The sequence below is a fragment of the Amphiprion ocellaris genome, chromosome 19 (assembly GCF_022539595.1).
Source record: "Amphiprion ocellaris isolate individual 3 ecotype Okinawa chromosome 19, ASM2253959v1, whole genome shotgun sequence".
Classification (NCBI taxonomy): domain Eukaryota; kingdom Metazoa; phylum Chordata; class Actinopteri; family Pomacentridae; genus Amphiprion; species Amphiprion ocellaris.
Window position 1 is genome coordinate 18038637 of NC_072784.1, and position 53145 is coordinate 18091781.

A 53145-nucleotide genomic window follows, 5' to 3' on the forward strand; every position below is an offset into this window, starting at 1 on the left:
CACATAGATTTCATTAAAACTCCTGTCTAAGCACTTGCAGATAAACCCTAAAAATAAAAAAAATAAAAAAGTATTTTCTAGGAGTATACACTACCAGTCCTTCTCATTCAATGTTTTTTATTTAATTTTCAGCGTTGTTGATTAATACTGAAGACATCAAAACAAAAAGAATACATATGAAATTATATTGTAAACAAAAAAATGTTAATCTTCAGTATTAATCTACAAAGTAGAAAATAATACAAATAAATAAAAATGATTGAATGAGATGGTGTGTCCAAACTTTTCACTGGTAGTGTAGAATAAAACACTTGTGGCAAAACAGCCTCATGAGCTAGATGAACCTTTTCCCTCTTACTTCCAACCTTGTGTTAAACACCAAAATTCACTCCTAAAAAAAACACGATGAACTGATATTCATAATGCCACGAAATCTCATGCACGCACACATGCAGTCATAAACATTTCAAGTATGTTTGTCGTTATTCTTGGTATGTGTTTTCCTGCTTCCTGCTCTGGGCTTGGCTGAGCTGCAGGTAAGACGACTTTTTCTCACACAACATTCAGCTATGAATGTGAAGGTGCCCTCTGGTAATGAGAGCTTTCTTATCTGTGGGAAAGTAGTTTGGTTGTCAGTCGAACCAGCATGTCACTCAAGAGTAATTCTAAGGATCTGACAACTCATCGGTGGCACAGGTTAAGACTGGAAAGTCCGGTGATGTTGATGTGCAGGCACTCGATGGTTCTCTGCCAACTTTTTAAGTCTATAAAAAGTCTAATAAAAGAAACGGCACTGTCACAGCTTAACTGGATGCCAGGGTAGTGAAAATGAGTAAATGTGATTGGTATTTATGGCTCGCAGAGAGAGCTAATGTGACGATGACCTGGACTTCATGGGAAATCTGTCACCTAAGCTCCAGGGGCTTGTTGGAGATAAAACCCAAGACGCTGTTAGAAAGACCAAGGCCTGGGCTGACCCCAAACAAACAGAAAAAGTACAGACACACAAGCAAGTCTTCCCCAGCTGAGTGTCATTCCCAGACAATAAAGGAACTAGGGGTGGAGGCTGTGGTTTTGGCCTCAGTTTATACCTCGTGTAGTGAAGAAAAATGCGAGACAGTGTGAGACGTTCGCTTTCCTCAAAAACATTATAGTAGTTGCCAAGAAATCATACTCATGGTGCATATCAGTCATGGACATTTAGGGCTACAGATGAGAATCATTTCACCATCAAATGCCTAAAGTTCCAAGATTTTGCAATCATATTAAACAGAGAAGTGCAGACGTAGATTTGTGAAGCTGGATTATCACTTAATTAAACTTTGTCTTCCGTTGGATTGAATGATGATGATAAATGCTTGAATGCTTATTTGATTATAAAAGCGGCTTTTAAAATGGAGTGACTCATACCAGCCTGTTTTAAATGCTTCTAAATGATGGATGAATATTTGTCCTGCCTTGAGGGAATAGAAGAGAAGAAGTAGAAATAATAAATAAAAGATGACAGGTTCTTCTGTTCTGTTTTATGGCCTGTGGCTGAGCACATTGATAGTGGTTGGTCACATGCCCTGCATAGCTGTTATCTAGCACACAGTGCAGGATTTGTCCAATCGTTCCATTCCGAAGCTAATTTTGTTGCCATGAACAGCAACCGATGTAAAAGAGACCTATTGAGAGTTGACATTCTTCAGGCCCCACCGAGTCATTAGTGTCCAGCGACAAGGTTACATAACCTGTTACGCTTCCACAAATTGTTACCTTAAGTCTAAGTGAGCCCGCTCTGAAGCCTTGACTCTCTTTCTCTGCCAGGCGTCCCATTAAAGCCGGGGTCATAGTTCAGAGGGAACACGGTAGTGAAGGAGCTCTACCTGGCCCAGGAGACCTAATGAAAACACATACCAGTGAATTAGCCTGCCAGCCTGCAGTTTAGCTAACATAAATATGAGAAGTTCAGTCGTGACCTGGGGAACGCGAAAACTTTCCGTGCCACTGAAACAAATAGGCCTAGTCATGACTGGGTCAGAAAACACAGCTCTTGTTTTTAACAAGACCTCAGCTATAAAGTAGCATTTGAGTTGGTGCCAGAAAGTGTCAAACGTAAGGATGTGATTGATGTAAAATTGGGATTTGATGGCATTTGACAATGTTCCAGCCTGTGCCTGAGATTGTATTTTCGGTGGTGGAGAGATTTTTATAATGTTGATCCTTAAATGAGATTTTTTTGGCCATTTTAGGGCAATGGAAACAAGCTGTGAACACAATACCGATATATTACATATTTTTAGTTTGAAATGGAAAACTTCAAACATTGTTAAATTTATATCTGAGCAACCTTATCATTCATCTTTAGTTATGTTTCTGTACACCTGATTAATCTTAATCCAATGTTTTTGCAATCTCCCATTTCTACAGTGTGTTTTTTGAGGTCTTTTACTGTAAACAACACTGTGAGCGCATCAACAATGAATCAAAACAGTAAAGTTGCAGGCCAACCATGAGCTGCTACTAGCTATAAATCTCTATAAAGCGGAGGGGAGCTGCAGAATCAGGTGATAACTCTTTGTGGGTTTATTATTATGGGGGACGCCTTTCACGAATTATTTCTTCTTATTGTAAAAACACACATCACATTAAGCTGACATCCTCACACAGGATGGAAAAAAGAGAAGCCGCTGATAAAGAGCTGCTGAACAGCCAGAGGAGGTGAAACACTGTGGGTAGAGGATCAGTCCGGTGTCGGGCTAAATGTACACTATTAAGCTCTCTTATGACTCCCTTAGGTAAATGTGCTAGAGAGACAGACGGTCTTTTGTCCACATTTTCAAAGATGTCCTTTTTCTCCTCTCATTTTTGTTGCCCGTGGCTGTGTAAAAAGTGGGTGTGCTCATTATGTAAGTGTTTCTCTCCTGTGACTCTGTGGCACAGTGCTGTTAAATGCTTGCTGCTCTGCCTTTATGAGACTGCTTGGAGGCCGGAGCAGTTGTGTCAAGATGTCCAACCTCGATAACATCCCAGACTTTCCCTTTCTGTTTGAATGGCCACAATGACCTGTTTCCACCCCTGGTTTATAAAATAGAGGATGTCTGATTGAGGAAGTATGCCATCATCTGGTACTGGCAAATGTCTGAGTGATGAGTTAACCTTTTCACTTGAGACTTTGTAGATAAAAGTCAAACAGCCCTCCATGATAGAATGTTTTTGAGTTGCTTTATTACTCTCTTTTCCTTGTTTGGCCCCTTTACGGAGTGAAAAAAAACTGATGTCTGCTGATAGTTACTTACCTACAAACAACATTTCGTGAAAATTACAGCCTCTCTTAGGAAATTTGCCTTGTTAGCAAGGCCTAAAAGAAAACGTGCAAAATTGCAAAATGCTGAATCCATACAGAGAATGATTGCTAGCTGTCTAAATTCCCTGTTTATGGTTCTTAGTTGTAAACCATTGTTTATGCAGAAAGAGGATTCCATATAATGAGTGGCTTCAGACTCAGACGGGCTACTTGGTAATCTCAACTCAGTCCATAGGTGTTCCCTGTCTTCTCTGGTTGCTTCTGCAGGCTTTCAGTACATATATCTTGTCAGTTTTGTGTTGTGCAATTTGTAATTAACAAGCAACTGATGTTTTGACATAATGTTTCATGCCTTTGCAATGGCAGATGCTAATCTGCTTAAGCAGAGAACTTGCATGTACACAGCAGTCTGATTTAATGAATGATGTCATGTTTTCATTAACTCTATAAATCATGTGTGCAGTGTTGTAATGGCGGCGAGCCTGGGTCACACACTGGTGTGATCTCTAATCCGTTTGCGGTGACCTCAGTGTAAAGCAGTTTGAATGGAGCAGCAAAGGTCTCGCACCTCATAAAACTAAAAAGTCCGAAAGCCCTGGTTGATTTAGACGCTTAACACACCACCCACGTCTTTGCCCCGTTCTCCCAATTACTGCTGGTATTTCAGCCACATCGGCTACTGTGGCTAATAAAAAGAACAAACATCACGTCTGTGGCCTGACAGGGAAGAATCAGTGGTTTCTCAAACGCTGGAGCTAGAAGTCATTCACCTCAGGACTGCAGGATGACGTGTCGAGTTGACGCTTGAGTGGTATTTAAAGATAAGTTCCTAATCCTTTTGGCAACAGCGAAAAACACTGAAGGAGGGATAAAAATAAGGCTACAGAATAGGCTCGAGAGCTCATTGCCTTGTTTGTAATCTAATCAACATATAGCAAACCGTCCTGGAAATGGAGATCGGCCTCATTTAGAAATTTCAGCTCCAAGTCAGAAGGTAAATTCCGGTTAGTTGGCAGTATGCTTGCTGCAAAGAAGATGCATGCATGCACATGTGCACACACAAACATCCAGCAGTGTTAATGTGATTGTCGCTTCACCTTTGCTGCTTTAGTTAATTATATTTGACAGGTTAAGTAGCAGTTGAGCAACACGTTTTTTCTGTATCTGATAATTCCTCTTCAGGTTTGTCACAGGTAATTTACTTCAGAACTGTCTCTACTTAAGCTTCTGTTCCACCGCCTCACTGTAGGAAGTTAGAAAGTAAACATGTTTTTCAATTCCTCTCAATTCCAGGAGCGCCTCATTTGTCACACACCTCTCCCCAGGTTTACACACACACACACACACACACACACACACACACACACACACACACACACACACACACACACACACACACACACACACATATATACACATATATGTATATTTCTGTTTGCATTAATCAATTCAAAGGAGAAACAGTCGAAGCACTTGTTGGATGCTAGTTTTAGTTTCTCTCTCCTGACCAGAAAACCAACAAGGAAAAACTGACATTCAGTATAAATGCACCACTGAGGAAAGACAGAGTAGAGCACTGGGAATGTTTGTGTTTAAACTGCAGGCCCACAGATTGCAGTGGAAAGCTTGAGTGTGAAATGCATCTTTTTTTTTCTCCCACAAGTATGAAATTAGCTTTTACAGACTTTCCCCCCCTTGTTGCAGCAACTGATTTGTTTTCTTTTGCTCACACGCTGTGCAGTGTGTGGGTTGCTGCAAACCAGCAGCACAGGAAGAGAGGGATGACAGAGAGAGAAGATGAAAGCTGTACTCAGGTAGAAGCAGACGAGAAAACGGTTGCCACATCCTGCCTTGCTTTCAGGCAACGTGACCTCCCAGGCTGGAGGAATTCACAACTTTAGCTGTGCACATTCACAACTTGACACTGTTTGCACAAAAAGACAGTTATTGTGGTAAAGACGTGATTTCTGTACACAGGGAGATTAATTAATCAGATTTGTGTGGATGATAATAGAACAAAAGCAAAGTGCAGCACTGTATTTACACCAGACAAAAGGCATTAGACCATCTTATGATATTTCTTTAAAAAGTATAGAAGAGAAGGAGTGCACATGCAAGAACCGCAGTTTAACAATGCTTGTCTAGATTGGTCAAAATAGCTACATGCAGATTTAGATATTACACCACCCTAAAGGCCGTTAGGGTGCGGATATTAACAGATGCAGCCAAGCTTAACCATGAACAGACACAGACAGACCAACTTAGAAACTGAAAGGGCTTTCTCAGCTGTTGCTTCTGTCTCCGGTCTCCATCCCCCATTTCACAGCCACATCATTGTCTCATTAATCCAAAAAGAGGCACATAAAGCCTTTCACAGCTCCATTCACTGTACATACTTTATGCCAGACAAGACTTGCTTTATTCACATAATATCGGTGGGGTTTAAACACAACTTTCTGGGCCAGATGAAAAATACTTGTCCTGCACCAGTTGCCATCCATCAAATGCTTATCAAAATGGGCCGGTTGCCAAAACAAATTAGTGTTGTCTGAGTTGGGGCTTGATGACATGGAAAAATAAAGTTGTGGAGAAAAAAAGCAGCTGCAGTCTGACAGTAATAAACATAACTTCCCAGCAATGTGTGATTAAAATCAGATGAGATGGTCAGATAAAACCAGGAACAGACAGCTGGAAGAATATAAATGGCACCAAAGTGAGGGAGAGTGATAGAAAAAGACATGCCAGCGGGAAGAAGAAAGCTGAGAGAGGGAAACAGAGGAAATGGCGAAGCAGAGAAATCCATCTGGAATGTTTGAGTCAGGAGAGAAATGGAAAAAATGTATTTTAATTGGCAACTGAGCATAGGAGGTGGAGAGAGGTGAGGGGTGAGTGCTAAGAAACAGTAGTGTTAGTCTAGCATACAGAAATAGCCATAAGAGAAAAAAAAAAGAAACAAAGACAAATTAAAGGGGAGAATGAGCACAATGGAAAACTTACATGAAATCCTCTTGTAAAACTAAACACCTCTAAATTAGGAATTGTAAACAATCACACGAGTATACACTAAGTCTAAGAAGACTACCTGCAAGGAGAGTCATTGCAAACAGTCATTTGCTGACTTGTCTATGCTATTTGCTCTGGCAGGCTTTTGCTACGGGAATTTCCTGATTGTTTTTTGAGTGCGTTTGTTTCATGAAAGGAAGCATTCCCCACTCAGCTACTGGAGATGACAAATAGACACACAATACCTCTGGGAAAAAAGGTGTTGGTACATTAGAAACACAACCTGTGCTCCTCCTATTTTAACACTACATTTTGCACTTTAACCTGCACTCCGTCAGCGTGCTCCCAGTGTGCACGACTCTGGCAAATCTACTGCTTCCACACCACAGTGAGTAACAGCCCAGTGACCGGCACAGCAGCAGCTAGATGTGGCCATATGTCATGTGAGTCATGGGAGGGGGTCACAGGTCAGTTTGGGATTAATGATTACCTGGTGAAGCGTGCTGCTTTCATGGTTTTCATGAGACATCCAGTGAGTAATAATTAATGCTTCTCCTACCAGTTTACACAGCACAAAACAGAGCCACAGTTTTGTGTGTGAGCGCATGTTTGCTTATGCATATGTGTGATTTATATTTGTGTGTTCCATTGTACGTGCTCCTTGGTGCTTTTTGTTTGACCACATGTATCCAGCTGGCAGAATGTTCTGTTGCTGTGTTGCCCTTTGTGACTTCAATGATTTCAAGGGAGGTCTGTGTCAAAGGTCAGACAAAGAGTATAACCTTATTTTTTTTTGCTGCAAATGTTCCACTTGATGACTGTTCTTTTATTCATATGGTGGACAGGTGCATTGTTTCGCAAGAAACTGTCTTTTGTTTTTGTGCTTTTTAAGCAATATGTTTACTTGTTTTATATTGGATTGTCTGACATTTAGATTGATGCAATTCTCAGATTTGCCCACTACAGCCATTAGCTAGTTAGTTTAGCTTTGCACTGGAAACAAGAGAAGCAACATGATTTCAATGTTTCCAGCCTTTATACTTCACTAAGACAAGTGGCTGATTACTGTAATAATATTATTTTTTTAATGCATCTGACCATCTAACAGACAAACATGAAAGTGGTACCACTCTTCATTTAATTCTCCAGCAATACAAATAAATGTATTGCACAAAATATTTAACTTCTGTGCTAACTTGCTTAGTATATAGCCCATTTTTACATTTTATACTACTATTATAATGCATTGATACTATAATTATGCCGCCTTTTTTGTTTGTATTATATTGTCTGCAAGTTCATGACATCTTGCAATTTAAAAGAGTTGGTGTGGATGAAAGATGTGACATTTATTGTCGTAAATGATGCATGGTGATACAGAAAATGCCACTTGGCTAAAATCAAAAGGATTTATGACTGTAAGGTAAATAAATAAGAAAATATATGGTAATTAATGTGTTGAATAAAAAAAATAGTAAAAGTGGTGATATTTTTGATGTTTGAGTGTGGCCTTATGGGAGCAGAGGAAGATATACAAGCAAAGCATCCTCTAGATAGCAAATTTCATGGAAACACAGCTGTGAGATTTGAATTTGAACCAAAGTTCTGGTCAATGGGAAATTGTGACCTGAGTGGAGGTCAGGATCTCCACAAAATGTAGGAATCATGCTGTGAAAACAACAAATTTCAAACACAACACAGGGAAGTACATTTTCAGCAGTCTAACAAGAGATACATTCTTCCAAAACATTTGGATTGGAAGAAATTAACTTTATTACAGACGGCAACATAAAACGCAAAAATGAACTTGATACAAACAGAACATGTTTGTATTGCCTCAAATAAACTTTCCTGTACCTGACCCACAACTCAGAAATGCATTCTCTCCACGTCCTGCAAAGCCTCAGACTGGTAAAATCTAGATGAAGAGCTTTTCAACCATATCCCTACTTTTCCATGAAAATCATTCATCCCCCTTGGTTGTACTGGCTGTGGCCCATATCCTGCTACTGTTTTCCTGTGTGTTGTCTTTATTCACACAAACAAATTCCTCTAAAGTCTCACTAAATCCATAGTTTGGCTCGAGACTGCTATGAACTTGAGAATCCAGCTGCTCATTCACTCCCATAGTTTTAGATTCTGCTCCCACTTTCTTCAGTTCTATGCCTCTGCAAGACCTCCCATAGAGAAACCTAGAATGAAGTGTGTGTACCCTATGTCTGTGTTTCCACCAGCTTAGCTCTCAAAAACCCCACAACTGTGACTTATAGCTCATGTTGACAGCCAGCAATTTATGCATCCCTTCAGGCCTCTGTGCTCTTTAGTTACCCCCGAGCTTTTCAACTGATCACATCACAAATCAGACAAGTGACCCGCAGCCACCAATGAGCACAACGTTTCTCAGCACACATTACTTCTTCAAGGAACTTGTTTTGGCTGCCATTTAAATGACGTTCCACACTCCTGCTTAAAATCCCTCACAGGGTTCTAATGTACATGGGATGTTGAACTGATTGCAACTGGTGACAGAAAATGTAAAAGTCAAATAAACTGCCCTCACATAATCCGTAAAGAATTGGAGAGTGCCCAGATTCCAGTGGTTTGAAGCTCCTTCCCCAGGATGAATGGGAACATAAAACACTCTGGCAGGGGTTCAGACTGACTCAGCCGCCCTTCAGCCCAGCGTCTGTGGCCACACTGAGGGCGTGCCCCTACATTGATCGGACACCCACTCCTGATAGGCCCTCCTCTAATTCAAAACCCTGAAACCCCGCAAATAAAGGCGAGGATTAGTGCCATCTGTTGGGTTTTAACATAATCTTTCTAATCAATCCCAGTGATTTGCATAAGTATGGTAAATATTCTGGGTTTATAATCTCTACACCTGTCTTTTTTTTCTGATCCAGTGGAAGCAGAAGTTGCATTTTCATGTCTTGTCACATAGCCTACACATCTTTATCTTCATTCATAGCTCAGTTTTTGTTATGGACAGGGCCTCTTGTGTTAACAGACACTGAATTGCTCCTTTGTCTCTCCTTGTCATCTATTGAGTGAAGTGTCTGTTGGAGAGGGGACCATTGTCCCTGTGGGATGGGGTTATTTGATTCTCTGCTACTAATCGCCTCTGTGGCCATAACTCTGAGCGTAGCGAGCATGTTTCTCACACCCCTCACTCCAGCTGGGGGACAGGAAACAACTCTGTCTGTTACTGCGGCTTTCGAATCGTTTCGTCTCGTGAGTGTTGCGATGGCAATGCACAGGGACGGCAAGAAGGCAGCACCCAGATGCTGGATCTTGAGGAATCCCCTGCTGACGCAAAGCCAGAAGAGAGGAATCTGGTGCCACAGCCCTGTTGAACCGGAGGCAAAACTCAGACTCCAGCTTTGTAACAGAGACGAATTATTTGGAAACTACAGATCTCCTTATCAGTTTACTATCAAATGACTTGACAGCCTTGTCTTCTTTATTCTTGTCTTTTGTTTGTTGCAATGTAAGCAGAAGAAGAGATGTTGCCATTGCAAAAACAGCTGTCTAAATGAGTCTTTTTAGGATTTTAAATATTACATAAATGGTTGCATTAAGCTAAATTTACAATCTCAACCAGTCCACTTCTTTTAATGAGAAAATGAATCTCTTATACAATACCAACTCCCCAAATCTAGCCTGACAGAAGAGCTTTCCAGCACCTTTGATGTCATTTTCACCTTCGTCTCGAGCATAACGTTAATGAGGAGAACAGGATATGTCCGCTGCTGTATGTGATCCAAAGCACTGATCAAAGACCCCAGAGACAGATCAGTCATATGATCTGGCCAAGTCTACTTGAGACTCAGACGGCTAAGACAGCCATGAATGAAAGAAACTCACAAGCATGAGGCCCAGAAGTGTGTTTCCTCAGTGCTTTTAACATGTTTATTTCTTGTGATCTTAAAAAAAAAAAAAATCTCATAGGAAAACACTTGTGTTTGTTTGACAATGCAAAACTACATCCTCATGTAATTTGCTAGAATATCCAGTTACTCTTTCAGTTACTTTGTTACTCTTTGTTATATTTTAATAAATTTAAAACTGATTAATTAATTGCTGCAGCTAATAAGTTATCTATTTTGTCCACAGCTGTGGTGAAATCTTTCTGGCTTTGTAATATGACATTAAAAGAAGGTAAAAGAGACATTTACTTAATTACTGCAGAAAAAAAATTTTGAAAAGAAAATCAGGCAGTACTTACGTTTTATGCCATTTCATGTTTCTACTTCTCTGCATTTTACACATCGGAACAAGATATTGTTCTGTTTACACCTTGACATTTTTTTTCTGAGAAATTAGGTCACTTAAAACTTTTCGGATTAAGCAGAAAACATCTGCGTAATTGTCTGTGGTTGACGACCCTTATTAAGTTTCAGATGCCTACGAGTTGTTAATATTTCCACAGATTCTGCCCTTAAACTGTTACTTTTGCATCATTGTTGATTTTTTCCAGTATTTCACAGTAGAAGATGAGTCTAGCAGATTTTTGCTTTTCCTCATTTCCTTTCCCATTCTTTTCCCCACAACCCCTCACATTCATCTTGTGAAACTCCAGAGGTGTCTAACCCTTTGGCTGGAAACAGCGACTGTGTAACGTTATAATTACACCTCGACTGAGCGGGGAAATACTCCTTATGCAATGATGCAGGACATTAAAAATCTCTCATATATTTATTAGTCACTGGGGTCACTTTATTGCAGACTTACTATAACTTCTTAAAAGGTTTGAATACCACAGGGGGATGATAGGTCTTAGCCAGAAGGTAAAGTAACACCATGCTCTGAAGAAGCCTCTTGGTTGGAGTAGATGGGCATCTAAAAGTCAAAGCTACATGCTCACAACCCAGCAGTCCTGAAATTGTCCTTATTGATGTGCTAATTACTAATCTATAAAGCATTAAATGATTATTGAAAAATTTTACAAAGCTATGCAACTTAGAGAATCTATGTAAAGTATAGTTTATTAGAACGATGACAGGAACCTCTCAAGTCAGGATCTAATTCCAGTGCTAACTGACAGAGCTGACGCAATTTATCGTAAGTGTAAAGGGGTGAAGGGCAAGAACACCACCCAAGCTTTCAGACACTAATCCTTTAACCAACCTGCAATGAGAAACAAACAAGAAAGGAATGTGAAAGTGACTTTAGAACATCTTGAACAGAAACTATGAGGAGCTGGAATGTTTGCCGAAAGTCAAGCTGGCCCATCAACTCAGTGTAATGCCCATATTAGGTTGTTATGCCATGGCATTCCTGGCATGCCCGTCATGAAGATTGCCATGCATGTCACTCTCAGACTTTAACTTGATTTCTTGGGTCGAAGAAGTCACGAAAAAAAAAGCCATCTTATATAACCAGTGGCTAATAATCATGCTCTTAGGCTCTTGTCAGTTTCTGCAATGCTGTCTGCTGCCTTCACATAAGTCAGCTTTCTAAACCCAAATTATAGGCCAAAATAGTCTTATGTAATAATTACTAAGTATGATAAATTGTCAGCAGAAATGGTCGCCCCAGATACAGCTGAGTGGTCTGCTCATGTCAGAGGACTTTTACGATTCTCAGAGGATCATGCAACACAGCACGTTTCCCAGAGCTTTGTTTTGACCTTTGCTCTGTCATCTCATAACCACAAGATAGATTCAATTGCCATCTAGCAGAAGGGCTTCTGAGAAATTCAGCCACATGTCACAGTGATCCTCTTCTGTCACTGTCAGAATGTACCTTAGCCTTTAACTCTCCCTCTAATCACTTTTAAAGAGAGCAGCATGGGAGCATGGTCAGACTATTAGCACAGGAGGAAGAGGACAGGGGAAATGCTCTTCCTCATGAGCAGTAAACTGACAGGACAAAATAGGGAAAGATGTGTGATAAGCACGTAGCACCATTTACAGTGTGTACAAACTCACGTTAGGGACTTGGCTTCTGGTCTTGGTCATTTTAAGTGAAGGAAATGATGCTGAGAGGTGATAAGCCGCAGATGGCCTTTGGGAATGTTTTGTAAATGCATCCTTAGCTTCAACTAGGAAGTTGTGTAGAGAAACTAAATTATAGAATCAACAGTTGATTTGGAATTAAAGCTGTTGTTAAAATGACACATGATTTCCTCATTTTTTGAGCAATTATGGCATCTGACTTTAATTTTGTTTTGCTCTCTTTCATGTAAAAATGACATTAAAGGACAAAAAATAGAATGTTGTGCTAGAAACAAAGAAGAAAACAATATTCCGCCTTCTAACCTGTGAAACATAAACTTAAGCACTGAAACAGACTTAACCTAACTTTAACCACCAGCTGTAAACTAAAATTGACAGTAACCACGGCAGGAAATGGAGCAGACAAACAAACAGCACATATAGCAACCGTGTCACCTAGATACTGTAAGCAGTTGTGCCAGCGTCAGACTTACAGGGAAGAGCATTATCTTAGTTTTCATTGCAGGGCCAGCCAAGCTCTGTTTTGCTGAATCTTTGTCAAGTGTTGCACGAACAAATCCGTTGAGGAGTCAACCAATGGGAACTACACAGTGTCTGAGCAAACAATGACAAGTCGCAATAGGTATGTTAGAAATGAGGATGGACAGCATTACTTTCTATTTAGTTGTGTGAGAGAAGCATTTGTTGAGGTGATAACAAGGATTAGCTCTCAACTGTGGGAGTGTGGAACGTACTGGTTCGGTGCTGAGAGCATTTGACAAAAGGCCGAGGAAATATGATCCTTTCAAACATGTCAAATTGAGAAAGGAGGAGGAAAACGTGCTCATGGTGATAGATATTTAGCAGGTTCGCATTGCCACAGGTGTGTCAAACTTCGCACCTGGGAAATGAAAGTCGAGGGAGTGATTATGCAACTGTGGTATGAGCTGGCATACTGGGGAGTGTTATTATAATTTTCTAAGGCATCGAAAGACTGTGTGTCCAAGTTTCACTAGCGTTCCTTAAACAACAAGGTTATGCAAGCTAATACAATAGGTGGAGTATCCTTGACCAGCAGAAATCAAAATATAAGAGCAGAGTACAGACACTTAGACAAACATTTGGACAAGACTGCACTATTCAGGCCTAAAGATTGCATATCTCAACTGCAAAGCATACAAATCTCATTTTGTATGCATTTGAGAGTCAGGGGAAGTGGGTTTGATGTACTTGCACATGCGAACACAAAAAAGCCCTTCGGGGAAAGAGAGGCTGGGGCATGTGTTAGTACAAAATGCATATCAAAATGTTCACAGTTTAAAAGGTGTGGAGCGTGTGGTGTGGTAGAAATGCTTGTGCCTCTGAAAGACATTTTGCCACTTGTGGACATGCCTGCTCGTACAGTGCGTAATGTTATGTCTGCACACTTAGTCACTGTCTTTCCAGACCCACCTGTAAACACAGCGTATCCAGGTAACCAAGGTGGAGTACGCTGCTGATTTCATCAGTATCTCTGGAAAAACAAGAAAGCATCTGGAAAGGCATTATTTAGAAATTTAAACAAGGATATTAAGGTAAATGAAGAGAAATCATAAGAAAGAGGAAACAAAGGCTGTGGGCAAAAAGAAGCTCTGTGGTTCGTTAACAGTAGAGCAGTAAGTTATGCCCTCTTTTACAGTTGAGAGCTCTTTTGCTCGGTATCAGGTAAATACCAGTACAGCTGAGTCACTTGCCATGCCTCAACATACCACCCATCACTTCATTTTACCACATCGCAGGTGGGGAAGTGATGCATGGAGTGTTTGGCATTCACTCCCTGCTGCACCTGGAGAAAGATGACACAGGAATGCAGGATATTCTCAATAAATATCCACTGAATCCTTAACAAATCATCTATTTTTTATGCTTTAGTATAGAGGTATTAATCTTTTTAATATTAATCCACTGACCCCATTAGGCTACCTAATGCAGTCACAGTTTTGTGCTATTTTCCCAGTCAGACTGGCAAACTTCCACTGATCATATCTGCATTTAGACAAAAATTTCTTGTATATGTTATCTAACCAGTTGAATCTCATGACGGAACAAGCCTTCGATACATATTTTAGATATATTTGTGCCTGTCGACCAAACAAAAGTCTCCATAATGGTGCAGCTGCAGGAGGTATGCATACATCCCAAAAACTGTCCTGTTTTGACCTCCTGCTTAAGTCATGTCTAAGATTATCAACGCTCTGGGCTAAACACAGGTCAGGTCTAGTCCCAGTACAGACTTGAGTGCCCGAAGGCCCAGAAATGAGCAGGAACAGGATGTCCCCACTATAACAGCGAGAAGGAATGCCTCGAACAGTTGATTCAAGACGGAGAAGACATTTCCCATGACACAGTTCCAGCCATTTCCTGGAGCGCTAAAGTTTTGTATACAAACGGGTCTGAGGAATGCCAAACCAGCAGGTCAAGCAATGACCCTGAGGGTTACGGCTGACGTAAAGCCTCATGTCCTGCAGGACGCTATAAACCCTGCATGATCACATATATCAAAAACCCTGGGAAAATATACATGTAGAAGATATGTTGCTGTCCCATGGCAGTACATGAGCTATCTTCATTTTTGCTCTAGGATGGAAGTTTGACCAGATCCCTTTGTCCCACAGCAACATTGTAATGCTCCTCACCTGAAATATTGAAATGTATTCCTTCTGTCTTGATCTTGCAGCAAGCGAGTAATAAAGTTTTCAGACAGACTGCATTTCTCTTTTTATTAGGATTTTAACTTGCATCTAAGTAAAATTCAAAATGCAGGAGTTAATAATAGGTCTGTAGAGTTTCCGCTAGTTGTGCTAAAATAGTTTGAGGAAGTCGTTTTCTGTATATGAGAAGATGAAAATGTGTTGACTCTGCTTCAGTATATGTGTCTTCATACTTTCCACACATCCTCTCCTGTTTCAGCTGTGATGATTTTACCAGGGAAGAGTAAGCCCCGCTGCCTCTGTATTACCTTGTGAAAAATGCACTGCACATTTCTCAGCCTCTCTCTTTACCTTTTATTGAGGTAAACCTGCCATAAGCTCCGTGGCAGTCAGATTTGTCAAAACCACATCTCTCACCAGTTGGCAGTTTGTAAGCAGGCACATAAAGTTAGAGCTCCTTGGTTTGGGTTTTATCATCCTGCATTACATTCTGAGATGATGGAATTCTTTCAATCCCTCACTTCAGTCCCAGTTGTCCTGTAGGCTGGATGGGTTTCACAGAGCAGCGAATACATTCTATTTTTACCACATATCCTTGGAACATATATGAGTGTAAGGCTCAAGTGTAGCACACAGAAGCACAAAACTTCTCTCGAATACTGACAGTTTAATTTTTAACTGTTAGAACCCGTGCTGAAGGAAAGGATTTGTGTTGAGGAAGACCGACAAGAAAAGGTCACAGACACAGTAACTCTGTTTCATCAGATGCAGACGCTTGTGGTTTTTTAAGTGACACATATCCCTCCAGGCAGATAGAGAGGAATTAATTTGATATCAGAATGCTTTAGTAATATGAACTTATTGGCATAGAGACAACCACAGGCAGAAACACCAATCAAATTATAACATTTCGGTGACATTTCAGTCTTCTTAGGAACACTGCCTTTATTGTTGTCTGCAGCATTTAACAGCATTTATGTAAAGTCTGCTGTGTTCTAGGACACAAATGATGGGGAAGGACAACCTGGCCCTTTATAAGGCACAAAGTCACGGTGTTCTACACTTCAGAATTGAGTTGTCTCTGGGATGTACAAACCATGACAGCGTGTATTTGATAATGGGAGATCTTAGACAGAGCACTGGTTCCTAATCCTTTTGGTCAGACTCATTTTACGGGGATGTTACAGTATTGCTGTTGTATAGAGCAGTTTGGATTTGCACAGCTTTTGAGCCATTTATTCTGTGCTTTTAGCTTTTCCAACTCTTTGTCCATAATGTCTCGCTGTTTACTATTTGTTTAGCATTTACAACTATTTCAACCATTTCCCCATCACATTTACCGTTGATAATCTATCCATTATTTTAAACTCTTTATTGCTTACAGTATCTTGGATAACATTTGCAGTATCTTCATCAACATATTTTATGTTCAGTGATGAAGTAACTTAGCTTTCCCGCTGCACTATTCCAAGTATGATCTCCCTATTATCTATCTTGTTCTAAATTTAAAAGTAATCTTTATTTCCCGGTATCACCTTCATAAGTAAGGCCTTTTTCTTCCTCTTATTAAGCTGTTGGAGAACCCCTACTCACTGATTACATCAAGTAATCACAAGAATGACAGGCATCAGCTTTTTTGAGATTGAGATCAAGTTCCTATCAGCCTCAAAATGCCATTGAACTGTTTTATCTTGTACCTGTACAATGAGGTACAATTCATGAGAAATCTATCGTCTGCATATTTCACTTCATCTAAAACGCCCCCAGAAAAAATTGTCTCGTTTGACTTAACAACCAGGTATAGCGTGCCTTTCAGCTTCGCCACATCCACCACAACACGTCTTCAGCTGTTTCACTTCTGCTCATTGCTCTCACATGGGACATCCTGTCGAGTACATCTGCTTCTGCAGCTCCTCGGTGTTATTACAAACTGTGTACCGTGTCTCCAACATGCACTCATCACATGCGTCTGCTCAGTCCAATGTGACTCCCAGTCTTCCACCGGGCGAGCACATGAATGGACTGACACCAGGGAGCTGTTATGTTTTCTCTCCTGAAGCTGTCGTAAATAGCTCTTTCACTATTTGCACAGCGGTCTCAGTGCAGAATCCATAAGCTCTCCAACAAACACTTTACTTTTCTCTTAAAAAAAAAAAAAAAGCCACAAAGACACACGGCTGTGCACGTGGGATATCCTTGCTCTTTCTCTGAACAGCTGTGAGGTCTTCAAAAGTCTGTTTACTCTCTGTACCTCAGGCCAGTCTTACCCAAGAGGCATTTTAAAGGCTTTTCCAGGCCAGTGTGCACCGCCACTAGACCTTCTCTTGATAATTACTGGGCCACAGGAAGGCTGTAGGCCACGTGTAGCAGGAAGCTTCCCAACTGCACCAGACCATTGACCACAAACTGTACCATGCTGCCAGAATGGATTCAAAGACAAGAAATGGATGAAGTGCAGCCTGTGATTTTGAGTGTTGCCTGACTTTGTACAGGTGAGAAGGAGGAAAGGAGAAGTAAAGCAAAAGCATAAACATAATCAGTTTCAACACTCTGCTGGCATTTCCTTTTTTTCACAGAAGTAAAAGCAATTTGCATGAAGTAGCCAGCAAAGTGTTGATGTTCTTCCTCACCGCTTCTTCAAAGAACATTAGCAATGCACCATGCAGTTGTGCACGAGGTCAAAACACTCTGGGTACTTTATTCAGGTTTCAATACCCTAAACAAGATAAGTTAAGATTAATGGAAGTAACAAATGGATGTATGCTGTGTATCATAAAACAGCTAAAAACAAGTGGTGTCTAAGGTCAGTCAGTTCAAGAGTTTGAACAATGCTTGGGAGTTCTAGATATTTGAAAGAGGTTCAAGGCCTGCTGTTATCTGTCCCACAGGCTCTGGGACAGCAGCCAAGCTGATGCCATCTCAAGGGGAGGAACGCAACAAAATGGCAGGAAATTCCTACTCGGTTTGCTCCCATCAGCAGAAGAAATTCTTTTTAATTCAGTCTGCTGTAAAGTTCCATGCAAGTTTTTTTTTGCCTGCTCAGAAAGTCATCGATAGGAAAATGCACATGTGATAGTAACCACTAAGAATGAAGGAAGATGGCATCAAGGTGAGACTTAAAAATGCCTTCAAAAAAACTGCATATGAGGTAATATCAAGGAAAGTGTCAACTCTGAATTGAATCTGCAAAGTAAATGTTACACAACAGAAGTGAGTCTTCACAGCCTATTGTCGTTTCTGACTATTTGACTTGGCCCAGATTTGATCAAATAGTCACCTAAAGCAAAGTACACAAGCTGTTCAAAAGGGAATCAGACTAAGCGATGAATAGTTTGTGCCTGAAACTCTGTTGCCACCTAGTGAAAACTCACTTACATGCATATGATGATGTGCTCGTCACATATTTTCCAGTTGCTGCTAAGAACCTGCACGATGGATTACTTGAACCGATTATCTTAGCTGTTGATAGAGGCTTTTTTACTTTATAATGGGCACGGTTTCCCCTTTTCCTCTCAGTGCAAACTATATTCTTACAATTGTGACCACATATGACAAGGTTTAAGATTGCATTAAACGTAGAGCATCTTAGTTTGACTCTTGAGACTCCTGAGCCCAAAATCACTAGCTTTTCTCTCCTGTACTTTAATTTGTCACTTATGTTTTTGTGGAATTTAGTGCTTCCCTAATACTGGGAACATTTTGTGGACAAAAAATGATCCCAACTTAAATGCTCAATCAAATTTTCAGTACTTGGATCATCTGATGTAGATGGAATAGGTTTTAACTGAGATAAATAGAGATAAATATTTTAGACATTATTGCTGGTTTTGAAGATGTTTCATCTGCATCAACTTGAATCCAAACTTCTTGACCTGAATAATGGCACCAAGACATGACAACTCTCTTAGGTTTCCCTGAAATAACAACTTACTGCAACACAAGTCTTGGGGAAAGGATGCAAGGTTTTGGTGAACTTAAAAGAACAAAACTTAGTTATACCCTCCCCCTCAATGCCTTAAAACTAAACCGTTGTCCTCCTTTGTGGCTATTATCAGCCTAATTGTCTTTTTTGTCAATGGAGTCCCCATAGGTCAGTGTGGCATTATTCACTGGGGTTTACAGACTGAGTTTTGCTGCCACCTGCTGTTCACATAATTGGTGTCATTCAAAGTGCAGGCAGTGCACAGTGAAGCAAGATTTTCTAGATACTGTCATTATTTCTAAAAGTCAAATGTTCTTGCAACACCTCAGAGGAGTCAGTAACGTACACTTCCAACAGTAACACAAGCACTGATCACTTATTGCAAGGTACCGATTCCCACGCATCTCAAAAGACAAGAAAAATAAATTAAACCAAAAAAAGAGAGAAAAAAATAAACTATACTGGCAAGGACATGAGAAAAAATAGAGGGACTCCAGATGGCTGATAACAGGCAGATGTTTAGGATTTACTGGCCTTGTGATAGTGACAGACTTAAAAACACTGAAAGGAGTTTTCACATGTCTCCATCCTATTGTCTGGCTCTGTTGGTGGCGTTCCTCTCACTTTGCTCCAGCTGCTCTCCATTGAAGGTTGGTAAGCCAGGCTCAATGGACAAGAAGGTGGTGCTGATCACAGGCTGCTCCTCCGGGATTGGTCTCAGCCTGGCAGTTCGGTTAGCCTCTGACCCCGACAAAAGATTCAAAGGTAACCACAGCTGACATCTACCAATCATGTTCTGCTGCCGTATTTCTTATGTAAGAAAATGTATTCTTAGAGAGCTTATACTGGGTCAGGAACTATAAAGGTACCGGCCTTTAAAGTCATTAAGACTCTGTGTAACATGCAAATTTGTGCTACAAATAACTTGACTTGACACCCCATCAGATCTACCATGCACACATGAGGTGGAGCAGATAATCTGTAGAAATGTTGTATGAAAACTATTTACTATTACTTACTTGTATTTGTGCTGTTTTTACCCACACAATAAAACATACCACTAAGTTCTACTTTCTGTTCAGTCTATGCCACAATGAGAAACCTGGCCAAGAAGGAACGTCTCTTAGAGTGTGTGAAAGGCCTGCACAAGGACACTTTGGACATACTCCAAATGGATGTGACAGACCGGCAGTCCATCCTGTATGCAAGAGACAGGGTTGTGGAGAAACGAGTGGACATTCTGGGTATGCTCCTGTCTGTGTGTTCTGATCACTTTTGGATTGGATAGGATGTGATTTGCACGTGTTAATTATCCCATGTTAATTACTCACAGTGTGTAACGCTGGCGTGGGTTTGATGGGGCCACTGGAGGTGCAGTCGTTGGACTCGATGAGGAGGATTCTGGAGGTCAACCTCCTGGGTACCATTCAGACCATCCAGGCCTTTCTGTCAGATATGAAGGCTCAGGGCCAGGGCCGCATTCTGGTCACTGGCAGCACCGGAGGGCTTCACGGTGAGATAAGCTGCCTCATTTTGTGGATTTACTGAGTGCCAACAGTGTTCTGCATGTGCAGTTTTTGTAATGAGGAGAAATCATGTGAGTAGATCATCACGATGCTTGTTACCATGCATGAAATTACCAAAATATGGTCTTGCAGGTCTCCCATTTAATGAGATGTACTGTGCCAGCAAATTTGCAATAGAGGGAGCATGTGAGAGTTTGGCTGTCCTCTTGCAACACTTCAACATCCAGTGAGTTATGGAATGTGTTGAACCTTGTTTGCTTCATTTAAGGGCTATTTATGAGTACAGACTCTGTCTCTTAGTGTCAGTAAGGATGCAGTCTTGACCAAAATGCTTCCTCCTACAGTGTGAGTCTCATTGAGTGTGGTCCAGTCAACACTGACTTCCTGGTCAACTTGCAGAAGGTGGAACTTGAAGATGCAACTCTCCAACAAGTTGATGCCCAAACAATCAGCTTTTATGAAAAATACCTGCAGCACTGTAGCTCTGTTTTCCAAAATGCTGCACAGGACACTGAAGACATTGTAAAGGTATGTCTCTGGTAGATTAGAACTTCATTAGTAATGTCTACGTGTGGTACGATGTGTCTATTGTACCAGTAAGGTTGAATGAGTTTGGCTGTTTAAAGGGTGTTACTGATACAAGTATTTCTGCATAAAATCTATTACATAATTGCTTTAATGTAGTAATAATACAATGCAATCATGTTAACCTAATAATGTGAAGAAATCACACAAATTTTAGCTACAGACTACCACACTATTCTGTATCAGTAGCTCTTGACATTGTTTTTTTCACACAAACGCACAGAAAAAATCCAAAATTGTAAGAAATCAGTTGTTTGTTTTTAATTAACTGATAATGGGGTAGTTTCACACAGCTCCTTAGTGTGTTATGCTAAAATACAATAAATAAAACAATTCTTTTTTTTTAGATGGGTTACACTGAGCATGAGTTTTTAATTTCTCCTTTAACTACAACAAACACTACATACAATTACAATTACATATAGTTAAGTGCATCAGTAGTAATCCTGTAGTAATATAACAATTGTGTGTTTACTGTTTGTCTCCAAGGTGTTTCTAGATGCCATCCAGTCACCCAGCCCTGCATTCAGATACTTCACCACCAGCGTTGTGCCACCTCTGACCAAACTGAAGATGACAGAACCAGATGGATCACAGTACATCAGTGCTATGAGCAAAATCATTTTCTCAGCTGAGGATCAATAATTTTTTTTTTACATGCCTTGCTTTCAACCAAGCCGGTACTTTATGTGCAGCCACTGCTCTTTGGTTAATATTTAGCTTTCCTCATTTTGATTCCCCCCAAATAAAGTTGTTCCTGTCGCTGTTGTTGCTCAGCTGGAAAGGGCAGTGAGGATGAAGTTTTGTGAGTGGAGTTCATGGCATGCTTCTATTTATAAGTGTGACTTATCAGAAACAACACACTTTATCACACAGAAAGTGTAAAAATAGGCTATTCTTTGGTTTAGTGGTGAAATATTTGTTAAGGATTTAATTTTATGTTTTGAGTCATAGACTACCACAGATTTTGCATTCTTCTTGCTTGACAGTGTTCTTACCACACTTGTTTTACATATTTTTTTAACTGGTATTAACGTGCTTCTTCACAGAATATTACAGTGAGAACACTGTAAAAATTACTTATGTAATTTTTGATTTGTTATCTGTTATATGCACAAGGCCAAGTGAAAATAATTGCCTAATAATAGTGTGCAAGTTTTTTTTTGTATAGATGAAAGCTATTGTATGCTGTCTTCCTTCTCTGTTGTCTGCTTATATGCACGCCTTAAATTAGTAATTCTGGAATAAATAAATAAATAAATAAATAAAAGTATGGATGAATAATTAAATTATTTGAAATCAAGTAAAGTGACGAATAATTTTCCTCATACACATTTTGTTGATTTAATGTAAATGTGTTGCATCTCTAGCAATGGAAAGCCACAGTGAATATTTTATAACAGAGATACACAAGAGAGATACAAGTGTAGACTAGTATCTAAGAAATTATCTGATAGCCACAAAATAATATATGTTTTCAAAGTGTTAGTCTTTGGATTCTCTTTCTGTCCCCTAGTCTTGTGTTCACATTGCCACAAGAAACAACAAGATTAGGTAATTTTGAATATACTGTGGTAATTATATTATATGTGGCTTTTAAAAAAAAAAAAAAAAAAAATCCTTCAAATATAACACTGGGTTGTTGTCCTCAAAGCTTGCATGCCTTTGACAGGTGAGGGGTGACAGTAAAGTCTATTGACTGGCTGACCTGTCAATGATTAACGTATTTGCTGAAATCAAGGTGAAGTGAAATAAGTGACATCAATAAAGTGACTCCATGACACAGGTGTTGAGCAGCTTAGTGAATTTAGTGACCGTCTTGTGATAGCAAGTCAGCATGAACAAACAAAAAATCCAATAGAAAGTGATTCAAGATAGCATAAACAAAGAATGACTTCTTGTAGCTTTCTATTTTAACATAAATCTTCATAGGTTTAAAATCAGCATTAAGAGATAGATATATGAATTGTCCTCCTGAATTGTTGATGATTGTAGAGATAACCTGCTGCAGTTGGGCTTTTGAATCGTTGAATTGAATAAAGTTCAAGGATTAGACTGAAGGAGGGCCAGCTGGAACAGCATCCATTCCCTGTGTTATGCTTGGCTCAGTCTGGGACTGTTAAGCCTTTGAGTGTGTTCTCCGCTGACATGAGACAGGTTATCTTGTCTGTACATCTACGAGTTACGTTTCCGCCCTATCTTTGATGGGATTTACTGAGGTTCTTAAATCCTACCCTGATCAAGTGGCCTAATTCCACTCTGTAGATCCTGAAATGGATCCTGCCCTACCAGTTCTGGCAGTGTTACCGCACAGCCACTCAATAAAGCAGCACTTAGACACATGTTAGCCTCTTAAAGTCTGCGGTTTTATGCAGATCAGTATAACGAGGGTCAGGTAAAGACTGCTGTGAAATATATAAAAATCAAATAAAGTTTTCCACCTTTTCTACAACTGTTTAAACTTTTTTTTTTAATCTATGCATTTGAATGTTGTTATTTTGTCATATTTTGCTTTCTCATCGCTTTAAACATTAGTACAATCAGTTTGATACACAGGTTGCCCTTATTCATTTGTGGCACCAAAGTCCAGGTTCATCATGTGTACAGCCTGTGCTTTCTGGGCTGCACACTGTCATTTAGACTTTGGATTGATCGTACAAACGTCTGGAATTTCGATGAACTCGGTCGTCGACATTTGTCACAAATGAGTCACATGTGCGTAATTTACTTGCAGTGAGGCAAGAATCTCTATGTCCTTTATTTATTTTTATGAGTGTGATTGTTTTTAAATGGCCTAGGTCCTCCTCTCTCTCAGTGATGATTGGAGAGTCATATATAGTCATTATGCATCCCATAACAGTACAGATAACTATGATTTTATTTGTTTTTGGCAAATAAGCAAGTGGTTTATAGAAAGACAGACATGAGGTGCTAATCAAATAATTCCTGAATCCAGGCCCTTTCTACTAACGCCAGACCTCCACTGATGCTATAGCCTGAAGGAAATATTTTTAATTATTTGTCAGTGAAACCCATAAATGCTCATCCTCATTCCTCAATTTTAAATGATCCCTTGGGCTGAAGTGGAAATTTTTAGGTTACATCTCTTATGGTCCTGACAAATCCAATGCGTGTTTAAAATCACCTGGTAGTGATCTGATTGGCCGGAGCCAGTGCGCTTCACGTTACGTCACTCCTGACTTTCCTGAAAGTGGCGTGTCTCTCCATACAGGACTTAGCCGGTTTTTGCTGCAGCAGCTGCTGGTTATCAGTTCACACCGGCGATTTTCCCGATCGAAGAACCACATTAGTTTTTATCGCAAACTTCACAATGACCAACAAAACGACTCCTCTGCTCCTCAGGGCGCTGCTGGAGATGTCTGAAGTCCACTCTTCAAAGTTTATGCGGGGAAACACGAGAAGAACACATTTCAGGTGAGTCGTCGTGGAATTTTATATTGTATGCAGGTAGACGAAATGCTGCGTAAGGTTGCTTAAAGTTGTTGGGGTTAAAATTCAGGTGTCACTTCTGAAAATGTAGCTTTCGAAATAATTTTGAAGTTATAATAGTTAGTATTCGAGTGTGTGTCGCTATGTTTGGCAGTCATGGGACTTCTCCATGGTGCTTTCGGTTTTGTACTGTGCCGAAAACTAGACTGCTTTCCATGGGAACAGTTATCCTCATGTGTGCATTATTTAACCTGCTTTGTGCATCAGATTCTAACCAATTCAGATGTTTGGGGTTTTTTTATCGGGTAAAGGTCCACAGTTTAACTCCTGTAATGCAGTTTTCCAATTGCGAAGAAGTACCTGCAGCCTCTACACTGCGACTGAAATGTCATTGATGCATCAAAATGACTTGATTTCATTCATGAGGGTTACACGTTAAAAATTACAGCTCAAATGATGATGGAAAAAGAGATAATTTTTTTCGTTTTATACACTACTGTTCAAAAGTGCGGGGTCCCTTAGAAATGTCCTTATTTTTTAAAGAAAAACTTTTTCCCCCAATAAATACAACATTAAATTAATCAGAAATACCGTGTAGACATTGTTAATGTGATAAATGATTATTCTAGCTGAAAACAGCTGGTTTTTAATGGAATATCTATATAGGGGTACAGAGGAACATTTCCAGCAACCATCACTCCTGTGTTCTAATCCTACATTGTGTTAGCTAATGGTGTTGAAAGGCTGATTGATGATTAGAAAACCCTTGTGGAATTATGTTAGCACATGAATGAAAGTGTGAGTTTTCATGGAAAACATGAAATTGCCTGAACTTTTGAACGGTAGTGTATACAAAAGTCATCTGTAAATCATGTCTAAACAAGCACAGTAGACATATCAAATGCATGAACATAGATTACACTGCAAACTGCACTTGTGGTCGTGAATATTCGGTTACGAGACACATTAAAGTTTCACAAAGATGCACTTTTTCTATCATCACACACATAAAGTTAGGTGTATATGCACATTATGTATGACTGATCCAGATAAAAGCAGCTGCAGACTTATGTAAACTGGCCAATGTAGCTTTAACATAAAGCATGCGGTCCTGATATTTAAAAAAATAACTCTTGTAAATGCAATCAAGTCATTTTGATGCATTAATGACATTTCAGTCATAATGTAAAGATAAAAAATGAAACTGTTATTTTTTAACTTGAATAAACTCCTAATTTGAGATGATATAGGAGACAGAGCAGGTGAAATGATGCAGACAAGAATAATTGCTTCTATGAACAGCCATCAGCTTCTGGCAGATGATCCACAGTGAGAAATGAAATTCAATAAGAAAGTCAGTATCAACAGTAAGTAAATATTCATTCAATTATGTTGTCTTAAGAAAACTGTAAGTGAATGATTTTGTTTCTCTGGGGGGGGGGACTTACTACATCTGTGTAAATTTACAACACATATGTGCTCACAAATATATCATGTCCACCCCTCAGACACTTGGGTTCATGTGGCATCCTGGCTGAAAGGAGGGCCAGCCTCAGCCTCTGCCCCGCCACCCCCCTGAGCACACCCAGCCGCAGCTTCATCAACCTGGCTGCTTCCATCAGCAGCCGCAGGATGGAGTACACAGAGTGCCGGACATTAGAGTGAGTGCCCCCTTACGATATCAGATGGCTAAAAACCACTGTAAGAAGGCGAAAATAAGCCCAAGAAATATGCAATATGCAAAAAAAAAATAAATAAATCATGGCAAAAAGAAAAAATATGGAGGACGAAAGTTTACAATGAGACGTACAAACGCCTATCTACGTCATATATGAAGAAATTGGAAGCTGAGCTGAATCAGTTAGCTTTAAATGATTCACTAGTCTTTTTCAGTTGCATTTTCAACAAATCTGCACAACATTTCTTGGTTCCAATTTCTCAAATGTGGTCAACTTCTGTTTTTCTTTGCCCTGAATGATACATTATATATTGAATATCTTTGAGTTTTGGACATTTAGATTTTACTTGGACAAATTACGCAGTTTGTGGTGTGGAATGTTGTGATTTACATTTATTTATTTATTTATTTATTTTACAAATTTCTGGCAATAGAAAAATATTTAATCGAAACAATAATCTGCAGATTAATTTTAGATAAAATTGTTAGTTACAGCTATTGTTAAGAGCATATATTAATTTCACATTGAAAGAACAAAATATAATTTTATTAAATGTGAAATAAAAAACAAACACAAACTAAAAGAGTTACCAAATACACTTAAAACAGAGCTTTAAATTGAAATTGCAAAAAACTGTAGCAATTGCCCTTGTAACTCCATGTTAACACGGCAGTATCATCTCATTGGTTGTGCTTCTGCCTTCATATAACTCTGTTCTCAGGTACACTACAGAGCAGATGTACAGTGTGGTGTCCAGTGTGGACCAGTACCAGCACTTCGTTCCCTGGTGCAAGAAGTCTCGAGTTGTGAGGGGACAGAATGGCGGCATCCGAGCAGAGCTTGAAATAGGTTTTCCTCCCATTGTTGAACGATACATCTCTGAGGTCACCGTTGTTCCAAACCACCAAGTCAGAGTACGTAGTAGTTCTGGCAATTCTAAATAGCATCTTATTTTCTTAAAAAAGTATACTTTATCCAATGTCTGTATGGAAAAACTCATTTTATAACTAATGTACATTTTGGACCTTCTTAACTTTGAGTAGCGACTTTTGCTGAAAAGTCCCTCAAAACAAAACACAGATAACACACTCAAAGTTTATGCCATTTTGGTGCTTCAGCTTTGTAATGTTCATGAGAAAAAATTCTGACCTTCTTGTATAAACAAAGAAGTTGAAGAGAGAAGTTTCTTAGTGATGTCAGTACAGTGGAAGTTTCCTTAGCACTGACATGAACAAGCATTAGAGGAAGTGCAGTTATCACATTAAAATCTTTCTGCTGTAGTGGACTGTTGGTCACTCCACAACTTCCTATTTTTTGTTAAGAAAAAATTTAGTGTGACAGTATTGTAGACTTGTCATGAGCGTAGTAGTTGGTTCTTGATTCTGTGATCGTCTGGGCTTGTTGTCTTGTGCAATCAGTGAAAAATAAAGGGTCATGTCTATTGAAACAGGCTGTGTGCACTGATGGATCCCTCTTCAGTCATCTTGAAACAATATGGAGGTTTGCCCCTGGATCCAAAGACCGACCAGACTCCTGCAAAGTGGATTTCTATGTAAGTGTGTGAAGTTAAATGAATATCTAGTCTTTGAAGTCATGCAGAAATCAAGTTTTGTCATCAACAGCGACAGAAATACAACCACATTGACAGTGAATCCATAAAATGAAACCACCCAGAAGTGACTTGCTCGCAGGACTTAAGAGATCAGATTGCATGCTTAAGAAGGGACTAATTTTAAGTCTCCATTCCTGTACTATTGTGAATGGATTACTGAGAGGAAGTGTTGGCTAAAATCTCATTATGCTCTAAACTTAGTCTGGAGTGACATGGTGGTGTCCATTGAGGCAGGCAGCCTGAAATAGCGGTCAGGTCAGGGAACAGTGTTAAAGAGCTGGTGACAGGAGTCTGGCCTTAATGTTGGCTCAGATTATGTCAGGGTCAGCCAGGAAGTGGTAGGATTTCAGTAGAACATGTCAAACAAGTGGTGTTGTGCAACTGATTACCCATAAGCATTTCAAGGAAATAAAGTCAGAAATGACTTTTAACACTGCAGTTAAAGAAGATGTGCAACTTTTAACTGTAGCCAAATGTATTGTTTGTGTGATGAGACAGAAAATTGTCAGAAACGGTGAGATAGCATGCTATTTCCCCTTCTGTGTCTTCTGCAGGTGTCATTTGAGTTCAAGTCTCTTCTGCACTCTCAGCTAGCCAGTGTGTTCTTTGATGAAGTGGTCAAGCAGATGGTCAGTGCCTTTGAGTCACGGGCGGCGACACTTTACAGGAATCAGCATGAGGCACCGCGCAGGAGGCGGTCATCTTAAGGCGACGTCTTTGACCTTCTCTCCGTTCGCAACCACTTAGACTTCTAACGAAACTCTGACATCCTGCTGCTTTACCTAGATCAACCCTTGTCTTACACAGAAGACTGGATCTTATTTTTGCACTCACTTATATCTTGTCCTTGAACTTTAATGCAAATAGAATCTACTTTATGATATTTATTTTTAAGTCACCAGCTAATTTATTGACTTTTCTGTACATATATTTATTTTATGGGTTGGAATAAATACATGATTTTAAACAGTCATGTCAGACATATGTTTTCTTTGTAAAATTGTGAGATGATGTTCTGACAAGTGGCTCCTGTGCAGTGCTGAAACATCTGACAGGTTGAAGAGCTTATTATTCCACAGAATTTTCTGAGTGTAATTAAGAAGCTCTTGTGTTTTGGTAAACCCATTTCCACATTCACAGTCGTTCATTGATAGACATGTATTGTTTTATTTCCAGCATAGTGGGACATATCTGTAGCTGGTTTCATCTTCTTGTGTTTGAGTAAGCATCTGGAAAAATACATGTTCCCAGGAACAATTGCGCAAGTTGAGGGATACTTCCGAACCACCCAGTTATTCAGCGTCTGAGAATAAATTGTTTTTATGTTCAGAAGTCTTCAAAAGGACACGTTACTCATTTTAGATCACAGAGACCTTGTGATCATTTTAACATTATAAAGTTAAACTCAAAGGTCAAAATTAATTGCTGTTACTACATACGTCAAAAAGTAGTCAGCAAAGGCAGTCCTTGCGCACTTGTAAAAATTGCATGAAAATGCGAATTTGTGTCAGTGTGTGCCCAGACATGGTGCCTACAAACACAATAGGACTTAATAGATAATAATTGGCATATTATACATAACACACTGTTGCGTAGAACTAATTAACCCAAAAACTGAGAGAAACAAGGGGATGGAATCGGAACAGGCAGCTCCAAATATGGAGCATGGTGTAAGTCCAGGAGAGGAAACGAGGAAGCTAATTTTAAATAACAAATGGCTTGAAATGCACTTTCAGAGGCAGAGCATTGATTATAGAGGCCCGATTACTGTGATAAGGTGCAGCTGGTGAGGCTTTGCTTTGGCACCTACAAACCTGTCTCCATTGTCTAACAACAGATAGAGAAAGTCATTCCAGGGTGGGCAGGTTGACCCAGAATGAGATGTTGAAAGGAGATCAGAGGTGAGTGTGACAGCAAACAACGTCATTTCGCGGTATAAACTATGCAATAAACATGAATTTGAGGCGGAGTTACAGTCCAGAACAGAGTGTCTGGTGCTCAAAGCAGATTTTTACTGGTTTTCATGAGCAAATCAGTGACTTCAATCTTACTGACTTAAATTACACATGACATGAATAAGTGAGTGCTTTTCCAAAACGCCGCTGTTCTTATTCTGAAAAAAAAATGAGGCTTGGAAGAAAGAATATTTAACATCAAATGTATTTATGTAACATATTTAAAACAACTAGAGCTTTATATATTATTAGACAATCAGCAACAAAATGATGTGAAAAACATTAAGACAGGACAAAACTAGTAAAATCAAAATTTAACCCAAAATAATACAGAATACAATACTAAAATAGGCAAAGCGGGGTTTCTGAAATATAACAGGCTAATCATAAGCAGACAACCAGCAGTCATGAACTAAAGGCACATGCTAAAACAAAATAAACCAGTGAACATTATATGAGCGTATTAATAGTTGCTTAATCTACTTTTAATCACCTACATCTCCAATTTAGGGATTCCTACTGATTGCCTGCTATTCTTACTTTTTGATTTTAACTGTTTTGTTGATTCAGGTATAGCAAGGACTATATACTAACTGCTTAGCTGGAGATCTTTTAGCTCCCGATCAATTAGAACACAGCCTGAATTTTATGAGGTAGGCTGAACAAACTGCAATATGTTCTGGTCGAACAAGGTTGCGACATCAGTATTATCTTTGAAATCAGATCACATCTCTTTTGACTTTAGTTGTGCAATTTATGACCTATATTTTAAACTATGCCTTACAGTAACCTGCTGCGTATTACTCAGTATGTGATTATCATTAGTTACCTGTTGGATTCTTGTATGTTTTTCTTTCTTTTTTAAACTAGCACTTAACTTTTTATGTATTTTTTTCAACCTTAATCTAATGGGTGATATTTAGTTTAGATAAAAAGTCTATTTTTATAAGAGTATCCTGACCAAGTGTGGCAGCAAGTTTTGTTTTTCTTTTTCTTTTTCCGTTATGTAAACTGAGTGTTTTCCAGTTTTGCACGTCAGGTGAAATGAAAAAGGAAGACGCTTGAGTAAACATTACATGAGCACATGAATAGTCACTGAAGAAAACGCACGCTATGATGATGACCAACACTGTGGCATCAACGTATAATATAAATGCCGGAAAGACAGAATTGTGATTATTTGTCCTCACTTAACTTACTTTTAAAGATATTTATCATCATCACCCGCATCTCCAATTTATTCCTATTGATTCCTTATTATTTTACTGTCGTATTTCACATCTAAAGATCTTGCTGATGACTGTCCAGGTATACCGAGGACTATGTACTAGATTTTATAGTTCCCTTTGAACGAAGTTGCATTCTGAAATTCATGAGTCCAAACAAGTTGCAGTATGTTTCGATTGAACAAGGTTGCAACATCAGTTTTATCTTTTAAATCTGACCACATCTCTTTGGACTTTAGCTGTGCAAAGTATGACCTCTATTTTAACATCTGCCTTATATCACATGCTGTATACAGTATTACCCATTATGAAATTATCACGAACCACTTATTGGACATTTGCGTGTTTTTCATATTTTTCTATTATCTAATTTTTTAATGTTTTGTGTATTTTTATTTTTTTTAAACATTTAACACCTGGGGAAGTTTAATTGAGATTAAGAGTTTATTTCATAACAACATGGCCAAGATTGGCAGCAATTAAAGAGTTACAGTGATTGTTTCCTGAAACTTACATTTCCTGTTTGGCACAAAGTCAGGTGAAGTATATAAGGAGGAGACTTTTCAGGGACTCATTGCGTAGAAGCAAAGATTTTAAAACCACAAGGATGAAGACACTTGCGGCTCTGATTCTAGTGTTCAGCTGCTGCTCTTGCGAACCTCAAATTTATAAAGCAAATGGTGAAGCCTATCAGCACTCAAGCTACTGTGATGTCTGCTCCTCACTTCCATATCTCAAAATCTGGGAGCAATGGGACAGAAAATTGCATATATGGAGGAAAAAATAAGTTTTCTGGAGACCAAACTGCAAAACACTGAAAAAGAAGTCCTGGAACTGCGTAACCTTACTGGTAATGTAGCAAATGTTCTTTATGGGATATGCAATAGTGTTTAAAGGAAGTGCATGGCTTAGGAATTTTACATTTCTCACCCCTTTTGTCATGATGGTATGAAACATTAAGGATTAGCATTGCAAGTATTATATATACTAAATATATAAATGAACTGTCATAGTAAACTGACTATTATTTTACAGGTTTTCTCAAACGCTGGCAGCTGCTACAATCCCTCACCAGGTAATAATGTATGTTAAAGTACAGGGAGAAAGAGAGGGAAAGCCAAATGAAAAATCCTCAAATTTAATCCACTCTCCTTGTTTTTACAGGCATTTTCACCGCTGTGGTCAAAGGAATGTACTTCTGTTGTTGAGCCTAATGAAGAACGGTGAACGCTTATCATCCGTGTGGGATACCAGTGGGAATGATGCCCATGACATGGGTAGCAACACTGTGGTCATCTCCCTTGAGGTAGGAGACAATGTGTATGTGGAGCTTATGGCGAACAAGGTTGTCTTTGATGATTTCATGCATTACAACACCTTCAGCGGTTTTCTGCTTTTCACCATGTGATTCAAACCTTTTGTGTTTTCACAAAAAAATAATTGTCTCTTTACTGTCATTGCCAACTGGTAGCTTGGAAAGTGAAATCTGTGACACTTAAAGGTCATTCACACCCAAGCCAAACTAATTATATGTTGTAAGTAAACACAAATTTATCTTAACAGCAAATTAAGAAATGTACATGGAGTTTGTTTGAAACATTGTAATTATCACATCTGTGCATCAGAGTAAATGTCAACCTTTCCCTGTATCTGGATTGTAGCTCTGTCTCCAACTTATATCTTAAATGAAGAATTGTTGTTTGCATAATGTTAAAATATCTACGATGGCAGCGTAGAAAGATTTCCTGCCTGTCTCAGCTCAAGAGACATCTTACTCTTACGTTCGTCCTACTACTGCAGAGCTATGCAGAAGTGTGAAGTGAACTTTTGTGCAGGAATAAAATACTAGCACCTCTATCTGGAAATGGCACAGCTTCAAGAGGCCTGACAACATATCTTGTATGTTTGATTCTTACTGTAGAGATGGGGAAACCATGAGACATATAAAACACAGTAATTACAGGAACAGATATTATTTAGACTTATATTAAAAGATTCTCTGAATGACTCGTGGACTACTGGGAATACAAGTGGGTCTCCACAACTTTAAGGACTGTGTCATTCTTACTCTAGAGCCTGGCCTCAGGTGTGTATATATACTAATGTCAAAAAGAATTAACACCTTTTTTTACGCAGTCGTGTCAGTGTCAGCAAAGATCATTTATCTGGTTTCCTACCAGCAGCCTCATTTTCCAAGCTGTAATCAATAAGCACAGAAACAGTCCTTAAGCTGCAGGTCAACTTACAAGAAACTGTCAAGATGTAAAGTATTCTTTTGTGTCTTGATCAAACGGACAAGGATTTATGCATTTATCCAAATTATTGTGCAAGAAGCAATCTGAGGGTTTCAATGGACAGCAGACTTCTAGGAGTCTGTACATCTGGAAATGTTCAGTTAAGGCTTTCCCCCCTTTCAGCAGAGTTACTGTAAACCCTATTGGCCGGATGACTGTTAATCATGTTAAACCGAAAGATGATCAAAGACGACTTCTCTTTGATAAATTTTACATCTGATTCACATTTTTCATAACTAAATGGATGCAGAATACTGAACACTATGGGCCAAAATTATAAGCAGATCTTAATTTGCATTTCAAGTTTGGTAGGAAATGCTAGTTATACATGTGTGCTGCTAATGATCTTTAGGCTTCTCAAAAATCCATTGTAGTGGTTCATCCATGTCATAAATACTGGGGTTTATGGATTAGGAGGAAATTCTTCAATCTGACAATCAGCCACTGAGACTAATGGAGAATTACATAATGTAACTGCACACTGTTTATGTGAAGTTTCTAAAACAAGATATAGGCTCTTTTATGCAGGCCTTACTGATTTGTTTTTGAAATCATAAATTTATACAGCTAAAAAAACTCCAAACAACTCTTATAATAATATAACATTGGGTTTTTATTTTATCACTTTGAAATTGAACAAGTTAAGATGCTTAAATGGTGCATATAAAGAACAGTTTTTTGAAAAATGATAAATGCAGCTCAGCTGTGCACAACTCCTTCCTTCTTTAGTCAGGGAAGGATTCAGCTGTGCTTGGAGTATGAACACGCTTAATCTCTCTTTGTGCACGCCTTGTATTGAAAATATATCACAACAGATACTTTGCAAAGGATAACAACTGATTTTTGGATTCTTGCTTCATACTCATCTTTGTTGTTTCCTAGAAAGTAGCTCTCCAAAGTCTGTCTTTAAGTTGTGTTGTTCAAATGAGTGTCTTTCAGGCAGAGCTGGTTTTCTGGCTGAGGGAAAAATCTAAGAATCAACATACATATATCAACAGATTTTGGTCCATTTGGGGTGGTTCTTGTAAGCGTAAATTTAAAATGACTATAAAAACTTGAGAAAAAGAAAAATGTACGTAGCTGCAAGACTTTTTTCCCTCCCTCTGCAGGTGGATGGTCTGTAGTTTCATGCCCCCATTGCATTGTTTGCAGTCTGAAATTCAACCTGCAGACAGGAAGCCTTACAAGATTTTGACAACATTCTTTTGTCATGGAAAGATTTCCCCGTCTCCCTCTATCACTGCACATATTTTAGCAACACACACAAATTTCCAACTTAATTACTACACCCTATTTCCTCCACATGAAGGCAAACCAGTGGCCATAATAAAGGAGAACCTGACAGCAAACACCAACAAAAAACATGGCCCTTTCTGTGAAAAATTGTCAACATTTAAAGCAAAATTGATGTCTGATAACTTTGTCTACCCAAATGATCCAGCCAATGTGTTTCGAAGGGTTGATATGTCAGCTGAACTCTGGGATTGTATGAACTGACACAATCAAAAAAAAAAGATATCCTAAACAGCATAACACATGTTCATGGTGTAAAACCCTAACTGAACACAGAAACATAGTTTTTGTAACATGCAAATGAGGTTTTAAATGAGGTCTGACACTCAAATCAATATATGGGCACCGCTGTTATGTCAAGTATTGGCCATAATAAGATGGACTGCAGTTTTTTAGCTAGATCAGAAACTGCACACTGATACTAAAGACAAGCCTAAATGTGCCACTGAAAGCTGTGCATGGCAGAATAGTAGTGTATATCAAGATAGTCTGCTGGGGACTATTTCCATCTATTTATTTGGTGTGCAAGTGTTCACTGATGTAGAGTAGTAAAATGGTGCATGTGGGTATGTTTAAAGATGACATTCCCATAGCTCTGTAACAATATTCATCAGAATTCTGTGCAATATTACACGTTATATATATACTTCCAGCCACACGTCGGGTTGCACAGTTTGGTCCCAAATTGTAGTCCTCATGTTAAAACAAGAATGTACAATACAGCTATTCATGGCACTCATAGACTTTATATTTATACATTGTATCTCTGCATATGTAGACACAATCAAATTATTCTTGAACAGTTAGTTTGGCTGAGCAGAATGTCTCCCCATGGTCATTGGTGGCCCTACAGGTGTAAACATTGGTGTCCTCTGGGCCAACTTTGGATAGAACCAGGGTACAGCGGCCATCGTCTTCATACTCTATCTGCACTGTGGGTGACTCCACCACAGGTTCCTCACCACACAGCCACACCACCTCTGGGTCAGGGTATCCTGCCAAGATAGATAACAGGAGAGATTCAGTTGCAAGATCAGGAACTTCTGAAATAAAGCAAAACAGCAACAGAGCAGAGCTGTTTTCATGGAGGCGGGTCCAGATTCAGGTCTTTCAGGCCTGAGTGGTGACAGTTGAAATGACACAGTATCAGAGCACATTCATTTCAAAAGCAGTACATCTAATACATTGTCTTTTTTTCATTGTGTAATTTTACCTGATTAAAACTTGAGACTTGAATGTTTTTGCTTTAAATTTAAAGGTCAACTCTCAAGTCCTCCTGTGTGAAGGAGGCTGGTTGGTGTGTAAGAAGTTGGCGTGTACCTGTGAGGTGACATGAGAGTTGGGCACTGGTTCCCTGAGCTACAGTCTGGTCCTCCAAGCTCTTGGTAAATAGGGGTGGTCCCTGCATCTTACGCTCCAGAGACTGCAAGGCATGTTCTGCCTCTGGGCTCAGGGTTGAGTCTAGGAGAGAGAGAGAAGAGGACAAAAGAGGACGTAGGTAGATAGTAGTAGCTAGCTAAACCAGAACATGAAAATGGTCCTGATAAGATGATTGTAGAATGTGTCTCACCTTCCCTGGGGCTTGTGAGAGATGCAGAGCTTTCACCTTTAGACAGTAGAGCCATTCTCTTTAGGGCTAACATGGCCTTGCCAGCTTTCTATAAGATAAATGTCCATGAGAAAACAAAATCACAATGTCAAACTTAAGGGAGAATATGAAAGTAAGAAGCCAGTGTGTTACCTTCCATTTCTGCCTGGCTAGAAACCTCTTCATTTTCTCTTTGGACAGAGTCTTAGTGGTGGTGAGGTCTCCAGAGTCAAATGCTGCCATCCAGGGGTGGTTGAGGGCTTCTTTACAGGACATCCTCCGCCTGTTCAGCACACAGAGAGAGTTGTGGGTGGTTAAGTGAAAACGTTGTCTATTGACTCTTCTTTAGTTTTATGTTTATGAAATCACCTGATGTCTTTGTTGAGCAGGGAGCTGATGAAATTTTTGGCCTCCTCTGTTATCTCCTCAAAACTGTCCTCATCAAACTCCCACTGAGCCGCTGTAACCAAGGCCAGGGTCTCTGCATCACTGTTTCCCTGGAATGGAGACTCACCACTCAGCCTGAAAACCATATAGAAACAGACATGGACAGTGCAATTGTGTATTATATGCAGTTTCAACATTTGCCCACTGGGTGGCATCATAAGTCTAAAACTCAAAATATTTATTCAACTATTAATACCAGTACAGCCCAATCAATCTCTCATGTTCAAGTACATAAAAATTGTTTTTTGGAACTTGCAACTGACAAAGGGCCTTTTGACTGAAAAATAACATGGACTAGACCAGTTAGTCACACAAATGGACCCAACTGACTCTCTGCAGAAGTTTATACCCTGGATATGCATGACATACACAAAAAAGATACCCATTTCATGTCTGCATGGTAAATGTGAAGCTTCTACAAGTAGTCAGATAGCTCAGTTTAGCACAGAGACTGAAAATGGGTCAACAACAAGCCTGGCTTTGTCCAAACGTACCCTGCTACCAGCGCCTCAAATGCTCACTGATTAATACTCTATGTTGTTTGCTTAGTCAGTGCACAAAAATCTGATGGATAAGTCCAAATTCCTGTCTCATTAATCTCTGTTTGGTAACTACCAACTCCTGACCTAATCACTTGCTTCGGCCATCTGTCGATTAGTGTGAAGCTTTGAAAGCACGGTGGACTTTTAGAGCCTTTTTTTCTAGCTACAGCTAAAAAAAATGGTGCTTTGAGAGTAACTGGAGTGAATCAAAACAGTAAAGTTGCAGGATAGAGATTTAAACTATGAGATGAATTAGATATAAAGACAGATAAAAAGGGGCCTGCAGTCTCAAGTCATAATTCTCTGGAGGTGCATCTGTCCAAGCAGCAGCTTTCACAGGGTCGCATTGTTTTCATGTTGTCATGTGATATATTGCTATCATACAAATATTTAGTGTAGCCACTTCAAGCTTTTCTCTGGGGCTTTTTGAGGGGTTTTTCCTTAAACAATAACTTCCTGGAGTGCAAGTCAACCAGGGAACACAGAGCCAGGCTTTGCATCTTTTGTATAGACGGGACATTTCTTTTCACATAGCTCTTGGTAGAAAAGAGAAAAACCATGTTTCCCGAAAACAATTCCTTTGATTAAAGGGCTATAGAAGTGACAATGTGACTCACAAGATGTAGCAGATAACCCCAATGCTCCACATATCAGTTTGCAAAGACACAGGCTCATAGTTGATCACTTCAGGTGCCACAAACTCTGGAGTCCCATGCAACACTTTCAGAGGTGTGCTGCCATCTGTTACACATAAATCACAAAAGTTGGCATTGAAACACACACAAGTTAGACAAATGCATACTAAGACGGCTGTGTTGCACATACCAATTCTACTGGCTAATCCAAAGTCAATGATCTTTATGGAGGTGCCAGTGGTGTCAACACACACAATGTTCTCAGGTTTGAGGTCCAGATGGACGATGTTCTGTTGATGCATGTATGCAATCCCCTCCAGGATCTGCTGCATGTAGCGCACACTGGCAGGCTCTGTGTGCTCAAAGTTGTCATCCACAATACGTTCAAAGAGTTCCCCACCTGCGATACTGCAGACAGACAAACAACACTGCCACAGAGATACACACCCAGAACTTGCAGCTACTGTATGAATTTAACATGATGATACTTACAACTCCATGACCATGACCATCTCAGACCTGTGATCGTATGCTCCCAGGCACTGAACCAGTTTGTGGTGATGGAGGTGGTTCATCAGCTCGATCTCTTTACGGGCAGCCTCCCTCTCTTTGGCACGACGTCCTTTGTAGAACTTTCCAGCGCACACACGTCCTGTCTCTTTGTGGGTTAGCTTGTGGACCGAGCCAAATTTTCCCCTAATGAAGAGCTTAGTCAGTTTTTATCTCTGACTGAAACGTGAATGTTACACTCTCATGGATCATGTGCCACATGACAACAGATAGTTCTTGACAACAGATGCTGATAATTAAAGTAATCTTCCATCTGAAACTATTGATTTATGCCTCTTTCTGTCAGTCAAAGTTACTGTACATTCCTTAACAATATTAACTGCAACCAGTGATATTTTCAGACCCACACTGGTGTACATGACCATGTCTCTACATGCATATAATTTAATCCTACCTCTGCTGCACTTGGCTGGTTTTTCCCTCCTCCCACACTAAAACAGACTTTCTTTTGAAATGTCTTCCTCATCACTTCTGAAGAAAATGCTTCCTGGGCTAAGCAATAAAAAAATTGACCTGTCAGATACTCACATTCCCAGTTTTTCCAATACATTGTAGTGATCGCTGACTTTGTGGCAGGAGTCAATAGTGACGCTGGTATACACTGGAGGGAGTTCCTCTCCTTGCGTTTTGTTTGAATCTACATACATAGACACAATGACTTAAATATAAGGCCTATAGTATTTGCCTACATTGCCTAATGTGCTGTCAAAAACTCATATCATCTCACCTTCCTGCTCCATCCTCACCACTGGTGACACTGGTCCCGGCTCGCTTACTCCCACAGAGTTATAGGCCCTCACTCTGAAACAGTATTTCTGTTGAGGCTGTAGCCCAGAGGACACTCTGTATGAGGTACTCTTACACTGGGCAGTAAGCTTGCTCCAGTGCCCAGGCTCACCAGGTTCTTGGTTTTTTACTTCAACCACATAACCCAGGATGGCACTGCCGCCGTCATAGCAAGGGCCCGACCAGGACAGGACAAGGCTGGATGCAGAGACGAGGGAAATCACAGGACTGGAGGCAGGAGGCTCTGGCTTCTCTGATGGGAGAATTATTTTAAAAAAGCTTTCAAGGTACTGCTGTTCTTAGTCTTGAAATTTCAGATTAAGTATTGTCTTACCTATGACAGAAAGGGTAAGTGTGTGTTGTGCTGAGCTTTTGCGGTCCTTCACAACAACAGTGTAGCGACCTGTGTGCTGTGGTTTAGCCTCTGTTATAACCAGCGTACTGCTCCGATCAGTATTTTCTGTCCACAGCTCTGGACCATCCACTATCTGCAGATGGATAAAAATATTCGGGAGACAAATACCATAGTGAGAAAATAAATTTGGGTTATTTTGTCAAACAGTGTTTAAATTACCGCACCTGTTCTTTATTTCTGATCCAGCAGGACACTACGGGGGGGCTGCCGGCAAAAAAGCACGTCAGCCTGGCAGTTTGTCCCACTTTCACCTCGTGGTGCTGTGGTGGGTTTTCAAAATGTAACACCGGGCCTGCAAGGACAAAACAAAATGAGTGCTTCAACTCAAAGCTTACTGCTGTGTCTGGTTGAATTCAGCAGCTGAATGCCTAAAATATCGCACTGGAAGGAAACTATGGGATGTGGAGTGTGAATGTGAGATAAAGACAAAGAAATGCCTGGTGGTGGGATATGCGCTTTGAGCTGCATGACTGTGAGCGTATTACTTCCCCTGAGACCCTTATTATGGTAGTATACAGCAAAGGGTCTCAGAATGCAAAACATACATGACCTACCCCACACAAGTACAAACAGTCCTTGTGTAATGCCAAAACAGTTCTTTGAGAACACCTAAAAAGTTTCACATACTCACAGCTGCTTATTTGAACAAACGTGCTTAAAGGAAACACACAATTAAGTGTTATGGCCTTGTGTATCTTATGCATAATGTAAAATTCCATATATGAGCTGAAGTCAATGTCACCTCTTTCACACTGTCAGTATTCAAATGCTGTGTCATCAGGATGGTGAATTTGACTGAAGTCAATCTGATAAACCTTTATTTAAACAACTTTAGCAGAAACAGTTTATTGTCGGTGTCTGATATACATATAAAGGATACACATACATTTTCTTTTAAAAAACAAAACAAAAACATAGCATATTCTATGCACCAGCTACAGACATCCAGACCTTATTTTGTGAACCTTTCACTCTTTTGCTTTTAGCAGTCTACACCCTAAGGTAAAGTTTCCCTGTATATGGGAGCACAATAAATTGGAGCCTGACTACAGCATAGTGAGGACAAAGGTTAAAAAAGAAGGTGCAGCTACTGAACAAACCACAATAGCACACACATACAAACCAGAGTGTAGTCGGTAAGTTATATTCACAGAAACAGAAGCACACAAAGCAGAGAATATAGCAAACAGTGAGAAATAGAAGGATGGATGGATGGATGGATGGATGGATGGATGGATGATGGAACGCCGGATGCATTGCTCAGTCATTTGGCAGCAGGTAGTGAGTGAGGAGACAAAAATGTTGCGTTTTTCTTACCTGTCGCTGAGTTGGCTCTCTTCTTTGGGATGACTTCTGCAGAGACAGATGAAGTGCAGGTAGGTTTTAGCAGGGGAGGACTGAGGTGTGGCTCTATTCAGACTATGGCTATCAGTATACAGACTCAGCAAGTTTTACTGTACTCTGCACTGTCCACTTCCCTACATGGCATTCACTGGAGACTGAAGGCTTTCAGTGGGTGTATCACAGTGCTACATTGTTGTGGAAGTCTTGTAGGATTGGTATACACTTTGCCTGACAGCCAATCACACAAGGACTGGAAGTGTGTTTCCTTTTTATAAATAGAACATGGATATCCTGAAGAAGTTGAGACAATGGTAAAGAGGCCAAGATGCATGCCTGGTGCATCAAAACATGTAGGTATTGTGCAACATAACAGTCTTTGAGTACAAAAAGAAGCTTCACTGCAAATACTGTTACTATGTTAAAAATACATTCATGTGAAAATGGCAACTAATTGGGAAATGAGGTTTTCATACATATAAAGAACTGTTATCCGATTACCTCTAGGAGATGAGACTGGGCTCTGCTTATCAGAGCCTGTGGGAGAGGCACAAATGGCTCCTTTGAATTTCTGTGGTTCATCTTTGTGAGTCTGGGGTGAACGTCCATTTTCCATTATGCTCTTGGATGCAGAAGTGGTCATCTTTGAAACATGATTCTGCACACCACAGATAGTTTCGAAGTCTGAGTTTGTTGGGAGTAAGAGGAAAAGGAGAAGAGACTGCATCAGAAATGAAACTCTAGCTACTCCACTGACTGAAGCACTCTTTGTTATAAAGTGAATGGCGTGGTTTGCAATTAGCAGCAAACTGTGTTGAAAACTAATTTCATGGTAACTGAATGTAGGAGAAATTGTATGAATGGCCTCTAATGCCCATCGTGGAACACCTCTCATTGTGTCCAAATGAGTCCCTCACCTCTGACGAACACAGCAGCGCTGCAAGATGTCTTCCCTGCGCTGCTTTCTGCCAAGCAGGTGTAAGCGCCAGCATCTTCTGGTAAACAGTCCTTCACCACAAAACTCACCTCCCTGCCACTGAAGGAAGAATTCCCAAAACGGGCCACTTCACCTGCCCATGGGAACAAACAAAAAAACTAGAAAAATTAACAACTAGAAAGCCTCTCTTCCAGTATCCTGATGTTAAGTCCTTCAGCTCTGATACAAATCCTTGTTGCATTGCCGGGCATTATTGAAAATTGAACTTTGGTTTAAATTATGCCTCCAAATATGTAAAGCTGAGTTAAGGGAAATGTGTAGAGTATGTAAAAGCGCAGACCAGTATCTGCTTCATTGCTTGCAGCACATCCAAACAGTCACAAAAAAGCAGATTTTTGTTCCAAAATGTCCAGCCAGCTAAGGGTATCTGGACTCTAGGGCAGTTTAAGTCAATATCTGACCCCTAATGCAGCATTGCACACTGTCTCTGCTCACCATTGTGCAACCATGACACTCTGATTGGCTGACTTCCTGTGAGAACCCCACGTAGTGTGATGTCCCCTCCTTCATCCACACAGCAGTCCTTCAGGGGCTCTATGAAGACAGGCGGATCCAGATGTTTATGTGAGGAAAGGCTAAGCGACCCTGGATTTAGAGAAGAGGTGTGGAAAGAGAAGAGGAATCAGACGCAAGCAAAAATTTTTATTTTAATTTGATTATGAGTGACCTCGACCCGATAGTGACCACAAAACTTCTATCAGCTGGATCCTCAGCTTTATAAATTCCTCTCCTCCCCTTCAATTTTGACATGAATGCATGATGCAAATTCTGTCTACACAAGGCTACTTTATTGCGTGTCTTACTCACCAAGCTATTATATAATCAGAAATATTCTCTGTGGCTCCCTCATACATGGGAAGTAACACGCTACAAGTGCTAGAGACTAGCAAAGGCATGTATGTAATTTATGCAAATATGACACTCTTGCATCTACCAGAACAGTTTGAAACCACTTTATCCGCTTTTCTGTTCTTCCTTTTCTGTCTTGTAAAATTTGTCACATGAATTGAAGTTACCACTGACCCAGGAAACCACAGTCATCTGCTTCAATATAAAACTCGTAGTTCATGCTGACAAGACTGTATTTTTAATTTATTTGTGTGTTTTCTTTTCATGACCATGTCTTATTGTATTCAATGCAAGAGTCTATTTCTGTTTTGAATTCTTGTTAAAGCTTGGATCCTCTCCAGAAGGGAGTGTGTATTCCTAAGAATTTCACTCCCCCCGATTGAGTCAACTTTCAGAAATCAAAAGCTTTTTATTAGCATATTAGCCTCACAATGATATATGATCCCCATTAACACCAGTACAAATGGGTGGCATTGAAGAGGCCTGTCAGATAACTAAACTTAACAAAAACATTGATAAAGATAAACTAAATCTTCCTGGCTATTGTATTCCCATGTAAAACCATATAGAGCATACTAGTTAAGGTTTAACAATAAATGTGTTTTACCATCAACCTTTAGCCACTGTTTACAATGTTCAGTTATTCACTGTACGCCCCAATGTTTGTGGACAAGCACTGAATGCTGTTTAGTTGAGCGTGCTACTTTGAACTACACTTCTGCACACAAACACACTGAGAAGTGCATCTTCACACCTCTTTCACATCAACACTCTGACTTGTTTTAAAGGCTGCTCTAAAAACACCTACTCTGTTGAACATGAAACTTTCAAAAACCTACAACTTTCACAATAATCAAGTCACTTTTTGTTGTTTCCTGAAATTCCTACATGTAAAAGATACTATGCAAAGTTGTTATCTGACAAACAAAAGTGTGTGATAGAGCATTCTAGATGAATATCTACATTGAAATAATAAAAATAAGAAGATATCTGACATGTAGGCAGTAACCACATACAATATAAATCTGAAAAAGAATTTTTAAACTTGAGAAATGTTGCCTTATCAAATATGCATTTAACAATGACTAATTAAAATTAATTTTAAAAAATAAGCTTTGAATAAAGAAATTTGATGTTAAGTGTGGATTGACATAACATGAAAGTGAAAGGTCCCCACTGCAATAAACAATGTCAAGTCAGGACAAACATAACACCGGATATTAATTTAAAGAGAAACAAACAGTTTGTGGTGTGTGTTCTCTGAGAAATTATCTCTTTTTTTACATTAGGAGAAAAGTGACGTGTTTGTTGCTGCCTGTTTTTGCAGTGGACCAACTTGTTATTAGGAGGCATTGCCATGCCAAGACTTGTCTATTCAAATGCTGACATTAATAACTTGCCAAACGCCACCAGTTGAGTTCCATCCAAAGCCAACAGACAATCTCCCACTCTCTTCCTCTCATGCAGGCCTTACCTGGATCAGTACATTTGCTGGTGTCAGTAGTACCAGGTCCATTGCCTGAGGCAGATGCTGCACGAGGCGACTTGATGTGCATCCTGAAGGTTGACACATATCGCTGTTTGCTGCCATCACCATTCATGTCTGTTTAGGAACAGCAGGGTCTCTGAGCGGAGCAACAACAAATAGTTTACACAGTCATTTCCCAGACTGATTATCACACTTCCTTTTTTCTGTCGCTGTGGTGCAGGCCTCAGCAGCTTGCCCAGTCTCTCTATTTTATGTAAAACCTCCAAAGCTCTATCTCTCTCACTCTCTGTTAGACCAGTGAAGCTCTGCCCTCACTACTTTACCGCACATGTTCGAGCCCTCTTTTCTCACCCTCCCCTGATCTACACTAACTCCACCTACATGACAAATCTTTCTGTTTTACTTCGGCCATTTGAGGCAGGGCAGGGAGCTCCTTATCTCTTTAGAGTCACTCTAGTGCCAGATCACGCACCCACAAGTCAAACCCCTGTTTGTATTGTCATGTCTAATGGACAAACACACACCACACACAAACAAAGAAAGATAGAAAATGGGACAGTGGGAAACAGAGGGGGGTCTTATCTGCCCTCACAGCCAAAGGTCGCATTGTGTGCGTGTTTGTTGAATGCGCCGTTGTTCATCGGATTTTCTGTTTGTCCTCTCACTTATCAGTGCTGAAACTGGACTTTGTGATGCTAGTGACTTCGGCAAAAGTTCACTTCAAGCCTGTGGACTCTAAAGGTTTGATCGTGAGCAACAGACTCGTAAATCTCATGCAGCTTTAAAGCCCGAGAGCCTCCCCTTGTACAATATATCCCAACACACACACACACTGTGGTCCTTTCTAGGGAAACAGCGTCACTTCACCAGATTCACCCGCTGCTATGGTAACCAGGAGATCTCTCTAGAGGGACCTGCTTTTGTTCGAGCATATGTTGCTGAGACAGTCTAAACAACACGAAACAGCAGCTCTCCAGTAGGATGAGTGAAATCTGAATTATTTATCACAGGATGCAATCAAGGCAAAACAAATGTGTAACAGTTTTCAGCCTGACTGCACTTGACATGTCTGATCCCAGCATTCATGAGGTGAGTTAACTGAATTGAAAGTGCTGAATGTCAGAGAACACTGCAGAGGCCCACTGAGGTGATTATAACATCATTTCCACTCCACTCCCATCCCAGCTTCCTCAAATCCACATCAGTGATCACAAAGAAAAGCACTGCAAGGGGCTTGTTTTAGTTTCTGAGTGGAGAATTCCCAAATCAAACATTTACCAAAAGGCTGCACACACAGGACATCATTGTTAGGGCTTTTTCATTATAAATGTGTACAACAGCAAGTTCCAGCTTTGTGATATTCATTGTTCTTTTAAGATAGCAGGAATTGTAAAGATTTTTTTCAGTAAGTGCTGCAATGAATGTGAACTAGCACCATCTAAAAATTAACCTCGAAATGGGATGAAGCCATCTAAGTTCTCTCTGCATTTTCTTTTCTGAAAAGATATGTCAAATACACTACTCAGCAGATTATTTATAGTCAGCATATATACTTTTTCCTTCTTAAGCTGCATTTGCTGGGACATAACATTTTCCATACCTTATTCTGGATGAAAAGTAGCCACACATTGAAACTGCTATAGAACAGTACGTACTGAATGAAAGTGTGAGTTATTCAGTGAAGTTCTCTAGTGGACCCTCCAGGTGAAGCCTATAGTTGTTGCAATATTAAGAGAGAATGTCACAGTACAAAAACAAATCCCCGCTGTCGCACAGCGTTGCATATTATGACAGACACAGCAACTAATATGGTTTGACTCAAAGCTTTAAATAAGATGTGACAGCTTCCTGGGAAAAAGACAACACACACATTGAAAGCTGGCAGAAACTCTCAAGCTCCAGAGCTGCTCATTAAAAAGAAACAGTGTGACAATGCTGCATTTTTCCCACAGAGTCCTTGTGTATAGCAGTACAATTAATATAATTTAGTCTTGGAACCACATACTACACACAGCAGAGTCTAGAGCAGGAGGGGATACTGAGTGAATCATTACTTCTAAACAGTTTTTTACCTCCCCCTCTATGGGTTTTCACCAGCTGATAGGGATGTGTGCAGGTATTTTGGTCTATTCTTTGTCCTTGATCGACTCGTGCGATAACACTAAAAGCTCCGTGTCATTGCAAAACTATCTGCCATCTTAACATGAGGGAATAGATGCAGACTGAAGATAGTCACAGCAGAGTGGCGAATGGATTCGGCCTGTGGATCTTCATTGTGTTTCAAAAGTGAGAGTGGTGCAACACGTGTGTACATGAAACCCTGGCAATGTGTTGTAAAAAAAAACAAAACAAAAAATAACAGGGTTTCTATTCTCATGAAACACAAATTTAAAAATAATGCAAGTAGGAAAAAAAAATTAAACATGCATGTCAAATTTCACCACAAATGTAAAACTGCATTCTGTAATTACAATATAAGAAGCAAGACGGAGCAGGAATGAGAATTTTACAGAATATAAACAGCTCACTTTTATACCTATAATCATAGATCCCTCTTTAATACTTTACTCATGGGCAAAAGAGGTGTAGAAATAAAGAAAGCCGTTTGTGTTTCTAGTATCATGGCATGTATGAAACTACATCAGTTAAACACCATACAGTTACTTTTACATGATCAGGCTTGCTAAAGTGAAATGCAGTACCCTCTAGTGTCAGATGTCTTGTTTTTTTTTTTTTTTTTTTTAATTATAGAACCTGTTGACAACTGACAGTAAAGTGCTGTAAAAAAGAGAATGAGTCCAATTTGGGTTTTCAGTTTGAGGTAAGGGGTAAAAGTTTGGTCGATCTTTTCTTTGAAACGCGGCTAAAGGGTTAAAATGGAGGAATCCCACCTGGCAATGACGATCTGAAGCTGCATACTCAGGTAATTGCATCTCTTTGCTGCTCCTGTTGGCAGAAGTCAGTTCCTTGAACCATCACTCAGATTGAGGACACTGGCACCATCTAGAGGTAAACTGTGGAAATGCAAGCGGTACTCGCTCTGTTGGCCTCTTCAAAGTTCCCAGATTTGCAGTAATGTGAAGACCCTAAAACATATGATACCCCCTTCTACCTACTGCAGTAATATTCTACAATTCTGCATCATCAGTGTTATAAATGAGCAGTTTTGAGTTTTTTGCAAAGAAGTGATATTTTATCAAAGAAGTTACTTTGAGCATGCAACAGATGTATATATTGATGCTTCATGACATACAGTTTTTGAGTCTGATGGTTCCACTTTTGCAGCCAGTGAACTATTGGATCAGAACTAGTAGATTATTACATAAACACATCAAGAATTTTAGAATTTTTACGATGTATCCAAGGCCTGGGCTCTTTCTGTGTGGAGTTTGCATGTTCTCCCTGTGCATGCGGGGGTTTTCTCCTGGTACTTCGGCTTCCTCCCACAGTCCAAAAACATGCTGAGGTTAATTGGTGATTCTAAACTGTCTGCAGGTGTGAATGGAAGTGTGATTGTTTGTCTCTATGTGTAGCCCTGTGATAGACTGGTGACCTGTCTACCCTGCCTTCATCCTAAGTCAGCTGGGATGGACTCCAGTCCCCAGCAACCCTAATGAGCAATAAGTGGTGAACAGATGATGGCTGGATGTTAGAAAGCCCCACCATAATTTATCAATTTCATTAATTCACCTTTTTTGTGTCAACGTGGTTAAATAAATGCATTTTGATCTGTCGAGTATAATCTTGAACATCTTAGAGCAGGTAGGAGACAAGAGGAGGGTTGATTCTCTGGTAAAGATTAAAATACTGTATCCTACTTTATGGGTCCATAAATAGCAACTAAACTGAGCATTTCAGAGGTGCTGAGATTACCTTGGAATTAATGGAACTAACATCCAAAACAAGGGTTGTGGCATCTGTTTAGAATATGTTGGCGCTTGATGGCACCCAGTCTACTGAAAATAAACTTTCTTTTCAGCTTTACCATTTACGAATATCTGTATTTTATGCCTTCACATCCAGCAGATTTGTGGCGTGGAGAACATATTGACATTCCGTCAGTTGTGCTTACTTTATAAAGTAATACACATACAATCTTCCAGTGTAAATATGATAATAATAATCATGATAACGTTATTTACTTAGCACCTTTACAAACAAGAGACAAAGCAAAAGCAGTGTGCAGTGTGCAGGGGGCAAAATAAAAATGTGAAGCAGACCATAAGGCCATACGAATATAATATTGTCAAGTTTCTAAAGTGCAGTGAAAAATGTAGCACTTAAGATGACCAGTGGCCTCTGACCTTCCCTCTGGCAACTCAGGCAGGACAAACAGTCAAACATTTCCTCTGGATGTAGCACCAAAAGGCCAAAACTGCTATGTAGCCACACCTTCACTGTGAGACAGCAAAAGTGGGTGTGTAGTGAGAATGCTTTTTTGCGAAGCGCCTTTTTTATTAAAATTATGGGCTGTCAAACTTATCCAGTAAATACAAAGATTTATGGGGGATCACAACTACTAGCTGCCTATTTTGTTGCTAAGACAACCTTTAATCACATTTTATTTGCTTGGTCTTCACGTTGTTAAATGGTTTATTTTGTAGCAGTTTGTGTGTCAAAACAGTAGGGGGTGATGTTCACCACAACAATATAAAACTAGCTGTAATCACGTTTTAGGTTTTTTTGGAGCAAAATGTTTTGTTTTTTTTCAAAAATAGACCAAATAAATGTATGACTCCACATTTTCTCAGTTCAGATCATGTTTCACTGTGTATGTCTTTAAATTTTCTGATCTGAACATACACTGCTGTTCAAAAGTTTGGGGTCACCCAGGCAATGTCATGTTTTCCATGAAAAGTCACACTTTCATTCATGTGCTAACATAATTGCACAAGGCTTTTCTAATCATCAGTTAGCCTTTCAACACGAATTTACCACATTAACAATGCCTAAACTGTGCTTCTGATTAATTTAATGTTATCATATTTGAAAAAAAACTGCTTTTCTTACAAAAATAAGGACATTTCTAAGTGACCCCAAACTTCTGAACGGTAGTGTACATCCTAACATACCCCTGTCCCACCAAGCTTTCTTGTACCTAATAATCTCTCCTCCCTGTGGCTCAACCAGCAAATGAGCTCTGCAGAGGTGTATTTAAATGCTGACCCTGTTGTGCAAAAGCTCTTGTTGTTTTTCGCTCCATTGGTTTCACACATTGACCGTGACTGTCTGGACCAGCAGTCCTCGGGGCATTTCAGCCAACAACTCAACATGTGTAGCGAGAGCCACCACAAAAAAAAAAAACAACAACAAAAAAAACAACGATAGGATGCAAAGGAAAACCACAGAAGGTCTTAATATCTCTAAAGGAAATTGCTAATAAGGATTAATTAGGCATACTGGACTTCCTGCTATTTTGCAAATTGAGAGATTGGAATAAACAGATTTTATCTGGGCTGCACGCAAGTCTGAGGCATCATACTTCTGTGGATGGATATACCAAAGAAAAAAAATGTTTTTGCAAAAATACTTTCCTGTTCTTCCGTTTAACTCTAAAGAGCCTTCAGAAATCCATCACAAAGCGCTAAAGTAACACCCAGTCAATCTTTGCGCTGCCTGTTACATTATTGAGATTAGGCTAGGGAGTCCTTTTCTACCAGAGAGAGCATTTGTGAGTCAGTATGTGCCTGTATTTCACTCCCACCTTTGCAATGAGGCCCCTCCACCACTCTGTTGTTGGTGAGGGCCCACATGGAAGCGATTATGCTGTGCAGAGAGTGAAATTACAGAGAGAACCTACAGAACTGGAGCCCTCCTATAACCACTTACTCATTCACTTAGATTTACTCACATGAACACAAGCTCAGAAGCACACAGCGAGCGCACATAGAAAGAGAGAATTCACTTCAGTTACATGTTAGAAACAGGCTCTGTTACTCTTAGAGCACTTTACAAGAAATATCATCACTAATAAAAACCTACAAATATTGTGTAGACATGTAGAAACCTGTTGCTTTTCCAGACATACTTCATTGTTTTACTAAGGAAAGCTTTCTGTTGGCCTCATGTAGAACTAGTTTTACTAATAGAGCCGTCAGTTAGTGCAATGGTTGCATGGAATTAATTTTTGCATTGTTGCTCATAAAGTAACACAACCTTATTGTAACTTTTAACATACACGATTGTGTGAATTAAAATGAAAAGAATTAAGATGTGATAGGGATATGGAGAACTTCACATCCTACTTTTACTTGGTATATAGTGGAAGCTGATTTTTCTAACTTTGTTTTCACTTCTTTAAGAGGGGACATTATGTGGACATGTCTTATATACTTAACAGGCTTTGAATGATTATGTTATTTGTTATATTTGTCTTAACATTTGTTATATATTCTTGACTTTTGCACAGTTGAATTTTGCATTCAATGTTACCTGTATTATACCTGTACAGTAAATATACAATGTGGACCCCCAAGGGGCTATCTAAATAAACACACATATGCACACATGCACTCTCAGGCAGAGCTGTACATTTCCACTGCTGGCTCTGTTGGGACAAGGCTGCAGTCTGTTTCCCTCCCGCTTCCCCTCTCCTGGACTGGAGTGAGATGGGGCCAAGGCTGTAAATTCCTCAGAAAGAGCTGTTAAGAGGGCCTCCATTAAAACGGGGGGAGGAGGGGGACACGCTCGCCAGCGAGGAGCCGACTCAATAAGTCATCATGGAAGCCCGAGGCCTCGCTGAGGCCCACGGGAGAGTAACAGATTGAATTAGAGTGTTACTGCCCTTGTTCTGTTTAATACACCTAGTTTACCTGCAGATACAGGTGCTCAGAGAGCATCAATGTATCATTATTGCACCAATAAGAATGATTTTACTATTTTGTAACGTATCTCTAGGGGATTGATTGACTTCTCAGTTAGAGACTAGAGAAGTGATGAGCTGCTGAGTTGTGTGATTTTCACTTTTTCAGTTTATTTATTGTTATTTCAAGCCAAGTGGCAAAAATGGATTTATTGCCAAAATATAATAACTCAGAGTTAATGTTGCACTAATCTTTAGGAATACTGTATATGAGGGGAGAGGACTGGCAGGTTCCACAGTTTCAAAAGAGAAAACAGTTACTGATTTTTCATGTTTATGAACATAAGAGAAAACATGGCAAAAGATATTCTATTTAGTCGTGGACATCATACTATAGATCCATTAAAGACACCTGTACAGTTAAATGTGACACATCAAATGCAAATGAAAGCTTGGAGCTATAAGAGATGATAAAAGACAATGCATCTTGGTAACTTCTTGTCTAAGGACCGCATGTCTTTGCTGACATATTAACATGTACTTTGTGTGTTGAGTTTCCACGGTTGCTCAGCTCCGAATGTGTAACTTAATAAAAATAACGACCACATTAAATTTCAATAAATGCAATAAATTGTGACAAGTTATAAAACAATGACACAACACAGTAGTAAAAAGTGAAACACTAAACCCCCCTCCTTCCCCATCCCTTCTTGTGTTATCATTTGCTACTTGCGCCATCACCCCGAAAGTTTATGAGAGTGGTACTGGTTGTGTACACACTGTGGTGTCTGGAAGCACATTAACCATTCCATTCCCTCCACACACACTCCTCCCAATCAACACCATTATTATCCCAGGCGTGCTGCAGGCTCCCAGAATATCTGCCATGCAGCTGTCGGCACCTCTCTGCTCAGCAGCTGGAGACGCTCTGAGGCACTCCCCCACCTTCTACCCTGATGCCATATACACCGTTGCCCTGAAAGGCAGGAGGGCAAAGTAAACTCCCCTCGCATCCCAGAGTCAGCCTCAACAGTTTGCTGTTTGTCTTCTTGTCAAAGCCACCCCTGCATGGTCTGTGCTCTTATGAGAAATAAAATAACAGACAAATGAAGTGCATGAGGCATGAAAATGAACTGCCAAGAAAGATGGGAAGTTTAGCGGGTTAAACCTCTTTCCAGTTTCTACTGTAACTGAATATTAAGGCAACATGGTTTACTGATTTATGAAGCTGCATCTTGTAAAATGCGATGCAAGCCTAAAAGGCAAGGAGGAAAATCATCATAATTAGTATTATTAAAACAAAAAAACCCTAAACAAGACTTTATTTTGAACTGGAAATGCTAGTTTCTACTTTAAATGTAGCTCTCAAACCACAAAACCAATCATGAGACATTTATTATGTTTTTTTCAACAAAAAACATGCCTTTCAATTTAACAAGAGTAAAGTGGAGGTCAAGTTTTAAAAAGTTGGTGTTTTGAGATGACAAAAAGAAGGATATTTCCTCGTGGTGACCATTTATAGCTGAAAGCCATGAATCAAAGTCAGCAACTGAAATGCACATTTAAACCTCCAGTCTCCTGCCAACTTGTTACGCTCCATCCCACTCACAGTGGCCACCTCTGAAAGCAATGACAGGAGAAAGAACATATTGCACTTCCTGTTGAGATTTCAAGGGACAGCAAGACAGATAGATATAGTATGTGCTCTGGAAAATCTCAGCTACTCTCCTATGGTTAGGATAATGTATGACTGCAACTAATCCAGCCTTCAGAGCATGAGTTCTTCTTGAGTTTCTGCCAAGATTTGATTAGAAACAGACATGTTACAGGTCTGGATGCTTTTATTTCTTTTTTTTCTTAAAATTTTCCTTTTTCCTCACTCCTTTGTCTGCTTTAAACTGTTTATAAGAATTCTGATACAACTCTGATAAAGTTAAAAAAAAAATGCCCATTGTACATTAGCACCCTTTTAAACAATGGCTCTACAGTTCCAATAAGAACATAGGCGCTTGTGACTAACAACATGATCCTTTCCTGACATGCCAAGACCTTCTTCCAATAACAGCGACATCATAATATCAACTCGTGAAGCATTCCTCCTGTCTTACCCCCGATCCCTGGCTTGTCCCTTCTTGCCCTCAAGCAAGCAGGAAACGGCTTCATGCAAGATCTAAGATGTGAGATCAACAACATGAGAGACGGCTGCCACTGAAAAACTGGG

General features: G+C 39.7%; 3 protein-coding genes across 3 annotated transcripts; 2 read left to right on the forward strand and 1 right to left on the reverse strand.

Annotated features, from left to right (window-relative positions):
• The first annotated feature begins 19387 nt into the window (after nucleotides 1–19387).
• Nucleotides 19388–22297, forward strand: hsd17b1 (hydroxysteroid (17-beta) dehydrogenase 1). The gene is made up of 6 exons (XM_035953654.2): nucleotides 19388–19608; nucleotides 19926–20087; nucleotides 20177–20356; nucleotides 20502–20595; nucleotides 20714–20897; nucleotides 21444–22297. Exons 1-6 carry the CDS (start codon nucleotides 19422–19424, stop codon nucleotides 21597–21599), a joined length of 963 nt encoding a protein of 320 aa, XP_035809547.2. The 5' UTR covers nucleotides 19388–19421; the 3' UTR covers nucleotides 21600–22297.
• A 1883-nt stretch (nucleotides 22298–24180) lies between these two features.
• si:ch73-141c7.1 (coenzyme Q-binding protein COQ10 homolog, mitochondrial) lies at nucleotides 24181–28668 on the forward strand. Its single transcript, XM_023282070.3, has 5 exons — nucleotides 24181–24389; nucleotides 25913–26065; nucleotides 26805–26997; nucleotides 27534–27635; nucleotides 28250–28668. Exons 1-5 carry the CDS (start codon nucleotides 24286–24288, stop codon nucleotides 28400–28402), a joined length of 705 nt encoding a protein of 234 aa, XP_023137838.1. The 5' UTR covers nucleotides 24181–24285; the 3' UTR covers nucleotides 28403–28668.
• Nucleotides 28669–33765: 5097 nt separating this feature from the next.
• mylk5 (myosin, light chain kinase 5) lies at nucleotides 33766–44515 on the reverse strand. The gene is made up of 17 exons (XM_023282080.3): nucleotides 44108–44515; nucleotides 42220–42369; nucleotides 41705–41857; nucleotides 41289–41471; nucleotides 40764–40799; nucleotides 39611–39738; nucleotides 39366–39519; nucleotides 38973–39284; nucleotides 38774–38882; nucleotides 38168–38371; nucleotides 37866–38083; nucleotides 37658–37781; nucleotides 36421–36573; nucleotides 36205–36334; nucleotides 36034–36121; nucleotides 35784–35924; nucleotides 33766–35458 (listed from the first exon to the last, which is right to left on the reverse strand). Exons 1-17 carry the CDS (start codon nucleotides 44232–44234, stop codon nucleotides 35253–35255), a joined length of 2616 nt encoding a protein of 871 aa, XP_023137848.2. The 5' UTR covers nucleotides 44235–44515; the 3' UTR covers nucleotides 33766–35252.
• Between the last annotated feature and the right edge of the window lie 8630 nt (nucleotides 44516–53145).

Bases quoted from the DNA above. Each gene is read 5' to 3' on its own strand.
- hsd17b1 (XM_035953654.2), top strand. From the start codon at position 19,422: ATGTCTCCATCCTATTGTCTGGCTCTGTTGGTGGCGTTCCTCTCACTT. The intron at 19,609-19,925 runs GTAACCACAGCT...CTTTCTGTTCAG, and splicing joins CCCCGACAAAAGATTCAAAG to TCTATGCCACAATGAGAAAC. The intron at 20,357-20,501 runs GTGAGATAAGCT...ATGGTCTTGCAG, and splicing joins CAGCACCGGAGGGCTTCACG to GTCTCCCATTTAATGAGATG.
- si:ch73-141c7.1 (XM_023282070.3), top strand. From the start codon at position 24,286: ATGACCAACAAAACGACTCCTCTGCTCCTCAGGGCGCTGCTGGAGATG. The intron at 24,390-25,912 runs GTGAGTCGTCGT...TCCACCCCTCAG, and splicing joins ACGAGAAGAACACATTTCAG to ACACTTGGGTTCATGTGGCA. The intron at 26,066-26,804 runs GTGAGTGCCCCC...CTCTGTTCTCAG, and splicing joins ACAGAGTGCCGGACATTAGA to GTACACTACAGAGCAGATGT.
- mylk5 (XM_023282080.3), bottom strand. From the start codon at position 44,234: ATGAATGGTGATGGCAGCAAACAGCGATATGTGTCAACCTTCAGGATG. The intron at 39,739-40,763 runs GTAAGAAAAACG...TTGTCCTTGCAG, and splicing joins GAGAGCCAACTCAGCGACAG to GCCCGGTGTTACATTTTGAA. The intron at 37,782-37,865 runs GTATGTGCAACA...TATGTGTAACAG, and splicing joins TGGATTAGCCAGTAGAATTG to ATGGCAGCACACCTCTGAAA.